General features: G+C 47.0%; 1 protein-coding gene and 1 pseudogene across 2 annotated transcripts; both read left to right on the top strand.

The window, feature by feature from the left end:
- Positions 1–10,412: 10,412 nt before the first annotated feature.
- Positions 10,413–31,980, top strand: LOC102853483 (annotated as a pseudogene).
- PCDH1 (protocadherin 1) lies at positions 31,883–57,041 on the top strand. 2 transcript variants are annotated; one of them, XM_006891126.1, is made up of 5 exons: positions 31,883–32,062; positions 41,103–41,965; positions 45,842–48,037; positions 53,423–53,642; positions 55,738–57,041. In XM_006891126.1, exons 1-5 carry the CDS (start codon positions 32,023–32,025, stop codon positions 56,130–56,132), a joined length of 3,714 nt encoding a protein of 1,237 aa, XP_006891188.1. In that variant the 5' UTR covers positions 31,883–32,022; the 3' UTR covers positions 56,133–57,041. The 2 variants fall into 2 exon arrangements, with proteins under 2 accessions (XP_006891188.1, XP_006891189.1); XM_006891127.1 differs by lacking the exons at positions 31,883–32,062; positions 53,423–53,642; positions 55,738–57,041 and having other exon boundaries at positions 41,105–41,686; positions 41,723–41,965; positions 45,842–48,639.
- The last annotated feature ends 10,993 nt before the right edge of the window (positions 57,042–68,034 follow it).

Genomic DNA, 68,034 nt, shown 5'->3' on the forward strand with positions numbered 1-68,034 from the left:
GGCTGCTCCTTGGAGGCAAGGATACTAAAGTTTTGTCTGACATACTTTGGACATGTTGAAAGGAGGGACCAGTCCTTTGAGAGGGACATCATGTTTGGGAGGGTGGAAGGACAGCGCAAGGGAGGAAGACCATAAATGAAATGGATCGATTCAGTGATTGGGGTAATGAGAGTAGGTGTGTCAGAGACAGTGAGATTGGCACAGGATAGAGCACAGTTTAGGGCTCTTATACATAGGGTCGCTATGAGTCACAAGCAACTTGATGGTACAAAACAACAACAACAATATAATTTCTACACCAAAACAAGACAGAATAGCACAAGAAAATAAAACAATAGTCCAATATACCTATAGATATAAATACAGAATTCCTCAACAAAATACTAGCAAACAGCATTCAATATCACATTAAAAGAACTAACAATGATCAAGTGTAGTTTATTTCAGAAACTCAGGGATGATTCAACATTGAGAAAACATTGCCTTTTTCCCCCCCAGTGTAATATTAATAGTATAAAGGAAAAGAGTCCTATTATCCTCTTTATGGTTGCATGAAAAGCATTTTCTATGATCTAACATTTTTTTCTTGGTGAAGACCTTGAAGAAGGATAGACTAGAAGGAATATTCCTCAATATAATTCAGGTCATATAGAAAAATCCAATAACCAACATTACACTTAGTGGAGAAAGACTGAAAATTTTCCATGTGAGAAAAGGAATAAGATAAGTGTTCTCTCTATCTTTCTATTATTATTTTATTATTATACCAGTTTAATTACAAAATTCAAATACATGTTTTCCAGACCAGATTCTTCCAACTTCCCTCACCCACCCACCCATCAAATTGTACAACTCCATGATTAATCCCTCTCTCCTCCCACACATCCTCATCCCTCTGCTTCCACCTTCCCTCCTCACCTTGGATCCTCATACTAATTCTACAATAATGGCTTTATATAATAGTTGTCCTTGTGGGACTAAGTTAGTTCACGCAGCATAATGCTCTCCAGTCCCTACAAAGTTAAGTAATAATTTACAAAATCATTGCTCCTTTGTGCTGAGTAATATTAAGGGTGCTCACTTTCACTTCTTTTTAAAGATTATATTAGATATATCCCCAGTTCAAATCTGGGTGCCCCCTCCAGAAAAGAAAAAAAAAAGTTATATTAGATAAACTAGCCAGAGCAATAAGACAAGAAAAAGACATCCAAACTGGAAAAAGAAGAATTAAAATTATACCTACTCTAAGATGGCATGATTTCATATATAGATAGCCCCAGAATCCTCAAGAAAACTTCCAAAGCTAATAGAGACATTTAGCAAAGTTGTAGGATATAAGATCACCAAGCAAAAAAATGAGTTGAATTTTTATAAACCAGCAATGAGAAATATGAAAGATAAACTAAAGAACTATTTCCTTTTCCCTCTTAGATAGCATCTAAAAGAATGTTGTTGTTATATGCCATCAGGTTGCCTGCCACTCATAGTGACTCTATGTACAACAGTTCTGAACCCTGCTCTATCCTGAGCCAACCTTATTGTTTATGACCCACTGGCCCTCATTACCCGAGTCACTGAGTCAATTCATCTCATTGAGGGTCTTCCTCTCTTGCGCCGTCCCTTCACCCTCTCAAGCATCATGTCTCTCTACAATATGCCCAAAATATGTCAGATGACACTTCAGAATCATTGCCTCCAAGGAGTAGCTTGATTTCACCTTCTTCAAGATGAACTTGTTTGTTCTCCTAACAATCCATGGTATACTCAATACTCTTCTCCAGCACCACAGCTCAAAGGCATCAATTCTCTTTCTACCTTCCCTTAGCAGTGTAAAGTTTTCTAATTCATATCAAGTAATTGCAAAGACCATGGCCTGTATCAGGTGCACCTTAGTCTCCAGACTGACATCTTTGCTCTTCAGTATTCTGGAGAGGTTCCTGACAGCAGACTTTCCCAATTCAATTCATCTTTTGATTTCCTGGCTGCTAGTAGAGTGTTAATTGTGGAGCCAAACAAATTGAAGCTGTTAACAAGCTCAATCTCCTTGCCGTCTATCATGATGTTGCCAATCGGCCCAGTGGTGAAAATCTTTGTTTTCTTGATGTTGAGTTTTAATCCATGTTGAAGGTCATAGCCCTTGACCTTCTGCAGCAAGTGCTTCAGGTCCTCCTCAGTTTCAGCAAGCCGAGTTGTGTCATCTGTACATCCAATCCTGATGCCACATTGCTCTTCATAGAGCCCAGCCTCCTGGATGATCTGTTCCATATGTAGATTGAAAAGGTATGGAGATAGGACACATTCGTGGCATACACCATTTTCTCTTTTGAACCATGCCGTGTTTTCTTGCTCTTTTCTGACAACTGCTTCCTGGTCCAAGTATAGATTTTGCATAAGCACAATCAAGTGTTCTGGGATTCCCATTCTTCTCAGAGTCAGCCACAGTTTGTTGTGATCCACACAGTCAAATGCCTTTGCATAATCAATGAAACACAGATAGACATTCCTCTGGTACTCTCTGCTGTCTTCCAAGATTCATCTAACACTATCTATAATATCCCTAGTACCACGGACTCTTCAAAACCCAGCCTTCACTTCTGGCAGTTCTCTGTTGTCTGTTGATGTGCTGTTCCAGTTGTTTTTGGACAATTTTCAGCAAAATCTTGCTTGCATGTGATTTCAATTCTGTAATTTCTGCACTCTGTTGGGTCACCTTTCTTTCAAATGGGAACAAATATGGGTCTCTTCCAGTCAGTTGGCCAGGTGGTTGTCCTCCAGATTTCTTGGCACGACTTGGTAAGCGTATTCAGGGCAGCGTGTATTTGTTGAAATATGTCAATTGATATGCTGTCAGTACCCGGAGACTTATTTTTTACCAATTCTTTAAGAACAGCTGGGACTTCTTCTTTCATCACCACAAGCTCTTGCTCATATTTTATTTCATAAATTTCTTTTGTATCAGCCAACTCTTTTTAGTACGGTGATTCTGTACCTAAAACTAAAATATAATTGGGGTTTGAAGGACTTATACTATGAAAATGATAAAAACTGACTGTTGAAAGCGATTTAAGAAGACTTAAACAAATGGAAAGATTGTCTGTGTTTGTGGATCATAAGATTTAATACTGTTAAAATGTCAGTACTACCCAAGGTGATTCATAGATTCAACACAATCTCTATCAAAAATCCAACAGCTTTCTTTAAAAAAAAGGAAAGAAAAAAACCCCTTATTCTCAACTTTATATGGAATGGTGAGAGGGATCAAAAATGTAAAGCAATGTTAAAGCAAAGTAGGAGGACTAAATCCTCCTGGTTTTAATACCTGTATGGGTTCAGTAATAAAAAGAGCCCTTTACTGATGTAACAATATACACATATGCTAATGGATAGAATTGAGAGCCCAGAAATATATCTATAACTGGCAAGGGTGCTCAGTCCATATAATGTGGAAAGGAGAAATTTCTCAATAACTTGTTTTGGAAAACTTGGATTTCCAGATTCAGGAAAAACTAAGCAGCATACATTCCTCATTTCCATTAAGACAAAAAAAAAACACAAAACACAACAAATGTTGGAGAGGATGTGGGGAAAGTGGACTACTGGTAAAGTACAAAAGGTATAGCTATAGTGAAAAAGAGTGTGCTAGCTCCAAAGAAGAAAAAGTGAAAACAGAATTAACATATGGCCTAGCAATTCCACTTCTAGGTATATACTCCAAAGACTTGAAAGCAGATACTCAAAAAGATACTTACTTATACATTTACATTCATTGCAGCATTATTCACAAGAGCTAAAAGTTGTTGTTGTTAGGTGTTGGTGCCGTCAAGTATGACTCGTAGTGGCTGCATGAACAACAGATCTGAACCCTGTCCTATCCTGCAATATTTTTATCATCTGACATACTTAACTTAAGCCCTTACTGTGGCGATCCATCTCTTTATAGATTTTCCGTTCCTTTGCAGACCCTCTACCTTTCCTAGCATCACATCCCTATTGAAGGAATAGTCCCTTCTAACAACATGCCATCCCAGCCAAAATCTGGAAACATCTAAATTTCCATCAACAGATGGATAAACAAAACATGGTGCTTACATACTGTGGAATACTACTCTACTAGTAAGCGAAAGGAAGCCTTGATACCTACTATAATACGGATGGAGAACAAAGACATTTGTTTTTGTCACTACGAGCTGTCAAGTTGACACTAACTCATAGCAGTGCTATGAACAGTAGCCTGAAATCCTGTCCCACCCTGTGCCATTCTTACTATCTCCAACATGTTCAAGCCTATTATTCCTGTCACTATGTCAATCCATCTCATTGAGGGTTTCAAGTTAATAACAAATGGATAAATATTATACCACCTAACATAGAATAAAAAAAGAACAGGCAAGTTAATTGAGACCAAAGTTTCTTAGCAGTTACCAGGGACATGAAGGAAATGGAGGGGCAGGTTATTGTTTATGGTGTGCTGAGTTTCTGTCTGCAGTGGAGGAAACATCTCATTGATTAAAGGTAAGATTACACAGCCAAATAACGTTAATAAGTTAACCACTTATAAAAAAATTGAATTGACAAATGTTCTGTGATGGATATATTCACAATGACCCCCCCAAAAAAAAAGCATAGCTGGTAAGATTGCTTACATATGACAGAACGGTTCATGGGATTTGATTCCTTGGTTTGGAAGTTTATAGGTTTAGGGACATTATTTCAAGAAACTTTCAAGTTAATCAGGCCTAATAATTTGTTTAGTCTACTATTCTACCTTTTAGTTTAGGGCCCATGATCTTAAAAATGTGAAAAACAACCATTTAAGATACATTCTACTCACCAGGAGCAACAGAGGAGAAAGGAGAGTCAGGACTCCCACTGTCTTCAAGTGTGCGCTGACTCATAATAACCATATGGGTCACAGCAGAACTGCCCATGGGGTTTCCAAGGCTGTATGTCTGAATGGAAGCAGACTGCCATATCCCTCTCCTGCCTACAAAGAGGTTCACAGATTCGAACCACCAAACTTAAGGTTAGCAGCTGAACACCCAATCACTGTGTCATCAGGGCTTTGGGTCAGCACCCTTTCTCACTGCTACTAGTTGAAATCAAGTCATAGCTGAACCTCTAGCAGGTCTTCAGAAGCTGTAAATTGCAGAGGAGGAGATTGCCCATCTTTCTTTTGCTCAGTAAGTAGCCAGTGGATTCGAAACACCTGCCTTTGGGTTGGCAGCACAACTCCTTACCCACTGTTGTCGTTGATGTGTACCATCGAGTTGGAATGGCCCACAGCTGACCCTCCAGTGGGTTTTAAGAGGCAATTAATTGCACAAGAGAAGACTGCCCATGCTTCTCCAGTGGGGATGCCGATGGATTCGAACTGCATACCTTTGGGATTGAAGCACAGCTTCTTATTACTCGGCCACCAGAACTATCTTGGGTTAGGATCAGGAGAGGGACATGTAATCCGGGGTTGTTGCTTCCATAAGCAATTACTTCTTGTGTAGCGAAGTAGACTTGGGGCCCAGGGGAAGGAGGAAATAGTGCAACAATGGATAATGGAAATCCAACTTTTCTGTAAACCTTCGTTAAAATATCAATTAAAAATAATATTTTTTAAAAAACCACAAAAAACAATTACCTCTTTTGCCAAGAGAAAAGAACTGGTCAGGGCTGAGCTACCATTGCTGAGGATTTTGCTCAAAGACTCCGTAAATGACCTCTCATCAAAAAGAGCAAATTGCAGAACAGAATGATGAATTCTTATGAAATCCAGACTTAGGGACTCATGGAGGCTCGATGAACCTCTGAAACTATTGCGCTTAAACCTTAAACCAAAACTATCTCCAAAAATCATCTTAAAATCAAACTTAGTTCAGCTTAACTAGTAAAGATTCCTGTCTTTTAAGAAAATTGTGTTCTTTTAAAATCTATCTATAAGGGATCAAATTGAAAACTGCAACTCAAAATATTAGAAAACTTAAAGACAATGAATTTATGTTAATGGAGAAGGTATAACTTAGAAAAAAGAGACATAATGGTTGCACAATTCAAATAATGTAATCAATGTCACGGAATTGTACAGGCAGAAATTGTTACATTTATGTATATTCTGTTGTGTGTATTCTCAGCAACAAAAAGAAGATAAATTGGCATTTTTTAAACCCCAAAATTAGCCATTTTAAAGTGTACAATTCATTGACATTTAATACACTTGCAAGGTGATGCATCATCACTACTATCTAGTTCTGAAGCATTTTATCACCCCAATAGCAAATCTATTCCCATTAAGCAGTCAATCTCCAATCCTCCCACCTCTGCCCTCAGCCCCAGGCAACCACTAGACTGCTTTCTCCTTCTGTGGTTTGGTCTATCCTGGATACTTTGGATAAAGGGAGCATCTTATAACATGTGGCCTTTTGTGTCTAATAATATAGACACAATATTTTCACTTGGCATAATATCTTCTTATGGTTAGTACTGTCCATTGTATAGATATATTGCTTATCCATTCATCAGCTGGTGAGCATTTAGGTTGTTCCTACAGAGCCACTGTACACATGAATATTTCTGTACAAGTAGTAAACGGAATTACTGAATTGTAATTCTATGTTAACTTTTTGAGGAACAACCAAGCCATTTTCCATAGCAGTTGGACCATTTTACATTTCCTCTGCCAATAAATGAAGTTTTCCGTTTTTCCACATCCTCATCAACACTGGCTTTCTGGAGTTTGTTTTTCTTTTTAAAAAATAGTTTATCATTATTATTTTTATTTGTGTTTCCCTATCACCTGCAAGCAAAATATCACTGAAGATCATCCAAAACCAACTGAAATTGTGGACAGGGAACTATCAGAAATTCAAGCTGGCAGTGAACAAGCTACCAGAAGAGGCTGGGGCACCAAGGATATCACTGCTGATATCAGATGGGTCCTGGCTGAAAAGAGAGAATACCTAAAGAATGTCTACCTGTGTTTTATTGACTATGCGAAGGTATTTGACTGTGTGGCTCACAACAAATTGTTGACAACACTGTAGATAATCCCAGTACACTTGGTTATGCTTATACAAAAATTTTACCTCGATCAAGAAGCTGTTGTCTGAATAGAACAAATAAACATTGTGTGGTTAAAATCAGGAAAGATGGAGGTCAGGGTTGTATCTTTTCTCATACTTGTTCAATCTGTATGCTAAGCAAACAATTCATGAAACTAGACTCTACAAAGATGAATGTAGCATCAGGATAGGAGGGCGCATCAACAACCTGCATTATGCAGATGACATCACTTTGCTTATTGAAAGTGAAACGGAGCTGAAGCACTTGGTGCAGAAGATCAGACTATAGTAAAATGGTACAACCACTCTGGAACACAGCTGACACTTTCTCAAAAAGACGAACATAGAAATTCCATATGACCCAGATATTCCACTGCTAGGAATATGTTGTTAGATGCTATTGAATGGAGTACGACCCGTTGTGATCCTGTGAACAGCAGATCTGAACCCTGTCCTATTCTCTTCCATACCCACACTTTCTGACACACTAGAGCCCATTTCAGTAGCCACTGTGTCAATCCATTTGGCCAAGGGTCTTCATCTCCTTTGCTGGCCCTCTGTCTTTTTTGCACATCATGTCCCTCTCCAAGGAATAGTGCCTCCTAGCAACATATCCTAAATATGTGAAAAGAAGCCTTATCATTTTTGCCTCCAAAGAGCACTCTGGCTGCACCCTTTCCAAGATATATTTGTTCTTTTGCAGTCCATGGGATATTCCGCATTCTTCTCCAACACCAGAGCTCAAAAGTCTCAACTCCTCTTTTGTCATCCTTATTCATTGTCTAGCTCTTAGATGCATAACAAGTGATTGAAAGGACAGTGGCCTGAGTCAGATACACCTTAATTCTCAAATTGACATCATTACTCCTCAATAATTTGGAGAGGTCTCTAACTGCAGATATTCCCAGTGCAATGCATCTCTTAGTTTCCTGACTGTTTTTGCCAAGAGTGCTAATTGTAGATCCAAAGAAAGATGAAGTTATTGACGGGTTCAATCTTTTCTCCATGCACCATGATGTTGCCTATCGGTCCAATAGTAAGAATCTCTGTTTTATTGGTATTAAGATGCAATCCATACTGAAGCCTGTAGTCTCTGATCTTCTGCAACAAGTGCTTCAAGTCCTCCTCACTTTCAGCAAACAAGGTTGTGTCATTGGCATAATACAGGTTATTGATGAGTCTTCCTTCAATACTGATGCCATATTCTCTTCATAGAGTCCAGTTTCTTGAATAATTTTCTCAGCATACACACTGAATAGGTTTGGAGACAGAATACGTCTCAGATGCACTCCTTTCTTAATTTTTTGTTTGCTTGTTTGTTTTTGGTTTGAGGTTTTTTATTTTATTCTGATTTATTTACAAAGTTTAAATACATTGTTTTTCACAAAAGATCCTTCCCATTTCCTTCACCTGACCCACCCATCAAATTGTGCAACTCTATGATTAATGCTCTACCCTCATCCTCACTCTTCTGTTTCCACCCTCTCCCACCCCCCCACCCCCCACCTTGGATCCTCATACTCATCCTACAGTAATGGTTTCATACAATAGTTGTCCTTGTGGAACTGAGTTAGTTCACTCAGCATAATGATCTCCAGTCCCTGCCAAGTTAGATAGCAATTTACAAAATAATTGCACCTGAATGCTGTGTAGTATTCCATTATGTGAATGTACCACAACTTCTCAATCCATTTGTTTGTGGTTGGACAGCTGGGCTGTTTCCATGTTCTTAGATCCAGCTATCTATGGTCAACTGATATTCGAAGCAAATAAAACCTATCAAATGGGGAAATGATAACCTCTTCAACAAATAGTGCTGGCAAAACTGGACTGCTACCTGCAGGAAGCTGAAACAGGATCCACATCTCATGCCATATGCAAAAATCATCTTAAGGTAGGTAAGAGATGTGGGAGTAAAGCCCAAAACCATTAACTTCATAAGAGACAAACTGGGATCAAGCTTAGAATCCCTAGTTCACGGTGTAAAGAGACTGCCTGATACAGCCAGAAATGTACAATCTGAAGAGGATAAAATTGATCAATGGGAACTTCTAAAGACTAAATCCACGTGTTCATCAAAAACTTTTTCCAATAGGGTAAAAAGAAAACCTACTGACTGGGAGCAAACACTTAGCAATACCATGTCAGACAAGAGTCTCATAATGAAAGTTTGCAGAATACTTCTGGGCCTCCACAATAAAAAAGTCAGATAACCCAATTACAAAATGGGCAAAAGACATGGAAAGAATTTTCACAGAGGAAGATATTCAAATGGCCAACAGACATATGAAGAAATGTTCCAAAACACTGGCAATAAGAGAGATTCAAATCAAAACCACAATGAAATACCATCTCACTCCAGTAACAGTGGCAAACAGGACAGCGAGTAATAAATGTTGTAGAGGATGTGGTGAGATAGGAACTCTGTTACATTGTTGGTGGAGTTGTACAATGGTACAACTACTCTGTAAGGAAGTTTGGCACTTCCTCAAAAAACTGAACATAGAACTTCCATATGACCCATCTATTTCATTGCTTGGAATATATTCCAAGAAAATGAAAACTGAGGTTCAAATGGAAACTTGTACACCAAAGTTCATAGCAGTATTATTCACCATCTCTTCTTAATTTTGAACCATATAGTGTTCCTTTGATCTGTTTCCCTCAACAGCTTCTTGGTCTTGGTCTAGGTTTCTCATGAGTACAATTTAGTGCGCTGAGATTCCCATTTTTCTCAATGTGAGCCACAACTTATTATGATCCAAACAGTCAAACTTCTTTGCATAATCAATAAAGCATAAATAGACATTCTTCTAGTATTCTTTACTTTCAACCAGAATCCATCTGGCATCAGCAGTGATATCCCTGGGTGCTGTGTATATACCCTGAGGAAAATAAAGGGGGAACACAAATGGAGATTTGTACACCAATGTTCATAGCAGTGTTTTTCACAAAGCCAGAAAATAGAAACAGCCAAAACATTCACCAACAAACAAAACAGTTGAAAAATTGTGGTTCATTCTCATGATGGAATACTATGCAGCACTTAGGAGCTACGATTTTGAAAAATACTATATAACAATGGGAGAAGCTGGAGACCATTATGCTGAGTAAACTATCTCATTCTCATAAGGACAAATAGTGCATAAGACAATTATTGTAAAAGTTAAAGGCTTCTTTACAAAATACCTAGTAAGATGTGTACACAAGTCCAAAGGAAGAAGGGAAGGGAAGGGGGGGGAGGAGAGTGGAAAAGGGAAATCCTGAGGTCACAGAGTTTAGTGGGCAGAATGAGGGGGTGAAGGAATTAGGAAAAATCCAATAGGGACTTGAAAAGGTGGGGAATAGCACCTTAAACCTGTGATGACTTCTGCACTGACCTAGGGGCTGGAGCAAATCCCAGTCCAGCTTGGCTATTTGGTGCTGAGTGAAGGCACAGTGTTGGCGTCATCTGGGGATCTAAGAGAATGACAAGCAGGCAGCCAGTGTCATCTCTGAGCTCGTCAGCACAGCTTGTGGTTTTCGCCTGCACCACAGCACGAACATACCCTTCAAACGTCTGTCTGTGGTCTTTGGCAAACACACGCTACTGGTGACCGTGTCAAGACAGAGGGTCTTTGTGGTGAAGAGGCAGAACTGAGGGCGGGAGCCCATTGACATCTCAGGGTGCACAGGAAGACATTCGGAGGTGGATTGGGTCTTTGAACCACTTGTGATGGCTTCTTGGCTTGTATCTGAAACTAAAACCATCTACTCACCCACTTCCCCACTCCACCTGGAAAGGCTTGGAGACTTCGCATGGTGAAGAAATAAGGGCAAAGGTAATTCTCGCTTCCCTCAACCACTCCTTTCCTATCTCCGAACAAACATAAATCTCATGTTCTCATGTTGGGGAGGGGGGAGAAAAGGTAGGGTAATGGTGGGCATGGATCAATGGTGATTAACTTTATAAAACATAATGTGTGGGAATAATAAAATGAAACACAATGTGAATAGAGAAATGCGTGAAACAGGAGTTATATAAAAGAAATACAATGTATGCAACTTTCTTAAGCAAACCAATATAAAACAAAAAACTAATAATAATAATTTAGTAAGGAAACAAAAGCCCTTACCATTGGACCAAAAGGCAACATCATGAAAGATGGAAAAAGGGTTGAAACTGTTAATGATTTCATCTTACTTGGATCCACAATCAACACCGTTGGTACCAGCAGTCAGTCAGATCAGGAGAATTATTGCTTTGGACAAGGTTGCTATGAGGGATGTCTCTAAAATACTGAAGAGCAATGATGTCAATTTGAAGACTAAGGTGTACCTGATTCATGCCATGGTCTTTTCAATATCTTGCTACGCATCTGAGAGCAAGACAATGAATAAGAATGGCAGAAGGAGAATTGATGCCTTTGAGTTGTGTTGCTGAAAAAGAGTACTGAATATCCCATGGACTCCAAAAAAGAACAAGCAAATATGTCTTAGAGTGCTCTTTGGAGGTAAGGATGGCAAACTCCATCTCTCACACTTTGGACATGTTGCTAGGAAAGGCTCTTCCTTGGAAAGTGATATCATGCTGGGATAGGTGAAATAAAGGAAGACCTCCAGCAAGATGGATTGACACAATGAATAGAGAGCAATTAACTCAAATCTATCAGTGATGGTAAGGATGGCACAGAATAGGACAGGATTCAGATCTGGTGTTCACAGGATTGTTTTGAGTCATACTCAATCTAACAGCATCTAACAACAAAAGCAATGGTTAATGTGGGTAGGGAGTTGCACTGCCAACCCAGACACACGATTTTGAAACCACCAGCTTCTCCTTGTAAGGAAGGTGGGGAAACTCCTGTCATACAATTTACAGCTTCTGAAAAGTCCTTGGAGAGCAAGCTATGAGTTGACACTGACTCAAACTCAACAGCAGTGAGTTGAATTTTAAATGGCTGAAGGTCAACATAAGCTGCTTGTTTGAAGAACTGTCTATTCAAGTCTTTTGCCCATTTTTAAAATGTAATTGTTTTATTGTTGAATTGTAGAAGTTCTTTACATATTCTGGGTATGAAATCCTTATATACCAACATGTCTTCACACTGTGTAGGCTGTCTTTTCATTTTCTTTATGTAGTATCCTTTGGTGCACAAATTTTTTCATTTTTATGTTAATGATAAGAACTGACAATTCATTAAACTATGTATCTTTCTTTGATGTCATCTAAATTCCAGTCAGTTGAATCATGCTGTTGCTGTGTACTGTAGAGTCGGACTCAACCCATAGCTGACCCTCTGGTGGTTTACAGAAGCAGTTGATCACACGGGAGGACAATGACCATCCTTCTCCACAGAGCACCTAGTGGATTCAAACTGCGTGCCTTCAGGATTGCAGCACAACTTCTTGTCACTCAGTGGCCAGAGCTACCTAATTGAGCCATAGTAGACTAATTATTTTACATGATATGAGTTAGTAGTTCAATTTCCTTTTTTTGCGTTAAGAACCCCCTCTCCGGTACCACTCCAGTATCATTCGTTGAAGACATTATTGACATTTAATGGTTTTTAGCATCCTTGTTGAAGATAAATTAACCATAGATAATAGTTTATTTCTGAATTTTCGGTTCTACTCCCCTGATCTATATATCTAACCTTGTGGCAGTACCACACTATTTTTATTAGTATAGCTTTATAGTTAACCTGGTAAGTGTGAGTCCTCCAACTTTTTTTTTTCCGTTTTGTTTTGCCTATTCAGAGTCCACCATAATTATATATGAATTCTAGGACCAGGTTCTCTGTTTCTTTACTTAATGAAAACTCCTGCAGGCAAAGTTCAAGAATTTTCTTTTTGAAAATACACTTTGTTTTTTGGATGATTTTAGGTTTACAAAAAAGTAGCAAATATATTTTATCTCTTACTCACTTTCTGTTTCCCTAATGTAATCATCTCACGTGACCATGGCACTTCGGCCAACACTAAGGAACTTTATAATAACTCTCCTCACTCCCTCCCTGGTAGTTCTTCTAAGCACTAACATTTGAGAGCCGCTGATCTAAGGGTCTGTAAAGTCCTTCCAGGGAAATACATTTTAGTTGTTACTTGAAAGACAAATAGAAGTAAGAGAAGTGAGATGAGATCCAGGCAGAGGCAACAAACTGTGCTAAAGCTTGGGGATAATAAAGAACTTGGAGGCTGTAAAAATCATAATAGCAATAACAATAATTTATTGAAACATATGACAAGCTCTGGTAAGCACTTTAGAACACTATTTTACTTAATTTTCACAACAATCCTTTTAAGTGGGAAATATTATCCTTTCCATTTTATAGATGATGTAACAGACTTGAAAGAGAAAACAGCTTGTCCAAATCCACCCAAGCACAGTGTCGAGCAGGCACTCTGGTAACAGAGTCGACAGGGAGTTGAGTTGCTCACCCACAGGTGGTGCCTCCTACTGGCTCAAGTCCACCAGCAGCTCTGTGCAAGACAGACGGCCATTCTCCTCCCATGTGAGTTAGCCCCTTGGAAAACCCACCGGAAGGTCAACTATGAGTTGGTTCCAACACCATGGCCATGAGTTTTATGGGTTTTTCTAATAGTGTCAAAGGCAAAATTGGAACTCAGGTCTTTCTTTTCCAATATTTCCTTCCACCAGACCCCAGTAAAGTTTATTCACTTGTTTGCAGCAAGAAACAAAGCATTGAGCATGTTAAGTGTCCTTCCCACCTCATAGTTGACTCTGCCCAGTTTCTTCCTCAGCTCACTTATTCTTCAGGACTTGGTGGGCCTTTTCCATTCAAAAGCTAATCCTTACTTTTATTCTCTCTTATTGAACTGATGATTGAATGTATAAAAAAATACATGAAAAAAATCAGCATTAACAACAATGTATGATAATATATTCCTTTGAATACTTATTTATCAATGTCTGACTCCCAGGCTATACTGTTACCACAATGAAGGAAAGATCAAATCTGTTTGGTTCTCCCTGCACCACTAGATGTTTACTAAGTGGGGTTTTTTTTTACTACATGAAGAAAGAATTGTTCTGTTGTTGTTAAGTGTTGTCCAGTTGACTATGACCACAACTGTTTGAACAGCAGATCTGAATCCTGTCTTGTCTTATGCTACCTTTACCATCCCTGATATCCTTGAGCTATGGTCATTATGAGGATCTGTCTTGTTGAGGGTCTTTCTCTCTTTCTTTGACCCTCCACATTTCCAAGCATGATGTCTTTTTCCAAAGAACTGGCCCTTCCTAACAATATGCCCAAAGCTTCACCATCTTTGCCTTGAAGGAACACCCTGCTTGCACTTTCTCCAGGACATATCTTGGAGATATCTTCTTTCAGCAGTTCACTGGATATTCAGAACTCTTCTCTAACACCACACCTCAAAGGCACTGATTCTTCCTCTGTCATCCTTGATCATTGTTCAACTTTCAGATCATAGCAAGTAATTGAAAAACCATGGCTTAAATCAGGAGCATCTTAGTCTTTGAACTGGCATCTTTGCTCCTCAGCACCCTGGAGAGGTCCTTTTCCCCACGAGTCTTTTTATCTCTTGACTGCTGGTAATAAGGGTATTGATTGCAGATCCAAAGATGAATTAATTTATAACTTCAATCTTCCCATCTTATGTTGTTGCGTATTGGCCCAGTGATGAGGGTTTTTTGGTTTTGGTTTCTTTGGGTTTTGGGTGGGTGGTTTTTGTTTTTCTTAATATTGAGAGTAGGATTGTAATAAGTATATTGGGGAAGTATAAATTGGGTTATTTTTGAGAAAGCAAACACCCAAATGAGTTAATGAGTTGTGGAAAGTTGTTTAAGATATCAACGACAGGTCCCTTCTCTTTCCCCACCTCTGAAAGACTCAACCTCATGAACCCTTAGGAGAAGTCAGCAGTTCTGATTCCTTGGTGAACAATACAAAAAAGAGACCTTGGTCTGACCTAAGAAATGTTTCCTCGACTATTGCAAAGGTCAAATTCTGAGATGGAGGTGAGAAGCCTCTATTCTAGACTATCATCAAGAAGAAAACAGAAAGGTTCCTAACAGCTCAGGCAGTTAACTGCCTTTCAAAGTGAGAAGGGGCCATTCTGGGATCCTGTTTTCCCACACAGAACTGGAGAGACTCAGCAGAGCGACCATGCTGGAGGTGGGGACGTAATTGCTCCTTACTTCCTCTGGCACTCTCAGTGTTAAATTAGCTTTATGTCAATACCACATCCGTGCCTGGGATAAATTATTGAAGCTCATTCACTGCAATGGGCCCCGGCTTCACTTACTTTTTGCAATGGAGGTGAAAGTGAGCCTATTATTTCTGTTTGTCTTGTTGCAGTCAGTAGATTTTCAGTCTGTTGTTAATATGAAGGGACTTAGCCCTGGCCGGCAGATAATCCCAGCCTCTGCTTCTCACAAAAGCAGCTGAGACAGGCAGAGCAGGAGGGGAGGTGCCTACACACATGTTCATCAGCCCCAAACTCATAGGACCCTTAGTTAGTCCCCCACCACCTATTTAGATAGTCATGAGCATATAAATCAACACTCTCATACAAATATGCATGCATACATACATCTAGAGTATTAATAAAAGTCATCCAGCTTGGAAACAAAAATATAGAGGGTGCCAGCACTTTAAATATTGTTTTTCTGAAAGAATGTGTAAATTTTACTGCCGCCGCCTCCTCCTCCTCTCTGATCTGCAATACCAGTGCTTCTCTAGCAGAGGTGGCAAATGGACCCTGACACATGGCAGAGGTGAGTGACCTGGGATGCCCAAGGTCAGAGGTGAGGAACCAGACAGCAGCGAGCTCCTGTGACCATGTCCTCTTCTGCTGCAACCCAAATCTTCCATGAGCTGGTGCATACTAGACTTCAGTATGTTTCTTCTGCTGGTCTCAGATACCAAAATTAATTAGCTACAGCTCTGCATTTATTTGCATTGTCACATATGTTCACACACTCCTACCTCTTCACATATATGCAAACCATGTATCCAGAATTGGGCCTCCTAGCCATGTGGTTTGCTTTGAAAGCTGCTGGGAAGGCCTCCTGCCCTCACAACTGGTCACATGCATTTTAAAAATCCCACCATTAAATATTTATCTCGTTGGGAGTCCCCGGTTAAGAATCAAATATGTCTGGTCAAGACAACACACTATAAAGTTATCATCTAACATCTTGGCAGGAACTCATGTCTTCCTGAGGTGCTCCCCCTCCTTGGCTGGCTGACTCCTACTTATTCTTCAGGTCTGCTCTGGCTTCTCTGATTCCCCCCTCATAGATTAATAGGGGAGGCTATGTTCCCCCATTATCCACTTTCATGATTCCTTATACTTCTCCCTGGCTGTACCTATTATAACCATAATTAAATTCTTGTTTGTCTGAATATTTGTATTATTTGTGGCCCTAGTAGAATGGGGGCTCCAGGTGGCTAAGGATGCCCCTCTGCCTCTCTGTTCTTTTGTTCTTTACTTAACCCCACACCATCAGCATCTAAATACAGTGACAGATGCATAGTAAGTTTCCAGTAAAACTTAAATGAAGCTGAGAGGTTTAGAGAAAGGAGAGCAGAAAAGGAGGGAAAGAGGCTCAAAAGACCAAAGTAGACAATTACGATCGTGAACAATTTCTCCCTTTCTCACATGATTTCAATTCCTTTCCGCTCCATACATAGTAAGCTACCCAGTGAAACCAACAGAACCAGCCTGAGTATTTAGGAAGACAGAGCCTTAGAGGTCACAGTTCTAGAGCTAGTCATGGATAACGATATCATTCTTCCAGCTGTATGTTGGTAATTAAGATGGAAGATGTCTGTTACACAGAATAGAGTATATCAGTAACAGCAACAAAAATACTATTGGCTAACATTTATTGAAAGCTTATGTATGCAGCTGTCTCAAGTCTCACAGCACTTGCTGCAGAAGGTCAAGGACTGTAGTCTTCTATATGGATTGAAGCTCAACATCAAGAAGAAAAAGATTCTCACCACTGGGCCAACTGGCAGCGCCATGATAGATGGAGAAGAGTTAGAGGTTGTTAACAATTTCAACTTGCTCAGGTCCACTATGAACACTTTTGGCACCAGCAGCCAGGAAATCAAAAAACGAATAGCATTGGAAAAAATCCGCTCTCAGAGACCTCTCCAGAGTACTGAGAAGCAAAGATGTCGGTCTAGAGACTATGGTGTGTTTGATTCAGGCCATGGTCTTTGCAATTACTTGTTATGCTTCAGAGAGCTGGACAGTGACTAAGTATGACAGAAGAATAACTGATGCCTTTGAATTGTGGTGCTGGATAAGAGTCTTAAACATACCATGGACCACCAAGAAAACAAATAGGTCTGTCTTAGAGACAGTGAAACCAAGTTTCTCCTTGGAGGCTAGGATTTCGAAGCTACATCTCACATACTTTGTGGCTAGGAGGGACTGGCTTTTGAAGAAGGACATCATGCTCGGAAGGGTGAAGGGACAGCACAGGAGAGGAATACCTCGAGGAGATGGGTTGACACAGTAACTAAGGTAATGGGGGTAGGTGTGTCAGAGACCACGAGACTGGCTCAAGACAGGGCAGGCTTCAGAAATGTAATACATAGGGTCTCTATGAGTCACAGGTGACTCGATGGCACATAACAACAAACAATTCTCACAACTGACTTACAAATTTAAGTTTATTATTATTACTCCATTTTGCAGATAGGGAAACAAGCTCAGAGAGTTAAGTAAATTGTCCAAAGGTACACAACTAGGAAAAAGTTGAACCAGGTCAGAGGTCCTAAGGCTGAGCTTTTAGCTACCTGCCTATACTACCTTCCATTTCAACCTCTGAGGTGATGCCAGACTACCTCATTTCCTGACACTTACATACTTAATGGATTTAAGTTTGGATCAATGAGTTGACTTGTAAACCACTTTGACCATTGGAAGTTATCACTTTTCTTTTTTCCTCAAATCATCTGAACCTGGATCCTGATTCCTGGAGTCAGAGAAGGGAGAAGATGCCAGAACATCTGGAATTGCAGAAGGGAGCAGTTACAAGCATCTGGAAGGTGCCAGTTCCTCGACGTCCTCTAGCAGAACACTCCTAGGCCCCAGATCTTTCAGCTAGAGAGATGAGCCCAGTTCAAGTCTTTCCCCTCTGTATTTGCTTCTCCTTGTGGTGGTGCTGGGGGCTTATTATAGAACCATGGTCTTGAGGCAGTTGGTAGGTGAGCCACACAGGATCAGAGGAACAAAACTAGCCATCAGGAGGGAGAAACTGTCACTGTGGGTAGGCCTGTTCCTTGGAGCTGCATTCAGGGTCTTGGATTATTCTGTACAGTCCTTTCCAACAGGTGAGAACTGTCAGTGTTGGGCCATGGTCTCGTCTTTTCCCATCTCTCCCAGAGCACTGACAGCCTCCAGCCTTTCAATGATTAGGAGGGCCTGACTTCCACAACTTCAAATTAGGTCAGGAATCAGTTTGGGACTATGATCTCAGACCTCATATTTCTGAAGCAGTGCCACCCACAGACACCTTCTAATTTATCTTTTCACTCTGCATTGATTTTGGGGTTATCCTCTCTAGTCTGAATTCCTGAATGATAGGATCCAAGTTTGTGCTGAATACAGTGTATCAGCTTCCATCCTTTTTTCTTCTCGTGCTTTACAGAGACTAGAAAGTTAGAATACATTTCCTTGACTCCCTAGGCTAAGAGCCTAGGCTTAGCCTCCCTAGCCTAAGATTATTGTTGCGATAGAGACAACTATGACTCACAGTGACCCTGTGAACAAAAGATCTGAACTATGATCCCAGGCCACTCTTCTTAATCTTCCTCACTCTCAAGCTCATTACTGCAGTCACTATGTCAATCCATCTCACTGGGGGTCTTCCTCTCTTCTGCAGACCCTCCAGCTTTCCCAGCATGATGCCTTTTTCTGAAAACTGGCACTGAAGTATGTGAAATGAAATTTCCCCATCCTTCACTTTAAACAGCACTCTGCTGGACTTCCTTTAAGATAGATTTATCTAACCTTTTGGCATTCTATAGTATAATTGATATTCTTCACCAACAACATGATTCAGAGGCATTGACTCCTCTTTGGTCTTCCTTACTCATTGTCCAACTTTCAGATGCATGCAAAATAATTGAAAATACTTTGGCTTGTGTCAGATCCTCCTTAGTCTTTAAACTGACATCCTTGCCCTTTAGCACTTTGGAGAGGTCTTTGCTTGCAGATTTTCCCAAGGAAACACATCCACTTTCTTTTCTCAGGGTTTTTTTATTACAGACTTTTTGATGGGGATTAAGTGGTGTCTCACTGTGGTTTTGATTTGCCAACCTAATTAATAACATTGTGGTGTCACGTTGAGTCAGTACTGACATATAGCTGACCCTCCACTGACTTGGAGAAGAATGCCCATCTTCTTCTCATGGAGCAGCTAAATGTCAACATTAAGAAAACAAAAATTCTCACTACTGGACCAACAGGTAACATCATGATTGATGGCGAAAAGATTAAAATGAATTCATCTTACTTGGATCCACAATCAACACACATGGTAGCAGGAGTTAGGAGATGTATTGCTTTGGAAAGTCTACAGTCAGACTACTCCAAATTACTGAGGAGCAATAATGTCAGTTTGGGGACTTAGGTGCACCTGATTCAGGCCATCCTTTTTTTCAATCACTTATTATGTATCTGGTGGCCTCGTGGCAAGAAGCTGCACTGCAGTCCTGAAGGCACGCAGTTTGAGGGCACCAGCTGTTTCATGGGAGAAGGATGGGCAATCTCATCCCGTGTGATTAACTGCCTCTGAAAACCTGCTGGAGGCTCAGCTCTAGGTTGGTTCCAACTCTATGATATGCAACAATAACAACAACGTTATGCATCTGAGAGCTGTACGATAAGGACGGCAGAAGAAGAATTGGTGCCTTTGAGTTGTATTGTTGAAGAGAACTGAGTATTACACGGACTGCCAAAAGAACAAACAGATCTGTTTTGGAGAAAATGCAGCAAGAGTGTTCTTTGGAGGCAAAAATGATAAAGCTTCATCTCATGTATTTTGCATATGATTCAGGAAGAGGCTGTTCTTTGGAGAGAGATATCATTCTTGGAAAGGTGAAGGGTCAGTGAAAAAGAAGATCCTCAACCAGATAGATTGACACAGTGACTGCTGCAATAGGCTTGAGTATGTGAGGGATGATGAGGATGGCAAAAGATAGGACAGGATTCAGAACTGTTGTTCATGGGGTCGCTATGAGACATACTTGACTGGGCAGCACTTAACAACAACAATTACTAATGACATTGAATATCTTCACATTTGAATCTACTCTTTAGTGAAATACTTATTCAAGTCCTTTGCCTATTTTTCAGTGAGTTGTCATTTTGATCATCTTGATGTTCAGTTGTAGGTATTCTTTATCTAGTCAAGATATTAAACTCTTAATAGATAAATTGTTTTCATTTATTGCTGTAGACTCAGAGCCAATTCATAGCTGACCCTTCAGCTATCTTTTTCTTTTTTTTTAAATAATATATGTCATTTATTTTTTCACAATTTAAGAAATGTGAATATTTTCTAATTCAGCCACAGCCTTTACTTCCAAGTAACTTCTTCATTGTCTCTCAATTCTCTTTTATATAACATACTCTTGTTCCAGAAGGCAGTTAGTTTTTCATCATTCCTTTTGTCTGGATAATATCCAGTCAAAAATCCTACAGGGATGAGCACATGAACCCAGAGGTCACGTAGCATGTTCAGTAAACCCAGTGCATCCCAGGCACTGACAATGACCACACACAACTATTTTTCTTTTAAATTACTATTTTAACAAAATTTTATAGAAAACTTGGATTTTCATTCACTCATTGTTACACATTTTCTTCCCTACTTACCCCTTGGTTCACTTAAAAAAAATTCATTCATTGTTGCATAATTTTCTCCCTCCCAATTTCTAGAATACTCCAGCACCTCAACAAGAAAAAGGCAAACAACCCAATTGCAAAATGGGCGCAGGACATGAACAGATACCTAACTAAAGAAGACATTCATATGGCAAACAAACACATGAAGAAATGTTAAAAATTCCTAGCTCTCAGAGAGATGCAAATCAAAACAACTATGAGATGTCATCTCACTCCAGCAGCAACACTAGACACTTTTAACCACTTACTGTTTCTTATGCTCATTTTGTGATTGAGCTGTTTACCTTTTCTTGTTGAGGTGTTGGAGTATTCTATGAATTTTAGACCTAAGTCCCTTATCAGATATATCATTGCCAAATATTTTTCCCCAGTCTGCGGGTTTTCTTTTCACCCTGTTGGAGAAGATTTTTGATGTGCATAGGAATTTGATTCTTAGAAGGTCCCAATCATCTATTTTATCCTCTCCTGGCTTTAGGTTTTTCATTATGCTTGAAGACTGTCTGTGCTGTAAATTAGGGCTTCTAAAGTTGTTCCTTGCTTTTCTCTGATGAAGTCTGTAGTCTTTGGTTTTATTTCTAGGTCTTTGAGACATCTTGAGTTGGTTTTTGTACATGGTGTGAGGTGTGGGTCTTGCTTGAGTTTTCTATAGATGGTTTCCTCCAGCTATTTTTCAGAGGCTGTTTTTCAATGGCATGTGAGAAGATTGCCCATATTTCTTCTGCAGAGCTGCTGGTAAATTAAAATTATTTGCCTTTGGATTGGCAGCACAACTTCTTATTCACAAGGCCACTAAAGCTCCCTTATGAGATTTATAGTTACCCAAAATCTTTTCCCAATCTCTACGTTGTCTCTTTACATTGTTGATAAAGCCTTTGTTAAAAGTGTTTTCATTCTGGTAAAGTCCCATTTGTCTATGTTGTTACTCACACTTTGGTGCCATATCTAAAACTTCATTGTTAAACTCTAAGTCCTAAATCACTGCCTTTATATTTTATTTCAAGTGTTTTATTGTTTCAGTTTTTACATTTAGGTGTTTAATATATTTTTAGTTAATTTCCATATGTGATATAAGGTCCAACATCTGTTTTTTTCTTTTTATTATATGTTCGTGGGAGAAAGCAATATCTTGAGTAAAAATTTACAAAGCAAATTGATTTTCCATAAAATCATCACATACATTTTGTTTTATAACATTAATACCATCCCCATATTATAACAGTACTCTTCCCACTTTTCTGATGCTGGTTTCCATCCTTCTATCTTATTTCATCCTGCCTGCTGAGTTTTCTTAGGCAAATACTGTCCTTTTAATTTTGTATGATTGCTTGTTCTCAGATACCACTCTGACGTTTTTTCTCACTTTATTGACCCACCTATTGTTGACTGAAAGTTGAGTCACAGGATGAATTTAGTGTCAGGCTCAAAGTGTTACTAACGGCTATAGTATCAGGTGTCTTACTAATCTCTAGCAGATCAGCAAATCAGGCCCTTTTTATGATTATTAGTTTTGTTACACATTTTTACCAGGTACCATCAGTTCTTCTGATGTCAGGGTAGTGGAGGTTGACGTGGAAAGATAGGATATTTCTATGAAAGGCATTTGACTGTGCGGATCACAATGAATTGTGACTAATCTTGAGGAAAATGGGAATTACAGAACACTTGATTGTGCTTATGCAAAACCTATACTTGGACCAGGAAGCAGTACTTAGAACAGAGCAGGGAAACATTGTATGGTTCAAAATCAGGAGAGGAGTACATCAGGGATGCATCTTGTGTCCATACTTTGCAGTCTGAATGCTGAACAGATAATTCAGGAAGCTGGGCCTTATAAGGAGGAATGTGGCATCAGGATTAGAGTAAAACTCATCAACAACTTGTGTTTTACAGATAACACAACTCTGCTTGCTGAAACTGAGGAGGACCTGAAGGTCAAGGACTGTAGTCTTCAATATGGATTGAAGCTCAACCTCAAGAAGACAAAGATTCTCACCACTGGGCCAATTGGCAGCACCATGATATGGAAAAGAGATTGAGGTTGTTAACAATTACCACTTACTTGGCTCCACAATCAACATTCCAACAGTCAGGAAATAAAAAGATGAATTGCACTGGGAAAATCTGCTGTCAGGGACTTCTCTAGAGTGCTGAAAAGCAACGGTGTCAGTCTAGAGACTAAGGTGTGCTTAATCCAGACCATGGTCTTTGCAATTACTTGTTATGCTTCAGAAAGGTGGACAATGGCTAAGGATGACAGAAGAAGAAGGAATGCTTCAAGTTGTGATGCTGGAGACGAGTCTTGAACATACCATGGACTGCCAAGAAAACAAGTAAGTCTGTCTTGGAAAGAATGAAACCAAGTTTCTCCTTGGAGGCAAGGATTTTGAAGCTCTGTCTCACATCCTTTGGGCATATAGCCAGGAGCGACAAGTCCTTGGAGAAGAACATGCTGGGAAGGATGGAGGGACAGTATAGGAGAAAGACTCTGGATGAGATGGATTAATACAATATCTGGGGCAATGGGAGTTGCTGTGTCAGAATTAGTGAGACTGGCTCAGGACAGGACAGGGTTCAGAGATACTGTACATAGGGGTCACTATGAGTTACAAGTGGCTCAACAGCACATAACAACAACAACATGGATAATTTGGGTTAGCATTCATATCTTAGCTATATTAACTATTTCAATTTGTGGACATGTGATATATTTCTATTTTATTTAAGTCTTAATTTTGTTTGACAATATTTTATGTTTTCAGTTTACAAGTCCAATCTACTTGATTAAATTTCTTTCTAAATACTTTATTCTTTAAGATGTTACTGTGAATAGAACTTTTCTTAATTTTAATTTTAGATTCTCCATTGCTATTGTATAGAACATGAATTGTGTGTGTGTTTGGTCTTGTATCTAGTAAATTTGCTGAATACATTTCTTAGCTCTTTCTTGAAGAATCTTTGGCATTTTCTATATATAGGATTATGCCATCTGTCAGTAGAGATAGTTTCACTTTTTCCTTTCAAATTTAGATGCCCTTTATTTCTTTTTCTTGCCTAATTACTCTGGCTAGAACTTTCAGTATAAAGTTGAGTAACAGTAGTTAAAGCAAGCATTTTTGCCTTGTTCTTGATCAGAGGGAGAAATCTTTAAGCCTCCTGCCATTGAGTATGATGTTAACTGTGAATTTTTCATTAATGTTCCTTTCCACATTGAAAATTTTTCATTCTATTTTTTCTGAGCATTTCTGTCATGAAAGAGCATTGGATGTTGTCAAATGCCTTTGCTGTGTTAATTGAGATAATCCTGTGATTTTATTCCTTTATTTTATTAATGGAATATACTACATTGATTGATTTTCTTATGTTGAATAGTGATATAGTCTTTGACGTAATAGTTCCAGTGATGCACCTTTCCCCCCTTGCTGTGTACCATGGAGTCAGATCTGACTGGCACAGGAGGAGATTGCCCCTCCTTCTGTAGCAGAGCATCTGGTAGAAATGACAGACTTTTGATGCCTCTCCTCTGTCCATGGCATATGTACTGTGTTTTCTGGTGTGGTTTCTGGGAGTTCACTTCATAAACACTTCAAACAAGTAAGTCAACACTTAACTCATGATATTAAATCTTCTTCTTTTTAAAACATTTAGAGTCGTTTCTTTTCCCTTATGAATGACACACACCTTCAAAGAGTTGTTAAATGACTCCTTCTTAGATAAACTAGGAGGGAAACCAGTATGGTAGTATGGGAAAGGGTGGGAAGCCAGTAGAGCAAAGAAAAAAAAATAATCCCATCAAACCCATGCTGTTGAGTCAATTCCAACTAATAGCAACCCTCTAAAAAGGCATATCATAAATCAGCCTCTTACTGACAAGCAGTAGACGTTCTCATTCAGAGTATAGCCAAAACAGAGGTAGAGAGCAAGCAGGTAGGTAGATGGCAAAGAAACAGAATTGCTTGTTCAAAAGTTGTGTAATTTGCGCACAGAGAATACAAAAAGCAAACACACCGTTCCGTTCAAATGTGGGAGATCAGAAGTCTGCTATAGGCTTATTATTTAATATTAATACAAGCTCCCTCATATCACTTACACACACATACACATACACACACACACACACACACACACACACACAAAATATGATTCAAAATTCTTGAATCTAGATTGGAGACTCAATCCCTTTCCCCTCTATGATTGCCCCAAAAGGGATAAACAATGAGGTAGAAAATACGTGTGTGTGTGTGTGTGTGTGTGTGTGTGTGTGTTGAAAACCAAGGTGAAGCAATGAGTCGCAGTGAAAAATGGGAAGAATGAAGGGATGGTTTAAAGTAGGTGGGAGTATAATTGATGAACATAAGTAGAAAAGAAGGAAGGAGGTAAATGAAGGTGCGTGGGAGGGACAGGTAAGCAAGAAAATCAGCCTTTTTACTCTTGGGTAACTAAATCTCTACTGCATAGGATCATAGTGAGTATAGAGGAACATTTACTGAGCAATGAAGTCAGGAAGAATGGGGGAGGCAAGAAGACACAGGGGTATGTATGTATGTAGTAATAACCACTAACATTTACTATGCTAAGCACTTTTCATGCGTTATTGCTTTAAATCCTTCCAAGCACCCTATTATGTAATTATAATATTCCCATTAGTGGATGAAGAAACTGAGGCTCATATAGCTCATCTGAGGTCACATGGGTAATAAGTGGCAGAATTAGGGACTTGAGTTCTGACTTATATAACTTGAGAACCAGTGTTTTTCTCTGCTGCACTATCTGTACTCCCCTTTGGTAAGTCGATGCCTCTCAGTACTTGAGACTGTGAGAAGAAGACCCCAGGGGACAAGATCTCAGTCCAGACCTATAGGAGCGGAAGAGGTGGGGTGGGGGCAGGCACCTGGGGCCGGGCCAGGCCCCCTATCTGGGGAGGGACAATATTAAAGCTTCATCTTCAACAACACAAAGAAAAACAATTTGAAACTTAATCATCTCCCAGAATTATGATCCCTCCCCGCAGCGGGGAGCACATTAGCAGAGCTGAGAAATGATAATTCAGCAGCCCCCAACCCAGCAGGGAGAGAGATAGGAGGAGGGAGGAGAAAGAGAGAGGAAAACAAAAAGTATGGCATAGTGAGAGATTGGAGGGTTGGGGGAGGGAAAGTAGCGCCGGAATACTTTTCTTTCAAGTTTGTTGGTTCAGAGACATGAGTTCAGAGAACAGGTCATTCCCTGGGTCAATTCTCAGCACTGGCAGATCCCCGCAGCAGGAGCAGCATCCAAATCCACACAAGCAAGATGTGGTTTGTGGTTTTAGTCCGGATTGGCGAGAGCTCTCTAACTCCCAGCTCTGGGCCTGAGCTCACCTTTGCCAAAGGCAGCTATGAATCAGCGGCCGGTCAGGACCTGGGGTGCTGGACAGCTCCCGGTTTTAGAAACAGTTCTTCCAGTGAGCGCGGGAGGTGTGGATCGTGGCTTCCCCGTGCTGCAGCAGGCCCCACCTTCACCAGAAGGGAGAAGGCTGCTGGAATCTGCAGGAGAAAGGGCTGGGGTCATCAAAGGGTCCTGATGGGGATCTGGTGGGGGCCTTGAGACTGAAGCCCCAAGGGCAACTTCTCCAGACACATTCCTTCCTTCTGAGTCGGCAACCCCCTACACCACTGCCCCGCCAGGGACAAAGGCGCCTTCAACCCCCAGAGATGAATGGGGCCTTTGAGGACTGCACGCCACAGGGTCAGCCACGGCCACCGGGTCTCCGGGGCTGCCCAGTCTCCCGTGCCTCAGGGCCATGGCGGGGCTATGGCCCACGGGGAAGGAACTCTTGGAATCCCATGGCCCCTATCATAGGAACTGGTGGCTTCTAAAGACTACATCCATCTCAGATCGGTTAATGGTCTTTTAAAAAATTACTGTAGGGTAGTGGGAGGAAAAACCCTCTTCTCTGTGCTAGGAGAGGGGATGGTTGTTTATACCCTTCTCAGAGGCAACAAGAGTAAAAACCATATGGGGACAGACTACCAAGTTTTTGCTATCTCTTGTGTCTCCTCCCCAAACCAGGGCCCCACATTCCATTTGAATGGGCAGCTTGCTCCCTCTTCTGTCAGTGTCTATGTCCTTTCTTCTGGGGTTGCCCATAAGGTATAGTCCCTTCTCCCTATTCCTGCCTCCCCTCTTCTTCCTGCATTGCACAGCCTACCCAGTTTCCATGGAAACAGCTGGGAAGGCTCTGCCAGGAGGCCAAGGCCACTACTGCTCTTGGAGGGGGCTAGGAATAGAAAGTAGGGAGCAGGAGGTGAGTTTTAGAGAGTGGGGGAGATGGGGTGAGATTAATATTGTCATTGCTGACGGGCAGCAGAAACAGAGAACAGAGATTGATTGAATGATGTGACTGAGGCTCCGACAGTGATGCTGGGAGGCTCCTTCTGGTTACCCAAATTTCTATTCTCAATTTCTACAGATTCCTCCTTGGAGGTGATGAAAGGAAGATAGGTAGCATTGCAGAGCTCTGCCCCTTCCTACCTCATATGAGGGCCTCTCCTTTTACCTCACTTGAGGCCCCAGAAGACTAGAAGGCATTGATACTAGGAAATAGGAGAGGAAGTGGAGGGTGTTAGTGTTCAGGGCTGTTTGGAAAACTCCTCTGGCAAATAGAGAGAGTGAAAGGAGGCCAGGAGGATCAGGAACTTTTGTGGAGACCCTTCCCTAGCTCCTCAACAGAAGAGTTGGGGATAAGCCTGGAGGCTGGCAGCTTGCTCCTCTCTATCTATCTCATCAGGATGTTAGGGTATGAAAAGAGGAAAGTGGAGGTGGCCAAGTGGGAGTGAGAGCAGAGATGGGAGAGAACGCCTAAGGCAGAAAAGTTAGATGGATGAGTGCAGATGCATATGTCTGGGGAAGGTGTGGAGTTCCTCAGAAGTTTCATATATATGCTCCTAGGATATACTCCAGCCCTCTCCCACCACAGGCTAAGAAGCCTCCTGGGCAGAGACCATTGGAAATCTTGGAACCCTAAGAGAGCATGTGGGGGTGCCTGGGGAAGGGGCCTTCTTGGCTATCAGAACATTCAGCCAAGCCTCCATGGGGTAGATGGAAGAGCAAAACAGGTCCCCTAGGAGCTGAGGGTTTCCTGGACCGGAGCCACTGGCTCTCCCTTGGCCATAGCCCCCAGCACAGCCATGTTGGTGTTTGCTTATTTTGGTTATTTTTTGATCAGATATTTTGGCTCTGTGCACACACACTGCCTCCTGTTGCCATGGCAGCCGTGACAGGGGCTGAGGCACCGTGAGAAAAATACCAAAATTAATGAGTGAGCGAAAGTGCAGCCGAGAGAAAAACAAGGTTAAAAAAAGAGTTAAAACAGTAATGAAAACAGGCTTCCCAGCTCCACAGCAGAGCAGCTGCTGAGGCCTCCCCAGAGCAGCAGCCCCCGCCCAGTCTAGGGCTCCTGGCATCTCCCAGGCCTCAAGGCAGGACTCACACCCCATCCCCCACTCAGTCAGCCACAGACCCAGCACAGGGACAGACCCAAGCACAACAGTAGATTGGCTCCAACAGCAGATCAGTTCCCTTCTCAGGTAGCATCCAATCTCCCAGACAAGCATCCTAAGGAACAGCTACTCATCTCCTAGGCAACCGAGTCTTAGTTATAGCCCTCATATAGCAGTGGTCCAGCTATGTTATCAGGAAATGGCCTCTCAGCTACGAGTTCCAGAGCCATAGCTGTAGGCTTTGCAGCAGCCCAGCTAGAGTCCTGCATACACTAACAGCTCAGCCACAATCCTGGGCAACAGCATCTTAGCTATAGCCAATCCCCAGTATGCTGTCATCACAGCTATAGCTTCAGGACCAATAGCATACCAGCTACAGTCTTATACACAACAGTAGCTCTTCTCTTATTCCAGGTAACCTGCTGCCTCCCAGGTACAGGCACCTAGCAACAACCTCTCATCTAGGAATGAAGCAATGGATTAAGCTACAGCCGCCCCTACATCATATCAACAGGGAACAGCTTTCTCAGCTTTAGCCAGTCTCAGGTGTGCCAGGTTCACATCTCTTGTTTCAGGAGCAAGTAAGTAAGCTTCAGATATATCAGTTGGCTGTCCTCCTCCCTGTGAACACACACACACACAAAGATAGACAGAGAGAGAGAGTGCGCTTGGCAATAGCATAACAGTATTACAACAGTATCTCAGCTACAATCAGAAGCAACAGCCCTTCTATTATACTTCCAGACTACAACATCCTAGTACTCTTAGGAACAGCCCATCCTAGGCACACACATATCAGAGTAAGAGCCTAGGCCCATAAGCCTCTCAACCATTCCCATATATAACATCACACAGTCTCCCCAATCTCTTACCCCTGGCCTCAGTCTCAGCTGGAATTTCAGACATCACCAGTTTCTCTCCCCAATGCTTCACTTGCCAACTAGGACTGCCTTCCAGTTTGATATAGGGTCAAGAACCTGACTTCTCTTTCTCAGAGGTCACCTCCCTTGCTTTCCAACTATCCTCCTCCCAGTTCTCACCCTCCCTCCATGGAAAGCCAGACCCCAACCCCCATACCTACATTGCCCCAGGCTCAAGTCACCCACAGAACCCAGCTTGACAGCCAGACTGGGAAGGGATGGGGTGCAAGGAGAAGAAAGGTGGGCACATTCTGGTGTTGCCCTTGCCTGCTTCTGCTCCTAGCACTTAGTGCAAGATTTGGGCTTGATGGTGCTGAAGCAGGGAGGACGAAGGAGAACATCTGGGAGATTAGCATTTCCTGCCCAGCTCTGCGGCTGCCTATCCCTCTCAGCCCTGAGCAAGTGAGGAGAACAGAGGAGTCTTTGAATGGCTCTGAGCAGGCAGACCCGAGAGTGTTTTGCTGTGAGAAGCAGGCACACGCTGGGGGCAGGGAGGCTGGGGTAGCTCCTCTTCGAAAGATTTCTTTTCTCTCAGCCATTGACTCCCTTTCTTCTTGGAGCATGGGTTTCGGTTTTGGAGGGGACAGAGAGGTCATTTGCAAGACAAACCTTCCCTTTAGCTCATCTTCTTTCCCATTCAGAATTCCCTACGATATTCCTGGGCTGAGGATTAGGGTGGGGGTTAGGCAAGCTCCAGGTCAGAAAAATACAGTTGTAGTTTTTTCTGGAATAGTCTTTGTTTGCCCTTCCTAGCTGGTGTCCTCCCAAAAAGGTCAGGCATGAGCAAAGGAGGAAGTAGAGGAAAGACACCAAGAGACGGGAGCAACAAGTAATCAATTCAGGGTGACAGGTAAAATTCAGTCATTTCCCCCAAAACGCCTTTGGGTAAACTCAGACCTCTTTCAGTTAGTAGTTGAGCACATACATTAAACGTTTACACCACCAAGGCAGGGAGTCCAGAGGAAAAAAAGTGACACTCAACTCATTACTTTGGAGTCGGAACCAACTCATAACTGACCCTCCAACAGGTTTTCAGAGACTATAAAGCCCATGGGAGGAAAGTGCCCAATTTTCTCCTATGGAGAGACCAGTGGATCTAAACTCCCAAAAGGTACTAGCAGCAAACTCCCTACCAGCCACACCATCTGAAAAGTCAAAGTCTACCCAAACAGAGACCCAGCAGCCTGTTGTCCCATAATGAGGCTCTTGCCACACTCAGCACCTTGCCCTGCTGGGGACATCCGCCCTCATTTTCTTACTTAAGAACACCTTGCCTGTGTCCCATAGGTAGCAGAAAGCTGGATAGAGGTCATATAGAACTGGGACACTTCTTGTTATGCACCTTCGAGCTTCAAACTGATCTATAGCAGGTCCTCCAGCGGGTTTTCATAGGCGGTAAATCTAGAGGAGATTGCTCATCCTTCTACCGAGGAACAGCTGGTGGATTCGAACTCCATGCCTTTGAGATTACACCGTGAGATTACACCTTGCCTGTGTCCCATGCTGGCAGAAAGCTGGAGGTCATATAGAACTGGGACACTTAGGCGCTTGTAAACACTGCAAGAAGGGAGTTCCCAAGCTGCTTAGATACCTCTAGATGGCGCTAGAGAGCCGAAGCTGAGTGGGAGAAAGTGAGTAGTGAAGTGTGTGACACTGCGTGTGACAGTGTGTGCGAATCCGTGTGAGTGTGACAGCGTGTGGCACTGAGAGGGTGTGTGACACGGGTTGTGACACTGTGCAGTCTCGAAAGGCAAGGACCTGTATGACTGTGTCTGTATGTGGCTGGTAACTGTGTTTAACCATAGGTCAGCTTTACCCTAGAGGCAGGTGACTGGGAGACCCTTCCGTAGACCAAGTCCAAGAGCATCACCTCATGCTCACATTCGTATATCTCCCCGGTCTTCGTTCTAAGGAAATCCTGGGCCCGTAACGCTTCTCCACGGTCCCCTCCATAGCCCCACCCCCACAGTTTGCTGCGGCCACCGAGGTTGACCGCTCTGCGGCTTTGGCCAGAGGGGGAGGGGAGGACTTCCCCAGAGCGCAGTGGGAAAGGGAGGGCCACTCTGAGTGATCTGGGGGTTCAGGGCAGGAAAAAGGAGGAGTAGGTGCTGGAGGATGAGGTGCCAGGGGAAGAAGACTCAGGTGGAGATGACTTTCCCTTTCTCGACTTTCCAGAGGGCAGAGTGAGGGACAGGTGTTCGAATGGGATGAGGGGTAGTTGGGGAGTGGTCCCTGATAGAGACTCAGGTGAATATAAGCGTAAGGTGGAGAGTCAAGGATAGGAGGCAGAGCGACCTGTGTCTCCCGACCGTGGGCAGTGGAGAGATGGCACAAAGGGGTCTCGGTACTGCAGAAAGGTGCTGGGGTCCCCTCCTAGCGGGACCGACCAGTGCCGGAGCTCCACCTCCTGGCCGGGGGGCGGTGCGGGGAGGCGGGCGGGAGGCGGGCGAGCGGTCCGGGAGGGAGGGGGAGGGAGGGGGCGGGCCGGGCTGTGCGCTCCGCTTGCTGCTGGCTCTGCCGCCGCCGCCGCCGCCGCCGCCTCACACACTCCGGGAGCGGGAGCGCGGCGCGGACGCGAAGCCGCCGGGGCTGGTGCGCCCAAAGCTAGCCGGAGCCGGAGCCCGGACTGCAGCCTGCTGAGCCGTACAGAGCCGCAGCCCAGGCCCGGGCCGGCAGCGGCTCATGGACAGCAGGGCCGGCGGCCGGCGCTGCCCAGAGGCGGGTAAGGATCCGGCGGCGGTGGCAGTGGTGGCTCTCAGCCGGGAGCAGCCATGGCCGGCGGGAGCTGAGGGAGGGGCGCGCAGCGAAGCGAGGCCGCGGGGACCCTGTCCAGGCTCGACGCGGTAGGGAGGGGGACGGCGGGGAGCACCAAGTGGGGGCCTGCGGCCGGGACACCCCGGTCTCCAAGGTCCTTAGTGAGGAGCTAAACGAGGGAAGGGGTGCAGAGCCGGACCTCCAGCCTCTGCGCCCCGCATCCGGGCGCGTTTCAAACCGTGAGGATTAGGAGACTCCAAGAGTGCGCCGGATGGAGGATGGTTTGGGGAATGCGCGGCCCCCACATGGAGGAGGGGGAGCTCCCCTAGGACGTCGCAGGCAAGGACCCTCATTTACAACACACACTTGTTGGGCGACCAGCTCGGCTCACTCAAGCGCGTCCAGCTCCCCGCCAGTCCCCAGAGGGCTAGATTCGGACGTGTATACATTCATACATACACGCATCCATACATCCGTGCATATGTGTACACAGACATACCTCCAGCACACCAGCGCCCACTGGGGCTCTGTCACCAGCTCGGAATCGGCTTCAGCGTCTGCACGCACAGCAGGACCCATAGCCAGAGAGACCACAGAACACAGCCGGGTGTGACACTCAGCGGCATGGGCACAAACACAACCCCATGCCCTCCTGGGCCAGTGCCACAGCCACAACTCGCCAGATGAACACTCCCAGCCCAGGCACATTCCTTTCAGGAACACACTTATATATAAATTATGTTACCCACTCCTTAGGGGACATAGGTACACAACACAACACTGTCGCTGACAGCCCTCACAGCACCCACACAAACACAACCCAGCGTCTCAGCGCACGCCTTTATGGCACACACACACCCTAACACGGTAAATGGCACCTACAGCAGCGCCTCACGATCCCAAACACAGACCTACTGCTTCACACATCCTGGCACTGGGTGTCACCTACACCTTACACCAACAGTGTCACATTACATCCTGCAGCGCGCATACCCACAAACACACACCCTGCCCCCTCAAAGGCCAGATTCCTTCAGGCCTAGCTTCCCTGGGAGCAGGCTGTGCTGGCTTTTCGTGCACCCAGCACCCTCCACCTTAATCGCGACATTGTTATTGTGAATACCGGCCCTCGGAGAGCTCCAGGGGCGGGCGGGACTCGCTGGCCTGCCGGCGCCGCCCCCACCCCCACTCCGGGCTCTGCCCGCGGCTGCGGCCCGGCTTTCCCGGAACGAACTGAACCTGGCAGGCCCCGCCGTCCTGCCTCCCGGGACTCCGGGGCCCCAAGGCCTTTTGCAGAGGGTCCAGACCGGTGGCGCTGCCTGGGACCCCTACAGACTACACAGCTGCATCCACAGAACCATCTGGGGCCCCGACACACCTGGGGCCCGCACACCTGTGCCTTTTCTCACACCTGGGCGGGCTCTGCCGCGTCCCCGCGGCAGACCCGAGTGGAGAGTGCGGAGAAGCCCGCCGAACCGGACCCGAGCAGTCTCTCAGACGAAATGGAGTCGCACCCCTTCCTCGCCCTCCCTCTCAAGCTGTCTCTCCGTAGCTTTTATTCCTGGCCTCAGTTTCCCTAGCAGTGGTTGGAGACTGTGGGTCCTTCTAGAGGAAATATTGAGATCGTCGCCGAGACCCCTAGAACCGGGTGCGGCGACCTAATCCTCGCTTCCCCGCCGCAGGAGGGTCCGTTGTAAGAGAAAGTCCCCGCCGGGCGCGGCTGGCCGCTTTGTGATTCCGGCGCCGGCCCCCTCCCCGCGCTCTCCCGGCGCCGGGGCTCCGCAGACGCCGGTGGCGGGGACCCTGGGCTGAGGCCGGAGGCACAGGGGAGCAGGGATTCCCCGCGGCGGCCCTGGGGTTGAGGACGCGCGCAGCCGGTGGCCGAGGCGTCCTCGTTGGGCTCCGGAGGCCCGGCGCCGCCGGCGTGGGGGTGGGGCGGTCCGGTGAGCAGTGGCCGGCTCCCGCCCCCCACACCCCGCGTCCTCAGGGGAGGGGGCACGCCTCGTGTGCTGGGTGTGTGAGGGGGCCGCCCACGACCACGGCGGTGCTGGCTGAGCCACGCCGGGAAACACAGGTTGGTTTCCAGCACCTGCTTTGGGCCAACTCTTGGAGGAACCTGGGAAGGGCGCGCTCAGCGGTGTTTGTAACGACCTGGAGGTGTGGGATGTGTGGGAGTGTGTGAAGGGGGAGGTGTGTGTAGGGGTGGGTGGGCGGTATTGTTTCCTTGATGTGAGGGGATCTGGAAGGATTGAAACTTCTACTAAACCGAGGCATAGGGAGTAATCAAGGGATCAGGGGGCTTTCAGAAGGGGCCTCTGGAGATGACCAGAGTCCGGGTTCAGCTTCAGCAGTAGTTAGCTTTCCTCTTCCTGACCCCTGGACTGAGGCGTCTTACTGACTCAGTGCCCTCCTGGCAGAAGGGCTGCTGCTGTGGCTGATGAGCTGGGCTGGAGATGGTGAGCTAACTGCTGGAAAGTAGGTGGAAGGGCCAGGCTAGGGCCTGGAAGGAGAGGAGGACCTGAGGGAGCCCTGAACAATGGTGAAGACTGGAAGAGTAAGGAAGTGGGAAAGAAGGCTCTTCACGTCAAGGAGAGGGGGCTGCCCCTGCCTGGAGCACAGATAGTGGATGCTGCATAGAGATTAACCCCACCTTGTGCTGAGAGGGAGTTCTGTGATTTAGCGGTAAGGAATCAAAAGGTTGCAATCCACCAGCTGCTCCTCAGGAAAGACAGTCTCCTCCCTTGCGATTTACTGCTTTTGAAAACCTGCTGGAGAGTCAACTACAGGTGGGTTCCAACTTGACAGTACACAACAATGACATTTTGAGAACTTACTACTGTCTCCCAGGGCCTAGGGTGAGTGGTGTGAGGACAGAGTAATAAGAAACGCACCATCTTTACCTTCAGAGAGCTTCCTGTGGACAGTTCATTTATTAATTCTTGATCCAGTGAACATCTACTATGTTATGTGCCTGGTGGTGGAATAAAACACCTCAATCAGTAATTGGAAATGTATATGTATGTTGTGGTGGTTGTGATGGTGGTGGTGGTGGTGGTGGTGGTGGTTGTTATGTACCATCAGAGCCACTAGAGGATAAATCTCATGAGAGGATATTGCCCATCCATCTCCGCTGGTGGGTTCAAACTGTGAGCCTTTGGGATTGTAAGGCAGCTTCTTACAACTAGGCCACCAGAGTTTCCTATATATGTATGTGTATTTGTGTGTGTTACAATATAAAAGACTTTAGATACATTGACTCTCATTTCCTCCATTGGAGGGGGGGGAAGCCCCCCCAAAAAAAGTCAAGGGACAGGCTTTACTATATTTACATTCCACATTGTGGAAACAGATGCAGAAAGGTGAAGTCAGTTGGCCAGGGTCACAGAGCTAGGAAGTAGTGGAGCAAGGGTTCAAACCCTGGCAGTCTGACTAAAGAATGCAGGTGCCTGGGAGCCCTGCCGAGGCTAATAAAGGGTTGAGGAAGAGGAGGGTGAGGAGTTGAAGGCTGCACTTAACTCGCTGCAGGAGGCTTCTGAACAGCTCCACCCCATGCAGCCCGCTTGCTTATCCTTCCTCATTTCCCAGACATTCCCTTTGTCCCTCGGTGTTTTGTGCCAGCAGTGACAGTTGTGTAACAACGCGGGGGTGGGGGGCCTCAGCTGACCTGGTCACTTGGACAGTGCTGGCCGCCTCTGTGTGTTCTCTGGCCGGGGCATTGAGCAGCAGGTGAATCCTGCTTTCCGAGGTAGGCTGGAAATGAAAGCTTTCTATGAGCTTTCATAGGTCCTTGTGCCTTCCTAGCAGCTGACCTAGATGGGGTTTCTCCCCACCAGAGGGAACTCTGCCCCTCACACTTCACCCCCACAGCCCTCTTGGCTCGGCCTCTAGTCTTCAGGCCCAGGGGGAGGTGGGTCCCTGTCCCTACTAAGACCCTAGTTTCTCAGGCACTTGGGCAGTCAGCAGGCAGAGGCACCTTTAACAAGAAGGCAGCCAGAAATGGGGAAGGCAGATAAGGTACTAATCACTTCAAAGGCGACCAGCTAGGACTGACGACTTCCAATAACCAACTGCCTGGGACAAAGTCCAAGAGATGGTGGGGGCAGGGATGAGGTACTTCACCACCTCTGCCACTCCCTGTCACCCTGACTCATATCTCTGCACCTGTGGTGAGCCTCAGGTCCTGGTCCCTGAACCCTGGGCCTTCTCCTCCCCTTTTCCTCCTTAACCTGACAGGGTGGCAAGCCTACGATGGTATCAGGAAGCAGGGCTCAGCAAACAGGATGCTTTCTGTTGTTTCCCCACCCCACATGCCACCAGACTCTGGGATGCAAAAGAGACGTTCTTATGTCTCAAATCTTATCTATTACGTTACTGCTTCTATTTATTCTTTCTGGACCTCAGTTTTGTCATCAGCAATAAGGAGACAGGCAAAATAAATAATACCCTTTCCAGAAGGTTAGGGAAGATTCAATGAGATAATGTATGTGGAATGCCTAGCCACACATGAGTAAAATGTTGGTGTTAGGTGACTGGTGATGAAAATGGTAATGACAGCAGAGTTTGCAGAACCTCATGGGAGCTTGAGCATGACAGAGATGGGACAGCCAGCACAGGATAGGGTCAGATGTTCGTGTGCTGTTTATAGGATTCCCTGATGATCCCAGACCACCTACATCACAGTTGTCTGAGATGTTTGGTCCCTGAATCAAAATTCCTAAGGATGGGGTGGGGGAAAAGAATCTTTATTTTAAAGGAGTTCTCCAGGTACTATAGAACCGAATCCTGCTTCAATGCTTCCTTCACCTCTGGGCACTCCTCATCCCACTTGATCCTAATTTTTCCACCTCTCAGTACACTCCACACACACACTTTGCTTTCCAACTGTAAATTAGATATTACAATTCCTCCCTGACTCTTGCTGAGGGATTTTTCCTAAGGGGGTGGGGCAGGGGAGAGAGAGAGAGAAGGTAATGTGGGTTGGATTGAGGTGGAAGGTTCTCAAGAAGCTGTGAAGAACTTGGGCCACTAGGCTGTGACCCTGAGGTGGAAGCTTAATCTTGAGTTGTCACACATTGCAGTCACCCTGACTCCACCAAACTAACATTTGAGTCATCATTTTTCTTGGAAAATTTTGCTCCATGTTTTCCTAAAATTCTTGAAGGGGCTATTGTTGTTGTAATTAGATGCCATCCAGTCAAGTAGTACTCAGCTACCCTATCAACAGCAGATCTGAACCCTGTCCTTTCCTGTGCCACCCTCCTAATTTCTGACGTACTTGAGCTTATTGCTACATTCACTATGTTGTTGTGTTGAGTACGTCAAGTCAGAACTGACCCATAGCTAACCCTCGCATGGATTTTCAGAGGCAGTAAATAGAATGGGAGGGGATTGCCTAGCTGCCATCAAATCCATTCTCATAGTGACCCTGTGTATGACATAATGAAATACTGCCTGTACCCATCTCATCCTCACGATTGCTGATGTGCTTAAGCCTATTGTTGTAGCCACTGTGTCAGCCCATCTAGCCAAGGACCTTCCTCTTTTTCACTAACCCTCTATTTTACCAAGCACAATGTTCTTCTTCAGGGATGGAGAAAGGGAGATGTGATGGAAAATCCCTGAACTGGAGAGAGTGCAGAGAGGCAAGCAGTGTGTCTGTCTGTCTCTCTCTCTCTCTCTCTCTCTCTCTCTCACACACACACACATACACACACACACCCACCCCATTTCTTCTCTTTCCCAGGTTTAGAGTAATTCCTATGGACTTCTCACTTAACTCTTGACTTGCTCCCTGAATTGGTGAGCACGACAATCCATTGGGTGAAAAGGACAAGGGTAGCAAGATACAGTTAGTTCCTTCAAAGGAAAGAGGTTCTTTGGCGACTGTTCTGGGGTTAGGATGGGAGTATTTGGTTTGAGGCTTGAATTGTTAGGAAGATTCCTTATGCAGGCCCTAGCAGGTAGCGGGAAGTGGTTGGAGAGTAGATACAAAGGGCATCAGATAAATTCATCCTACCTTTAAAGAGATTAAGATTGCCAGCAGGAACAAACATACATACTAATCTGATAAGAGACTAAACACACAAAAAAGTACTTTAGTGGTGAGGTGGAAGTGGGAGGAGACTGTGTTGGGACCTGGTGTAAGGACAGTAAGTAAGAGAGGAAGGGTGTTTGGAGGGGGAGAAATATAACTTAAATCTACTGTTATCCAATGAGTGTTTGCAAATAGTCTACGCCATATCCAAAAGGAAGAAGAAGGCTTACACTGAGCCCTCAGCAGGAAAGGGGAATCATACAAAAGAACATAAGTGACCACAAAATATGTGCTAGATAGGAGACACATGTTCTGAAATCATATTCAGTGCTACTGTGCCAGGCCCCGTGCTCTGTCCGGAGGATGCAGGAATCAGCAGCTCCAGGGGAGTTGTGCTGCAAATCCAAAGGCAGCAGTTCTCCGGTGGTTCAAATCCGGATGCCTGTGGCTCTGAGGAAACAAAATGAGCAGTCTCCTCTCATTTGACTTACACCCTCGAAAACCCACTGGAGGAGTCAGCTAGGAGTCGGGGTTCAGACTGTACAGCACTGAGTTGAGACGTTATTAGGTTCTGCGAACGCAGGAGTTAATGAGGCCTAAGCTGCCCTGCTCTCCTGCTCATAGTCCTGCAGGAAAGGGAGACAATTAACAAATTATTTCCAAATAGCTACCTAATTACAACTGTGCTAACTACTTTGAAAAGGCATCATTTATTGGGTACCCACAGTGTGGGCATGTAACCCACATAAACAAAACTCACTAAAAAATAAGTAGTATTATCCCGTTTTACAGATGAAGAAAGTGAGGTTCCAAATCATTTGTTCAAGGCCGTGTTACCGGGAAGTAGGCAGCTAAGATTCCCCTAGATTGCCTAATATGATTATCTTCTCCACTCTTCTTAAACTCTGCTGCGTGTCAAGGACACAGAGAAACAAGTACAGGAAATTGATGGTCACTGGGTGAGAACTACTTTCAGCTCCAGAATGGCAGATTGTTGTTGTGTTGTGTACCTTCAAGTTGGAACTGACTCACAGCTCACCATCCAGTGGATTTTCAGAGGCAGGAAATTACATGAGAGGAGATTGCTTATCCTTCTCTAGAGGATCAGCTGGTGGATTCGAACTGTCTGCCTTTGGGTTGGCAGCACAGTCTGTCTCATTTACTACTGTCCCCAGTGCCCATGACAGCGCTTGGTACACAGGGAGTACCCAAAAAGCATTTGTTGAGTCCATGAATGAGCACCCACAGTGTGCCCTGCTCTGTGAAAGTGCATTGCTTGGGGTCAGTGGATGAATGTTAGGAGCCCTGCCCCCTTCCTTTAGGAGGCTTGGTGTCTGCCTGGAGAGAACACAGGAAAAGGTGTACAATATTGGAGTTGAACAACACAGGCGTGTCATGTTGAAGGCGCCTGGTGATTCATTGCCTCAGGACTAGGTCAGACAATAAGTGGCTCTGAGTTGGAGGAAGAAGAGGTCACTGTGGGCTTGCAGCCTGGGAAGGCTTCATGGGGGACTGTAGCCTGCCTTCAATGGGTAGGTGTGGCCGACAACAGAAATTTCAGGTGCAAGTGGAGAGGTGGCGAAAAGAGACAGCATGAGCTTCCCTCTTGAAAGTAAGTAGAGAGGCTGGCCTTGATTTCCTTGGCGAGAACCAGAGTCAAGATTAGGACAAGAGCTGGCAAGTCTGGTTGGGATCTACAAATGCAGTGCCTCCAAGCTGAGGAGATGGGATGGAAGAAGTTGTTGCTGTGGTGATGGGAGGGTGTTGCTGGTGATTGGCTAGAACACTGAACGGCTCTAGTTAGGATGATTCAGATGGACTAGGAGAGTAAGAGGTGAGATGAGACTGAACCTGATTAGAGAAGGGAGGGAAGGGCCAGATGTGTGTAGGAACAGAAGTCATATAGGAACCAGATGTTAATCAAGAGACCAGAGGGTATGTGAGGAGGGGTGCAGGGAGTGGGCAGGCAAAGAAAGACTGGTGGTGTCATTGGCAGCTGTCCCAGTTAGACCTGATGGGCTCTTAGTTGCTAAGGACATGCCAGGGCAGCTCCTAGGGCCAGTTCCAGGGCCAGTCACAGTCCTATCCACTGTCTTGATCTGTTTCCTTTCCGTGCCTTCCCTCCCCTCAGAAGTAGAGGAGGGAGTGGGGAAGGTACCTTGGGAACTGTTTGAGCACACTGCACACTCTTGGGGGTGTGTGTTTGCGGTTGTGCAGTCAGGAAGAACCAATAGCTATTGCTCAGCTTTCACCAGCTTTACAACCCTTGCTTGGTAACCAGTCCATGTTGGCCTTTTATGGGAATGGAAAACACTGGGCATTGTGATTAGTTGTTGTCAGGGATTTGAGGCTTCATACACCACCAGCTACACACATATACTAACTTGCTGTCTCTGAAGGGAAAGAAATGAGCCATCCTCTCCTTTCCCTCCAGCCAACTGGAGAGGACCTGGTGTGGGCAATAATGATCCTGGAGTCAGTGTGGGCAGTAATAATCCTGGGGTCTGGAGAATGGAAGGGAGCATTTATGTGTCTGTCCTACCATTTGCTCCCACTGAGGGGGCTCCAGGCCTCACTCTCTCACTTGCTCTTTTCCTATCTCAGTATCATGGTAATTACCATGGGTGACTAAGGCGGGATGCTGGTGAGAAGGAGGTGTTGGGCAAAGCACCCAGAGAACAGAGAAGGAGGGAGGGAGCTGGGACTGAGGGAACTTCAGGTGGGTGAGGGCGTTCCCTGGGCAGGAGCCACTCAGGGCCTGTTCCGGGCCTCTTACCAGCTCCTCCAGCTGGGGCAGACACAACTGCTACACCTGGGTGTGGGTAAGACGCAGGGTTCTGGGGTGCGGACTGGGACTGAGCTCTCTGTGGAAGACTAGTTTCCAGGTGGGAGAGTGGGGGGCGGCTGTGGGAGTCCTCAGGGCTGGGTTCCTTCTCTGGCTGACAGCTTCCATCTGGCTTCTTTCCTCTTGCAGCGCTCCTGACTCTGAAGCCTACCAGGATGGGGCCCCCGAGGCCCAGCCCAGGGCCTGGGGGGCAACGATGGCTGCTGCCCCCCATGCTGCTGGCACTGCTGCTCTTGCTGGTTCCAACCCCAGGCCATGCCACTCGGGTCGTGTATAAGGTGCCGGAGGAACAGCCACCCAACACCCTCATTGGGAGCCTCGCAGCTGACTACGGTTTTCCAGATGTGGGTCACCTGTATAAATTAGAAGTAGGCGCCCCATACCTGCGAGTGGATGGCAAGACAGGTGACATCTTCACCACTGAGACCTCTATCGACCGAGAGGGGCTCCGAGAGTGCCAGAACCAGCTCCCTGGTGAGCCCTGCATCTTGGAGTTTGAGGTGTCCATCACGGACTTAGTGCAGAACGGCAGCCCCAGGCTGCTTGAAGGCCAGATCGAGGTGCAGGACATCAATGACAATACACCCAACTTCGCCTCGCCTGTCATCACACTGGCCATCCCAGAGAACACCAACATCGGCTCTCTCTTCCCCATTCCCTTGGCCACGGACCGGGATGCCGGCCCCAATGGGGTGGCATCCTATGAGCTTCAGGCTGGGCCTGAGGCCCAGGAGCTGTTTGGGCTGCAGGTAGCAGAGGACCAGGAGGAGAAGCAGCCACAGCTCATTGTGATGGGCAACCTGGATCGGGAGCGTTGGGACTCCTATGACCTCACCATTAAAGTGCAGGATGGTGGCAGTCCCCCGCGAGCCAGCAGTGCCCTGCTGCGTGTCACAGTGCTTGACACCAATGACAACGCCCCCAAGTTCGAGCGTCCTTCCTATGAGGCTGAGCTGTCTGAGAATAGCCCCATAGGCCATTCGGTCATCCAGGTGAGAGGCCCATCATCCAGCTCTCATGGTGGCCCATCTTTAGAAAATAGAGTAAGAGGTCTCTTTTCCTAGCCTCACCAGGCAAGATTTTGCAAAACCCCCATTCCCAAGCACTCAGTCCCTAGCAGGTAGTATTATTTCCCTCTGTCAAGCTTGTTTTTGTTTTATCAAGCTAAGTTAACTTGGTTGGCAATGGCATAGCATGTCAACAGCAACCTCCCCTCCTAAGGCAGGCTTAATTTGGAAAAACCTCTGAGAAAGAGCTCTGGTTGTGTAGTCCATATAGCATCTTACACTGTTAACCAGATAACTGCCTCTCTGTCAATTCGAAACCACCAGTCGCCACAAGGAGGAAAGATAGGCAGTCTCTTTATCTCCTGATAAAGATTTACAGCCTTGGATATCTAACCAATGGAGGGTAACTAGTTACAAAGCAGAATGACTTGTTGAAGTGAAACCCCTTCCCAGGGCAAATGAGCTTTCTCCTGTAGCCAAGTGAGTTGGAGCCAGGCAATCACCTTTATCCAAATAGAATCTTCAGAGATGAAAATATCTTCTCAACTAGGGGGAGTTTTCCTTTAGCCAGATGATGATATTTTTCCTTAAAGTGGCAGTCAGGCTTCATTTTATCACTCTCTGACAAAGTCACGAGACCATTTTAGCCAGGAGTTCTAGAAAACTATTTTCAGATATCTCCTCCCTAAGCCCTAGAGCGCTCATGAGTATGAGATGTTTGGTGCAATGTGGGGGCCAGTTACCTCTCGGTAGAAGTTCTCAGCACCCCTCTATGGGAACTGCCCCAGGGGTTGGGCAGCTTGGTGGGGATGGGGCCTGGGAGGGAGCAAAGAAAGCGTCCCTGCAGACAGGTGGGTGGGTGTATCTCCCGCTGTCATCTGACACTGGCCTCCTGCCAGCCCCTGCTCCTTCTCCTTCCCCATGGGCTCAAGCTGCCTCTGTCTTTGATGTGCAGGAGCAGAGGAGGGCTCAGCCTATCCTGGACACCGTTACCTGTCTTGGGAAACTATGTATCTTGGATGCTAAAGCTGATAGAGGGTATGGGTAGGACTTTCAGGCTCCTTTTAAGAGGCTGGGGCCTGGGACCTGGAGAAAAGACCAGGGAAGACAAGGGCAACAATTGCCTAGGTTCCAGGTACTATTCTGAACACATTTGTTGTATTATGTCATGTCGTCTACATGATTCAGTTAAGTTATATCCCATTCTAACAAACGGGAAACTGAGCCCATGACAATTAAGAAATTTGCCTGTTATCACAGAGCTGAGCTGATGAGTCCAAATCCTACCATAGCTATCTCCACTTGCCTGTTCTTAGAATGTATGTGCTCTATGAACTTTGAGAAACAATGATAGTTATAGAAAGGCTTCAGGTCTTTTGTTCATAGGGTCGCTATGAGTCGTGCTCGACTCTACAGCAATCAACAAGAACAACAACCAGCTACATGATCTTGATGTGAAGTGAAGTGAAACAGGGGATTAGGGCCTAGATGAGGCTGAAGACTGATACGACCTGAAGGACAGGATCCGAGAGAGCAGAGGCACCGACAGAATTGAGCCAGGATGGGATTAAACAGATAGAAACTAAGAGTCATAGACAGAGACAAAAGAAGGTAGAGCGGCAAATGAGGCAGGTAGTGTGAATGACAAAACTGGAAAAATAGACAGTGGTAGAGATGGGGAAGAGAGGAAAAGTCCTCAGGGTTTGACACAGGTGTAAGCAGAGAGAAGGGTAGGTGGGGAACAGCCCAGAGATCTCTGTTGTAGAAAAGATCTTCCCAAGGGAAAGGAGAGAGGACTTAAGGACCTTCTAAGTGCCCAACTGTATGTTTTTACCAATTTTCAGAGACAGATTAGGAGGGTGGATGAACTCTAAATCTTACCAGCTATCATTGAGTCTGTTCTGTAGGATTTTCAAAGGCTGGTTTGGTTGGTTTTTGTATGTGGTGTGTTTTTTGGATTGGTTTTTGGTTTTTTGGTGGGTTGTTTTTTGTCTGTGTTTTGTTTTTTTAGTAGATTGCCAGGCCTTTCTTCAGAGGTGCCCGTGAGTAGTGTTAACTGGAAGCACCACCCAGGGACGTCAGTGCTCTGTGGGAGAAAGATACAACAAACTGCTTCCATAATGTCAGCCTCGGATACCACCCTATTGGCAACTCTGCTCTATCCTAGAGTTTCACTGTGAATCAGAATCAACTCAACAGCATTGAGATTTTTGGTTTTCCTTGTACCAGGCATGGTAGGGCATTTTTACATATATTAGCCATTTACTCATCACCACAAACCTGCATAGTGCATAATGCTATTGTCCTCTGTACAAATAACATACTGCTATTTGTAGACCGAAGTTTGGGAAGGTTAACTAGCTGACTCAGGGTCATGTACTTAGTTAAGAAATGATAGAGTTGGGACATGAACACAAGACTCTTGTTTTGCTGCTCAAAGACTGTCAAATTTTACCTGCCCATCTTCCCTCCAGTGCCACAGTTGTTGCATTCTGTCTCTCTGTGCCCTTAACTCTAGCCTTCATGTTTCCATCTGACCCCTGTATCTCATGGTCATTCCCACCTGGCTTCTATTGCCACATTACCACCCATGTTTGTGTATACAGTTGGGCCTAGTGCGCGTCGGCATTGGCGTGGGAGGGCGTGCCCACTGCAAAGGGACAGACAGTTCATTGTTTGATGCTGAGAGCCCAGCCCGCTGCCAGCCGGCTCTGTGGCCTGCACCAGCCCCTCCCTCCTGGCCGCAGGCTTGGGCCGGATTCCTCATGTTGGTGCCTGTTGGTGCCTCGCCAAGCCAGTACCAGGCGGGAGGGGAAGGAGCTGCTGAAACAGGTTTCCCCGGTTTGACAGAGTTGTGGATGGGGCCTCTGCCTGGCAGGTGGACTCCCTTTGACCCACATCTCTACCTGGCTACTGTCAGAAGAAATGCCCCTCACTTGTGGCCTCGAGGTGAACATGGTTCTCCACTCGTATGTACACACATACGCATGAACTTTCTTATACAGCTACACATACACATGTGTTCTTGTGTGTACACATACTTGCATACATATACAAACACACCATCACGCTGCTCACACCTTTCCATTTCTTTAGTAGGATTGAAGACCTGTTTAATGGGATGGAAGGGCTTCCCTAGTGACTAATTTTGTGTGGTTATATCTTTGTGTCAGGATTTGGGGGAGCAGTTTTAGGAATGACAGCTAGATTTTAAGTTAGTCCTGTCCCATTTGCTATAATCACCTGTAGTACTGTTGAGGATTCACAGGCTGCATATGAATTCTTCAGAAGATAGATGTGTAATATCTGTCAGAGTGTTAGGATTGAGAAAAGATTGCCCTTTTTATTATTATTCTACTTTTATTAAAAGTACCATATTCTCAGCAAGAGCTCTGGTGGCCTAGTGGTAAGAATCTGCACTGCAGTCCCAAAGACACACAGCTCAAATCTGCCAGCTACTCCGTGGGAGAAGGATGGGTGGTCTTCTCTCCTGCGATTAACTGCCTCTGAAAATCCACTAGAGGGTTAGCTATGGGTTGGTTCCGACTCGATGGTACATAACAACATTCTCAATTAGGTATATCTCCTATGCTCATTAGGAAGCTCTGGAGGCTTAGTGGTAAAGAGTTGCACTGCTAAGCCTAAGGCATGTGGTTTGAATCTACTAGCTGCTCAATGGAGAAATGATGGACAGTTTCCTCCCACACAGTTTATTGCCTCTGAAAACCCACTGGAGGATTAACTTTGAGTCTGTTCTGACTTGATGGTACCATATAGCAACATGTTCATTGGAAACAGCAGTACATCGTACCATGGACTAAGCCATCCCTGTTTTCTTTGTATTTTTTCCTTGCCCTGTAGGTGAAGGCCAATGACTCGGACCAAGGTGCCAATGCAGAGATCGACTACACATTCCACCAGGCACCTGAAGTCGTGAGGCGCCTTCTGCGACTGGATAGGAACACCGGACTAATTACTGTGCAGGGTCCCGTGGACCGCGAGGACCTAAGCACCCTGCGCTTCTCAGTCCTTGCCAAGGACCGGGGTGCCAACCCCAAGAGTGCCCGTGCCCAAGTGGTTGTTACTGTGAAGGACATGAACGACAACGCGCCCACCATTGAGATCCGGGGCATAGGGCTGGTAACGCATCAGGACGGGATGGCTAACATCTCAGAAGACGTGGCAGAAGAGACTGCGGTGGCCCTGGTGCAAGTGTCTGACCGAGACGAGGGAGAAAATGCAGCTGTCACCTGTGTGGTGGCAGGTGATGTGCCCTTCCAGCTGCGCCAGGCTAGTGAGACGGGCAGTGACAGCAAGAAGAAGTACTTCCTGCAGACCACCACCCCACTCGATTATGAAAAGGTCAAAGACTACACCATAGAAATTGTGGCTGTGGACTCCGGCAACCCCCCACTCTCCAGCACTAATTCTTTGAAGGTGCAAGTGGTAGATGTCAATGACAATGCGCCTGTCTTCACCCAGAGCATCACTGAGGTGGCCTTCCCGGAAAATAACAAGCCTGGCGAGATAGTCACTGAGGTCACTGCCAGTGATGCTGACTCTGGCTCCAATGCTGAGCTGGTCTACTCTCTGGAGCCTGAGCCGGCTGCCAAGGGCCTCTTCACCATCTCCCCTGAAACTGGAGAGATCCGGGTGAAGACATCTCTCGATCGGGAACAGCGGGACAGCTATGAGTTGAAGGTGGTAGCGGCTGACCGGGGCAGCCCTAGCTTGCAGGGCACAGCCACTGTCCTTGTCAATGTGCTGGATTGCAATGACAATGACCCCAAATTTATGCTAAGTGGTTACAACTTCTCAGTGATGGAGAACATGCCGGCACTGAGTCCAGTAGGCATGGTGACTGTCATTGATGGGGACAAAGGAGAAAATGCTCGGGTGCAGCTCTCTGTGGAGCAAGACAATGGCGACTTTGTTATCCAGAACGGCACAGGCACCATCCTCTCCAGTCTGAGCTTCGATCGCGAACAGCAGAGCACCTACACTTTCCAGCTGAAGGCAGTGGATGGGGGCGTCCCACCTCGCTCTGCTTATGTTGGTGTCACCATCAATGTGCTGGATGAGAATGACAATGCGCCCTTTATCACAGCCCCTTCCAACACCTCCCACCGGCTGCTGACTCCCCAGACACATCTTGGGGAAACAGTCAGCCAGGTGACAGCCGAGGACATTGACTCTGGTGTCAATGCTGAGCTGACCTACAGCATTGCTGGTGGTAACCCTTACGGCCTCTTCCAGATTGGGCCACGTTCAGGTGCCATCACCCTGGAGAAGGAGATTGAGCGGCGTCACCATGGGCTGCACCGCCTGGTGGTGAAAGTCAGTGACCGTGGCAAGCCCCCACGCTACGGCACTGCCCTGGTCCACCTTTATGTCAATGAGACCCTGGCCAACCGCACATTATTGGAGACTCTGCTGGGCCACAGCCTAGACACTCCCCTGGATATCGACATTGCTGGGGATCCGGAGTACGAACGCTCCAAGCAGCGAGGCAACATCCTCTTTGGGGTGGTGGCTGGTGTTGTGGCTGTGGCCTTGCTCATTGCCCTCGCAGTGCTTGTGCGTTACTGCCGACAGCGGGAGGCCAAGAGTGGCTACCAGGCTGGTAAGAAGGAGACCAAGGACCTGTATGCCCCCAAACCCAGTGGCAAAGCCTCCAAAGGCAACAAAAGCAAAGGCAAGAAGAGCAAATCTCCAAAGCCCGTCAAGCCGGTGGAGGATGAGGAGGAGTCCGGGCTGCAGAAATCCCTCAAGTTCAACCTGATGAGTGATGCCCCCGGGGACAGCCCCCGCATCCACCTGCCCCTCAACTACCCACCAGGCAGCCCGGACCTGGGCCGCCACTACCGCTCCAACTCCCCACTGCCCTCCATCCAGCTGCAGCCCCAGTCGCCCTCAGCCTCCAAGAAGCACCAGGTGGTGCAGGACCTGCCACCTGCCAACACATTTGTGGGCACCGGGGACACCACGTCCACGGGCTCCGAACAGTACTCCGACTACAGCTACCGCACCAATCCCCCTAAATACCCCAGCAAGCAGGTAGGCCAACCCTTGCGGCTCAGCACACCCCGACCCCCACCCCACCCCTACCATGGGGCCATCTGGACTGAGGTGTGGGAGTGAAGGGGCAGCTGTGTTGTGCCTTCTGTGTTCAGGCGCCCATGTAGGAGGAAGACCATAGTTCTGACCCTCTGGCCTTACCCAGGCACAGAGGATCAGATTGAGTAAAACCTGAGGGAGGGTGTGCTCTGGGTTCCCACCCTGCTCCACATTCTCTCCCAATCTCTGACCCATTGGACAAAGGCCTGTGACGTGTCAGACCCTGGGACCTTGACTAGCTGCTGAGTCTTAGAGTGAGGGCTGATAGGCAGGTGAGCACAAGGGGGTAGAAGTAGAAGTGGGAGGGAAACAGGAGAAAAGTCTAATCTGGGTCTCTATTTGAGACTGACCATAGGTGCTTCTTAAGAGGAAAAACAAGGTCCTGGTAGGGAGCTGGGTGGGGAGTTTGTCAGGGAGCAAGAAGCTCCCCATCTGTGCCTTTTCTGTGTATTGTGTATTATTAACCTCTTCCCCAACTCCAGGTTCCTGGGGCTGGGCTCCAGCCCCTAAACTTTTCTCTGACAATAAAGTTCTCTATTTTTTGAGTTTTTGTTTCTTATTTTCCTGGAACTGAGGGATGGAGTGAGAGAGACTGGAAACAGCCCTTTGTCTTACCTCAGCTTTCCCATCACTTCTTGTCCCTTCCCTCCCACATCCTAGATCTGTCCACTCCACCTCAACCTTAACTTCCCATCTCCTCATCCACCCCCATGACCACATCTGAGGAAAGTGCCCTCTGACTAAACTTCAAATGAAAGTGTCTGACCCCTGTCCCTGTGCCCCACAGCAAGAGACTCTGCCTAAGAATGAAGAGCAGGTGAGGAGGCTGTGCCCAAGCCCTGTCCTTTCTCTGCATTCTGAGACTTGATGTCTCCAACCTGCCTAATTGAGCTGCCCCTGACAGACCTCAAACCAGAGCTCCTGGTGAGGGTGGAGTTCAGCCTGCCTGCCTCAGGAGAAGATAGAGAACCTCCCGATTATACCAATTACCTTCCCTTGGGGCAAGATCTTCCCCTAAGTCCCTTTCCCACTCAACACCCAACAATTAGCTGGCCCTGCCCTGTCTCCCCACCATGATCACCAGCCTGGCTACCTGGATAGATTGGTCCAGGGAAAAGGGTGAGGGTTCTCAGATTCTATGAATGGACCTGTTCGTCATCTCTGACTCTTAGGATGCTCCTTGCCTACTGGGGCTAAGGGACCCCAGTTCTTCATGCTCCTTCTATTGCTACCTCCCACCCTTCCTTTAGCTCCTTATTCTGACCACCCTAAGCTGCTGACTCTCTCTCTCTCTCCATCTCTCACTTCTGCTTTCCTGGTCTGCCCTATCTCTGGCTATGTCAGGGAGGAGGTATTGGGGCTAAAGCCTGGGTGAGAGGCCTCAGGTCCTGGAGGAGTCTCTGAGGCCAGAGGCAACCCATCTCCATGGTGACTGAAGAGGCTTGAGACACTCCCAGGAGGTCCAAGGCGCCAGCTTCCTCCTCCGATTATATCCACAAATTCCCTAATGCCTTGGGGTACCCCCAAATAAGAATTTCTAGGGGCTTAGGAGGAGCAGGTGTGGGGAAGTGAGGGCTAGTAATATCTCATTTCTTCTGGACATCTCATGGGAGACCTCCAGCAACTCCTGGCCTCCTATTCTTGCTTTCTCATCTGAGCCTTATCACCTCTGCCTCCTCCTCCTCTTACCTACTCTGTACTGTAGTTCCTTGATCATTTTCTTTCCCAGAGTCTAAGGGATTTTTTCCCCCCTTACCCAAATGAGTCTAACCCATCAACAGAGCCACATTGAGTATCTTATTCAGTGTTTGGGACCCATCCAGTCCACAACACCTGTTGTCATCATCAAAACACACAGGCCATGTTCCTACTGTGCTCAGCATGCTACTAGACCTTGAAGGAAAAAATAATTCTACTTTTCACAAAAAGTAGAAGTGAAAAGATGAGCCAGCTGAGTATCTAAGTGTCAAGTGAAAAGAGTGCCATTGTAAAGGTTTTCTCAAATTGTTCCCTGAGACTACTACAGCTCCTCACTTTTATTATTTGAGTCATTACTAGTTGCAAGGTACCAGCTCAGCACTTTAGCTGAAGCAATTCATTAACTCATAACTTTTTGTTGGTCATTACAATACTCATTTTACAGAAGTGAAAACTTGGACCAGAATTCAAGCACAGCATCAGGAAATCTGGGTTCCAGAGTCTGCTATTATCCAATATGCTATATAAAAAAGAGTTCCATGATTACATTAGTTTTGGCAGGAGGCTAGCCCTCTTGGGAAAGGCACCATCACTGCTTACTAAAGCCTCTGTAGAGTTCTGAAAAAAAAAAAAGAAAACCCAATGAAGAACCTATTAAACATTGTATAATCTAGAGTTTTCCAAATGACCCCTTCTTTGCAGGGCACAGTGTGAGAACCACAGGTCATGAGGTGACACTCTGGGAGGAGGATGTGAAACTTAAGCCATTCCCTCAGTAAAGTGGGAGGGTATTTCTGTGAGTGAAAGGGCTGAGGCCGGAGTGGATTTGTCCACATTGGAGGTTGGAGGCAGAGAAAGGGCTGCAGGAGTATGTTCTGGCTGGAGTGAAGAGTGTAGTAGAGCTGAAGTCAGGAAAGAACTGGATCTAGGTTGTAGAGGGCATGGATGCCTTGCCAAAAGAAAGTAAGAGCTCTTAAAAGCTCTTGATTTTTTTTTTTTTTTTGTGATCTGAGTTTTAAGAGAGTTCGCAAAGGTGATGAATTCAGAGGATCTAGGGATGATGGTCTAGGTTTGAGCCTTTTAAGTTTTGTATGAAGGTGGTAACAAGAATGGTGAGTGGAGGGATTTGGCTGAACTTGGGTCAAGAATGGGCAATGAGGGGAAAACTACTACGATTCTCAGAGATAGTGATGAGCTCATTGACCATGCAGAAACTGATGAACAAAAAAGAATTTGGAACTTGAAGGGTCAGTGAAGACTTGGAAGTTATTTAGGAAATGTATAGAATTTAGAATTTCAGAACTAGAGTTGTGATTTTAGAGCTGAGCTTTTAAGATTTGATGTAGAATTATAGGCAATGTCTAGCATCAAGTGTAGCCTAATATTCCATTTAACAGAAAAGACTTAGAAAAAAAAGACTGAATGATTTGCCTGAGGTGGCAGGACTGGAGCTGGAGCCCTTAATGGCCAAGTGTGCGCTCTGCAGGAGGGCTGGGGCCTGCTGGGGCCTTGAAAGAAGAAAAAGAAGCATCACTACCCAGAGTCTCCTGTGCCTTCCAGGTCCATCCAGGAGCCTGTTCACTCCTCAGTGAGAATACGCCCCTTTCTAATGGTCAGGTCCATATTTGAGATCTTACTTGTTATCACCTGGGCTCTAAAGTGTTTTTGTTTCTTACATGGACCCAAGCTGACTTACCTACTCCTGAATACGGGAAGGAAGCTATGGTAGTGAAGCAGTTCCAGACTGCCTGCCTGCCAGTTCAAATATTTCCTATCCTGACACCCTCCCAACTTAGTTGCCTTGAGTGAGGTTGAAGATTGTTATGGGGGTATCAGAATGGTGTTTCTGCAAACCTAGGCACCACCTCTCCAGGCCATCATCATCCTTTGTATTTGTTAGGTTCCTGCACCTGTACCTAATGCCTTGGAGAGGACTAGCAAGTTGTCTCTGGGAAGGTTGTCACAGACAGATCCTCACAAGGTGAACAGTAACAGGTTTATTCGTGAAAGAAGAAAAACATACAACCAAACAAGCAGAGTACACTGTCTAAGTCAGAAGTGAGTCCCCTCTCGTGAGTGAGCAGGAACTTGGTTCTAGGAGCCTGAGGTCTTCTTCCTAACCTTAACTTTGCCAGTTTTTCCAATTAGTGACTTTGTCTGATTGGTGGTGAGAGGAAGCTAGCTCTCTCTTCCATGCTGCTCTCAGATGTTTTTCAAGGTCGTGGCAGTCGCTATAGGACCCCTAGTTCCAAGCACAGAACTATGGAGTGGGGCAGGGGAGCCCACCCATGGCTGCAGCCGTGGTTGCTGGCCCTCACAGTGTTGCTCTGCCCTCTGCTGAGGTTTACAAAGTAAAGACAAAGCCCTGCCAAAGCCATGGAGGGCTGGAGGAGCCTGGAGACTCATCAACAGGGCCCTGGGCCTATGCTGCTCCCACCCCTGGCCTCCAGGGCCCCTGGGTCTGTGCCCTCCACAACTTCTAATTTCAGGTTGGAGGAAAACCAATGGCATTCCCAGGTGTGTGTTTGGGTGGCTGACTGATTGTGCCAAGTGCCAAGCTAAGGTTGCCAGGTTCCTGGGATGATTGTTAACCCATGGCAGACAGACGGGGCTGCTGGCTGGGAGTACCACTACGGCACCTCCAGCCTGGGTCCAAGCTTCCTAGCCATCCTCTCATTGAGTGTCTCTTCCCAGGAGCTCCTTCCTATTTCCTAGGAGTCTCCATTGGAGGCCAACCTTTCTGCTCCCTGGTGGATGGAGCCCCTCCCTTCCCCTCATTCCCAAGCTCCTCTCCGTGCCCCACCCTCCAAGTTGATACTCTTGTTTCCTGATCTGGAAGACTGGGGAGTTTCCTTTGTTCTACTGCCCCACCCCAGGTGTCCTGGTTTGTTAACTGGCTCCCCCTCCCCCTAGCCTTCCCTCCCACCTTTTTCTCCTCCAGAGGACTCTCTGGAGGGAAATGAAGATAAGACTGAGTGGGAGGGGACTCTGCCTGCCAGCTACCAACCAGGAATGGGAAGGAGTTTGGAGGCCAGTTTGGAGGGGGACAACGGGAGGTTACATAGCAATGGAGCAGGTGAGAAGAGGGCTGGAGTTTGGCAATGCTTTTCAGAAATTAGGGGGCTGTTCTGGTGGTGTTGAGCTGTTTGAATGTGCCTACTGCTTTGGGAGTAGCTGTTCTAGGCATTGAAGTTTACGCTGGTGTTTGGAGTCTGTACTAGAACTGAGGGAGTTGGCTGGTAGCTGCTCTTCTGGTGCTGGGTTCTACACTGTGCTAATGGTGTTCTGGAATTGAAGGAGGCCACGCTGATGTTGGGAAAACTTCACTAGAACTAGAATTACTTTGCTAGTACAAGCAGATTATACTGAATTAGGGTGACTGTGATGGCCTAAGGGCTCTGAAAATGTTGGGGCTTTTGGTGTGTGGACTTAGCTTTATTGAGAGCACAGGGGCTGTGCTTTCTGGGGGCCTGTGCTGTGCAAGAGGGCTGAGCCACTTCCTGGTTGCTGCTGATACCTGGGGGCTGGAAGCTGAGGTTGTAGGCCCTGCTGGAGCTGGGGCCTGCTGTGGTGGTGGGTCCATGAGGCAGGCTGGCCGGCCAGCAGTGACAGACATTCTCTCTACAGTTACCTCACCGTCGTGTCACCTTCTCGGCCACCAGCCAGGCCCAGGAGTTGCAGGACCCATCTCAGCACAGTTACTACGACAGTGGCCTGGAGGAGTCTGAGACGCCATCCAGCAAGTCATCCTCAGGGCCCCGGCTTGGTCCCCTGGCCCTGCCTGAGGATCACTACGAGCGCACCACCCCTGACGGCAGCATAGGCGAGATGGAGCACCCAGAGAACGGTGAGGATGCCCGCACGGTGGAAATGAGCAGGAGCCCGCGAATGGTGAAGTGGGCTTAGAAACATCCTCCTTTCATTGTGCTTCATTGTGGGTTCACTAGCAATCCTTTGCTGAGTAGCTCCCAGCCTCACAACCACTCCGTGATCTGAGAATCTTCTTGTTCCCACATTACAGTGGAGAGAAAGGAGTCTCAGAGATATAAAGTGTTTTGCCCAAAGTCATAGGACTAGAAAGTGCCTGAACGGGGAGGCCTTCAAACCCAAGTTTCTTAACTGCAAAGCCCTTATGTTCAACACTACGTTGTACCACCTCCACAGGAACAGAGACCTTGAGGATAGTGGGGGAGATATTAGGGGGGCCGAAGGGTTCTGGTAATAAATAGTACAGAGACTTTGGGAAGGGAGATGGAGGGGGGTTCAGAGGAGCCCTGGATGCTCTGAAGAGTTCAGACACTGGTGTGGTGATTCCCCACTGGAGAGAATTTGGCTGAGAAAGCGGAGCCTGGGAGGACTGGGGAGGGCCTTACTTGGAAGGGTTTGGGGGCGATGGGGAGGTCAGCATGGAATGGATGCTGGGATGTGCTATCAGATTGTGTGTGCATGTGCATGTGTGTGCCTGTGTGTGTCTGATTGTGTGAACACCCGCGAGGCAGCCTGGGAGGAGGGGACAGGATAAGCCCTTTTGGATGGAAAGACTACCTTAGAACTGCCCTTTTGTCTTGCCACCTCCTTCAAAGTCTTCCTCCTCAAAAAAAAAAAAAAGATGAAAAGCACCACTCCCACCTCTTAAGCACAGGGCCCAAATCTAAGCTCCTGGGCCCTAGGTCTCAGAGCACCCTCCGCCCTCAACCCTGCCCCTCCACGCGTGATCTCATGCCCATCTCGTCCTTTTTGTGCCCGCGCAGAGCTGGCTGGCCGGAGCAGGCCCTGAGGCGGAGTGCCAGGTATGTGGGAGCTGTTCTGGGGTCTGGGGTCTGTGGGACTCACCCAGCACCCTGCCTCGCCTACCCAGTGCCCGTGCTCTGCTCCGTGCCATGCTGGGTGCCCTCACTCCTAGAGAGCCCTGAGCTAGAGGGTTTTGGCACTTTGAATATTAACGAGACTACTGTCCCCTTCTCATCTTTACCTTGTGCTGACTGGAGGCCAAGCTAGGGTGGGTGGTACCAGGGGACCCCTGCCTCTTGCAGTGTTACCATCACTCATGTCCCTCAGAGGGGGTCATAGCCTGGTGCCGTCCCTGAATGAGGGCGGGACAAAGGGGAGCCGTGACAGGAAGTGCTCATGCCCAGCTGTTCCCATGGAGACTCTGCTGCCCAGCAACCACACCGGCTACTGCTGATGTCAGGCGGCCAACTCCTGTTCCCGTGGGTGTTCTGGGCTGGGAGCCGGGGCAAGGCCAGGGGTGGTGGTGGAGGTGTAGGGGTTGGAATGAGGTGGGGAGGGGCTGCATGAGTGTGTTTATGGGTGTGTGATTGTATGTGAGCACCCAACAAAGGCAGGATCGTCCCCTCCCTGGCTGTAAAGCAAGGCCTCCCTGCGCTGGATGGGGTAGGATTCTAGGACATCGTGAAGCCTGGGGTAGTGCCTACCTTTGTCTGTGGACAGAAATGTCCAGGCAGGTTTGTGTGTTTTTGCTAATCTGTGAAAAGAGAGAGAGAAAGTGGGATTGTACTCTTAGATGAGGATGGGAGCTTCCTCAGTCCTAACTTGAGTGTAGATTTGCGTGTTTAATCCTGTCTGGAGGCAGGTGACAGTGTGCAGATGCCTGTGCGTTTGTGCACCTTGAGGGTAAATTTGGTGGATGTGTGAGAAGAGATTTCAATGGTGGGTGAAAATGGAAATGTGTCTATTTAAGGATGGAGTGTGTGTGTGTGTGTTGTGTGTATGTGTGTGTGTGAAAGAGAGAGAGAAAGAGAGAGGGAGGGAGAGACAAAGAATAATGGGCTGGGAGGTGAGTTCGAAGGTGTGTGTCCCAGAGCTCAGTGGCCAGGAAGGAGTGTTCTGACAAGGGGTGTAGGTGCCTGCTGGGTGCTGTGGAGCAGAGCTTTGCAAGGCTAACCCACCTGATGACTGTGCTCCCCACCTCTCCTCTGCAGACCTGCGTCCTTTGCCTGATGTTGCCATGACGGGCACATGTACCCGGGAGTGCAGCGAGTTTGGCCACTCTGACACGTGCTGGATGCCTGGCCAGTCATCTCCCAGCCGCCGGACCAAGAACAGCGCCCTCAAACTCTCCACCTTCGTGCCTTACCAGGACCGGGGAGGGCAGGAGCCTGCGGGCGCCGGCAGCCCCAGCCCCCCGGAAGACCGGAACACCAAAACGGCCCCCGTGCGCCTCCTGCCCTCCTACAGTGCCTTCTCCCACAGTAGCCATGATTCCTGCAAGGACTCGGCCACCTTGGAGGAAATCCCCCTGACCCAGACCTCGGACTTCCCACCCGCAGCCACACCGGCATCCGCCCAGACAGCCAAGCGTGAGATCTACCTGTGAGCCCCCTCTGGCCAGTGGCCACCCCTTCCCCAGCCGCTGGCCAGTTCCCAGATGGGTCCATTCCAGGGCCTCTACTCCTGACCCCCTCCAGCGTGGACTTTCTGGCCAGGACTCTACATGGGGGAGTGCTGGCCTCCTGACCATGCTGAACCTCCCCCATGCTGGGTCCAGGTCCCTCGTTTCCAGCCCATGGGAGCTCTTTATTCCTTTTTGGGCTCCCTCCAGCTGAGACCACCTCCTCTACAGTGACTGGGTTCCCTGCCCTCGGCTTCCAGGGAGGGGTGAGCACCCCTTGCTCTTGGCAGGTGGTGGAGTCAAGGGTGGGCAGCACACTTTTAACTCATTATTTCCCACATGGCCGACCGGAGCCGGGATAGGATGCCCCACTCTAGCCCTTAAGTAGGGTTGAACTGGGGTGTCCCTCTCCTTGGGAGCTCCTAGAGGAAACCCTTGACTGTCAGGGGCTCTGTGAAGGGCTTTTGTTACCAAAGGTGGGGTGAGGATGGGGGTGGGAGTGAGGCGGGTCTTGTCTTCCCGTACTGCTCCTGGGCTGGCCCACCTGCCTGCCACGCGCCCATGCCTGGTCCCATCTGGCCCCCTTCCTGCTGGTCATGCAGTGTCTGTATATAAGGACCTTGGAATGATGTCCCCATTTCTGCCTGATTTGCAACTTTTCTTGTTGATGTTGTGTTGTCTTCGGGGACCCCTCTGGGGGGGGGGAACCTGCCCTGTGCCCCCCTCCTCCCTGCCGCAGTGCCCCCACTCCAGGCCTCTATTGTTCCATGTTGTAAATACCCCTGGGGGCCGTGGTGGGATGGGGGTGCAGGCCAGGGAAACTGTGGGGTGGGGGCGGGTGGGGATGGGGAAAACATTCGCCTATCAGCAGAGCTGGGCTTTTATTTAATTTTTTTAAAAAAATACAAATCTCTATTTTTTTGGAACTGTTGCGCTGTGCCCTGGGGGGAATCCCTGCTCAGGCTGGGCCCCCCCCACACGTCCAGATGAGCATCACAGAGGGACCCTGAGGCTGTGCAGGGCAGCTGTACAGGGGTGGGATGACTGTGCCTCTGGCCTGGTTGGGTGAGTTGGGAGCAGGAAGGTTTGTTCAGGGGGAGCTGTTTGCTGCCCCTGGTGTGGGGGGCCTGCCCCCTGCCCCCTCCCTGCCTCCCACCCCCAGCCCCTGCCATGACTGACCCGTCAGCCTGTAAAACCACCATTGCCTTGATCTCAGGGGGTGGGAAGGGCTGCCTCAGGGCACCCCGGGCTCTAGGCCCCCTTCTTCCAGTTGGGCTTCCCTTTGCCAGGGTCAGGGGTCCCATAGGGGAGGGAGTATGGAGCTAGGGGGCAGAGAAGCCCAGTCAGCCATGATGAGGTGGGGTTTCTTTCCTCACCTCAGGGGGCCAGGGTATGAGGGGCGTCCTGCAGAACCCCCATCTCCCACTGTGGCCATCTCAGAGCCTCAGCCCCTCTTTCCCCCTACAAGCCCCCATTGCCTTGGCCCATACCTCTCCAGCTTCCCAGGGGCCCAGGCTGGAGGCTGGAGACTCAGGGTATGGCCCTTGCTTGACTTCGTCTAAGCTTGGGGGTGACCTGAGTGTAGGGGGTGGATACAGGCTGCTGGGTTGTCTGGTGCCTTTGGGAGTAAGCTGTGCTACTGGGGTCTTGACTCCTGTAACCCCAGAAACTCCCCACACCCACCCCAGAAAAGCCAGGGGGCTGAAGAATTACCATTTTCTCTGCCCTTCACTCCTAACTTGGCTTGGGGTAACAGTGCTGGGAAGGAGAGCATTGTTAGGCTGGTGGCCCCAGCAAACACTGCCCTTCTGTGGAGGGCAGGGGAAGAGTGGGCTGGGGTGGCAGTTAGGGCTCCGAACTGGTTCAGGCAGGCTCAGTCATGGTTGACAAAGTGAAATCAAAACAGACCCAAATTTTAAAAGTTGGATGAAGTGGAATGGTAACCAGAAGGGGCAAAATTACAAATCAGAACCCTGCAGTGAGAAAGGTATGGTGAGTCCTTTCAGGACCTGATGTGGGAGGATGTGTTGGAGTATTTCCAGGACTGTAGAGATCAACACATATACAAAGCATGATGAGCGCCATCTTTGAGCCAAGCACCATTCCATCTGACTCTGCTGGTCAGTAGAATTGGATGCTACATAAAGAGCAAGCTGCCATTGTTTCCTAAGAGAAAGACTAAGTGTCTAGCAGGATATCAACCTATAATTTTTCCCATCATGGTTATTGTTCCAGTACGCCCACTTTTGACAAATTCAGGTCCACTCCAGTTTCGCTTCATTGGCCATGACTGAACTGATTCGAAGCCCTGGGTGGCAGCAACCAGGTCTAGGGGTTTGCCAAAGGCTCCTTTCCCTGGGGGAAGCCCAGGAAGTGGGCTAGCGGGCTCGTTAAAAAGACAGCCCCTTCCCCCTGCACAAACGGGGCAGGTGCAATAGTGGTGGAGACAGTAACATAAGGTGCCCGGTTTGTGGGGCAGTGACCTCACGGACTGTCCTGGGTCCCGGAGGTCATGATGCAGGCAGGAAGATTGTATGAGGCTTGTTTGCTTGGTGGAGAGGGTAGTCCAAAATAGGAGGCATTCCTGGGGTCAGTGCACTCCCGGGAAGCCTCTGGTGACCTGGGTATCTGCCCTGGTCTTGGAGACCCCGAGCACTGAGTGGAAGGCAGAGGAACATTTTGCACAATGGAGAAGCCAGAAGGAAGGGGGTGGCCCAGATGGCTGGGAGGGCTGAGAAGCACAGAGGAGGAGCCCTTCCCACAGGCAAAGGCAGAGCTCCAGCCCCCTGGTTGGGGCTGGGGCACTAAGTCTGTCACCACCTGGGCACTTGAGAGGTGAAACCAAAGGTGGGCAGGGGATGGGTGACAGCACTAGGGACTACCCTTATTGGTCCTAGGTCTGTGTAAGCCCTCCCCAATGCCTTGTGTCCCGTACAGTTTTATGTACACATAGGCGACATTTGGCCAGAGGAGACCCCCCTCAAACTCGGCCTGACCCAGTCAGTGTCTTCCTAGAGGGGACCTAATTGGTCCCCACCCCCCCACATCAGGGCATGTCTCTTGGTGAGGGAGGGATGTTTGGGGACATAGTTCCCCACTAGGGTCCCTGAAGCATGTCTCATATCCCAGGGGGAAGGTCTCTGGGGCACCCCTCACCTCTGGGGACCCCTAGGCCCCATCTCTCCCCTTGGGAGTCTCTTGGGTCATGTAATATCCCCTGGGGACCATGGGAGCATGTCTCTCCCCCAACCCAGGCTCTCTCAGGAGCCTATTTCCCTCCCAGGATTCCTGGGAGTACTTAAGGCATGTCAGTCTTGGGCCATCTCTCTTCCCAGGGAAGGGGGTATCTCAGAAGCATGCCTGGGAAGGGATGTTTGTGGTCCTCCTCCCGCCTCTCCTCCGGGTGCCTCTGACCTGCAGCACTTGGGGATGAGGCTGGGCATCTCTGAGCTGTCTTTTCTCCTAGGGGCTCTGGAATACCTCTCTCTCCCGAGGGTGGGGCCTCTGGAGCCATTTCTTCCCTGGGTGGGAGCTATCTATCTCTGGGTGCTGGGAGGGCTTGTGTTGGCCATGAGAAAGTCTCTTAGGGGGTGTCTCCTTGTGGGACTTCTCTGGGAGGGGAGACTGTGTCTCGCCCATGGGGTTCCCGGGCGGGTTATGTCTGCCCATGGGGAGGGGGAGGCTGTGTCTCCTCGGGTTATCTGAGTGGGGAGGGGGGCCGTGTCTCTCTCATGTGTTGGGGGGTGGGGACAGGGAGGGGGGTTTGGGGCCCGTCGGGGGCCCACACTGGGGTCGTGTTTCTCTTGGTTCGTGCCACTTCCCACCGCCTCGCTCCTCCCGGGAAGGGCCCCTGCCCCGCCCCCAGTCCACCCATTCCTGGCGCTGCGAGCACAATCCCGTTGATTTGTAATGATTTCTGTCTTTCTGTCTTTCTCTGACCACCACCACCCAGCCCCCGCCGCGAGCATGCGCAGGCACCACCCCCACCCCCTCCGGTTCGGTTTGTTTCCGGTTTGTTTGCTGAGCTGTCAATGAAGAGACCCGTGTAATTATTCCCGAGCTTTACAATAAAAGTGTGAAAACCGGACCCCAGTACGCTTCTTCCGAGCCCTAGGGCTTGCGTCCTGGAGAGACAGAGAGGGCTAAGCCTGGGCCAAGGCCTTGGAAGGGGTTGGGGGGACGCAGCGGGGAGAGAGGAGGCACCTAGACCCTCACAGATACACATCGGTGATGAAGTGAGTATGAGGACAGACATCTCGTCCGCAGGTCCGACCCGTTCTGGACAGCTCTGACTTCGGGGCCGAGACAGCGCGGGTAGGGTTCCACTGTGCGTCTTTTTCCCGTGGGGTCTATCCCAGAACATGCTAGTGGGGACTATAGAGCTTCTGTCGATCCTGGTCTGTCCATTCCCGCTCCCTCCTCTGAATTGCAGAACCGGATGGGAGAAGGGGCGGGAGGCAGCTATCCGTCTGTCGTTCCCCTCCCACGCTCAGAAACCAAGGTTGGAATTCAATTCAGAAGACCCGAAAAGGTCTCCGCGCTTCCCCCCCTCCCATCTCCTTCTGGGCCGAGCGGTCCAGCTCCCGGTAAACACGAGCTGTCCGGAGAGATCAAGCACAGAGACTCGACCAGGTTCCCGGTCCCGCCTCCCAGGCAGCGCCCCCCTGCGCCCTGCCTCCCGGCGCCGCCCCCTCCCTGGTCACCGCGCAGCGTGTGGGGACCCGGTCGGTCCAGCCGCTGGGATTAGCTGCGCAGGGACTAATCCCGGATGAGCCTCCGTGTAAACCCAGATCGGCCGTGGGTACGGACGGGGGACGTGAGCGTCCGTTCGCCTACGCGAGACCTCTTGGGGCTTGACGCGCACTCCAGGGCTCCTGGATGCTTTTGAAGAGTTAGGTGGTTAGATGGGGGGGGGTGAAGAAAGTATGATAAGGATCTGGTACCCAGAGATAGTGATGGGAAGTAGGGAGAAGAGGACAGAGGGGAAGGACTCCTTGACCACCTCTGAATCTACAAGGGATAAAGTCAGCTCCCCAGTTGTAACTTTGCACCCCCATCAATTGCAAATCCTCCCCCTAGAAACTGGCCGTGAAGGCCACCTTACAGCAGGCACTGAATCAGTTCAAGGAACCCACTTCATACCCGCCCAAGTCTTGGAAAGACAGTGAATGCTTCCTGGTAAGACTCAGACCAGGAAAGATATGAAGGGTCAAGGGAGCTGGGGATATGGAGGTGGCTGCTGGGTATCAGAACCCTGCCCTTGGTTGATTCACTCATTCAACAAGCATTTCCTGAGCCCCTCCCCAGGACAGACCAGAGTAAGGTACCAGAACACCCTAAGAATGACACACGCTTTCTCCGGAAAGCAGACAGGTAAACAGTAACAACAGTCATGTGTTCAGCATGCTGTGAGCTGGAAATTCAGGCCAGAGCCCAACAGAGGCACAAGTCCAGAAGGCTTCCTGGAAGGTGTGGTGCCAGAATTGAGTTTCAAAGGGCAGATGGGGAAGAACCAGTTGAGGAAGAGAGTGAGCTGTGGGAATATTGTGTGCAAAAGCCCAGCAGTGTGGAAGAAGGTGAGATCATCCAGGAAAGAGAGAAAGGCTGGGTTCAAAACTTGGAAGGGTATACCTGCCAGTCAAAGAGAGAGCTTGGGTTCAGAGAAACGGAGAGAGAGATGGAAGCCATGGAAGAATTGTAAGTTTCTAAAAGAAAAAGTCAAATTTACATTTTTTACAAACTGTCTGTCCTCTCTGCCCCAGGTCACCCTAAATTGAGAGTGGAGACACACAAGCAGACAGATAGAAAAAGGTCCAGTTTAGGCTACAAAAAATAGCCCCTAACTCCTCTCATCACACTTGCTGTCAGAGGTCTGGCTGTAGTATTTCCTGGTGATAGGACCATGTGCAGTTGATTTGGCCTCAATTTGTTTATCTATAAAATGGAAATAATATTTAACAGGTATTTGTTAAATACCTATTATGTAGGATCTCTCTAGCGTGCTAAAGAACAACGGCCAGGTAGGTTGCTTCTTTGGAGGCAAGGATTTTGAAACTTTGTCTCACATATTTTGGGCATGTTGTCAGGAGGGACCAGTCTTGGAGAAGGACATCATATTTTTAAGGGTCATAGTTTACTTGCAGGAGAGAGACCCTGGATGAGATGGATTGACTCAGTAATGGGGTCAGGTAGGTCAGAGACAGTGAGATAGGCTCAGGATAGAGCAGGGTTCAGAGCTATTGTTCATAGGGTCTCTATGAGTTATAGTGGACTTGATGGCACATAATAATATAGGGAGGTCCGGTGGCCTAGTGGTAAGGAACTGTGCTACCAACCTAAAGGCATGTGGTTCAAATCCAGCAGCTGCTCCATGGGTGAAAGATGGGAAGGTCCCTCTTGTAATATTTACCACCTCTGAAAACCTGCTGGAGGGTCAGCTTTGGATCAGTTGCAGCAGTGGTACACAATAACAACAAAGTGGCAGGCTTCATCCCAGGTAGTGAGGATAAGACTGAGTTAGAAGACAGGCATGGTCCTTTCCCTCTCCTGGAACTTACATTCTACAGGAGGAAATAGACAATAAACAAACAAACAAATGAGATAATTATAGATTGTGTTAAAGTGCTGTGAAGGAAACAAACAGTGGGACCGTGAGGGAGGATAATGGGAGTGGGAGATAGGATAGGGGAAGGGGATATGTGGAACTGGATCAAGGAAGCTTCTCTGAGGAAATCAGAGGCTTAGCACTCACTAGGTACAGAAACTACAGCTGCAATCTTTCTGAGGAGAGAAACAATCAAGAAAGAATTTAGTTTGATTCCTCAGATATTAAGTTTCTTAAGGGTAGGAACCTTGATCTCTTCTTTCCAGCCTGCCTAGGGCTCTGAATAGACACACACACACACACACACACTATCCCTCAAGCTCACTGCTTTAAACTGGATTCTGACTCATAGCAAACTTCAGTGGTTTCTGAGGCTGTACATCTTAAGGAAAAGAGATTGCCCATCTTAGCCACTGGTGGATTTGAACCAACAAGAGTCTTGGTTGGCAGAACAACACACTCCATACTTTTAGAAATGGAGCATGGAAATATCTGGCTAGCTGAACCTAAGCACTAGCCACCCCCCTTCCCCTTGGGATGGTGTTGGGGGAGTTGTTGGCCTCTTATCAGTCTAACCATCTGTCCAGCTTAATCTTCACTCCAGATGTTCTATACCTCCACCCCACCCCATTCCTGAAGTGACTCTGACACTCTCCCCCCTATGTTGTTCCTTTCCTGAGGTTCCCCCTCCTCTCCTTGAGCAGGGGCAGGCTGGGGGCCCTTCTGAAGCAACTAATCCAGAGCTTGGATTGAAAACAATTTCCTGTCAAGCCTTGCAGAGGCTGACAGGGAAGACGTGTCCCAGATAAATAGGGCTAAAGGGTCTAGGATCTTTGGTATCTCCCTTTGAGCTTGGGTCTCACCCAGGGAAGGGGCCTATATCCCTATCTAATGCTCCCTCAAACACCGATACATTTCACACACAGCCACCCGCTTGCTCGTGCTGCCAAGAGCACACAGCTCCTCACACACCATCCAGCTGCACTGCGTCTCCATGGCAACCAGTAGGCCTGGTCCATGGATGTTAGAAATAAGTGCCAGAGGAAAAGGGGGGGGTGGGGAACAGTAAGAGACCGGAAATAAAGAGACTTGGAAAGATAGCCCTCAAGTAGCCCTTCCTTCCCCTTCCACACACTCTACTCCTTGCATTCCTTCTGCCAGGAAGACATGAATGGCCTGGGGAGGATGGAGGGGCTATGCGGTGGACTGAGGGCTGTCTGGACACAGGTAATGGGGCACAGTGGTCAGTAAGCAAAGTCCAGGAGAAGAGAAACAGTATGGAGTCTGGTGATAAGAAAACTTGGTTTTGGGAAAAAGATGATAAGGAAAGTGGGTAGAGGTGGGAGGCTTGGGAGAGCTACTTTTCCTCCTTCTCGGCCTAATTGGCTGTTCAGGCTGAAACCGCCTCTTAGTCACTTAGTCTAATTAGAATTGTTCCGGAGAAGACAGTGGAGGAGGGGAAGGAGAAGTGGGGTTGGGGGAGTGAGTGGAGGGAGCTGGGTGGGGGTGGGGAGGTGGGAGTTCCTTCATACATGCTATTGTCATCCAGTTGACCAAGCTGTGAGTCATTCTAGTCCCCTCACCTGTCAGTTCCTCACACTCACCTTTCTGCTCAGGCATCTGTCCTTATAGGGAGCTTTCTGATGGCTTAGTGGTAAGGAGTTGTGCTGCCAAACCAAAGGCCTGGAGCTGGAAATAATCAGCTGCTTCACAGGAGAAAGATGGACAGTCTCCTGTGAAATTTACTGCCTCTGAAAATCTGATGAAGGGTCAATGATAAGTTGATTTTGTTGTTATGTGCTGTCAAATCAATTGTGACTCATAATTAACTTATGAACAATGCCCTGAACTTTCCTGTATCCTGAGCCAATCTCACTGTCTTTGACACACCTACCCCTATTTCCAGTTAGTGTATCAGTCCATCTCATCCAGGGTCATCCTCTCCCACGCTGTTCCTCCACCCTTCCAAGCATGATATCCTTCTACAGTGACTGGTCCATCCTAGCAAATTATGTGAGCTGGGGTTTCAAAATCCTTTTCTCCATGGAGCAACCTGGTTTCACTCTCTACAGGACAGACCTGCTTAGTTTTTGGCAGTCCATGGTTTGTTCAATACTATTCTCCAGCACCACGACTCAAAGGCATCAATTATTCTTCTATCATCCTTAATCATTGTCTGGCTTTCTGATACATAGCAAGTAATTGTGACAACCATGGCCTGGATCATGCACATCTTAGTCTCTAAACTGCTATATCATTGGTCTTTAGTACTCTGAAGAGGTCCCTGACTCCCCCATTGCAATTAGTCTTTTGATTTCCTGACTGCTGGTGCCAAGAATGTTGATTATGGATTTGAGCAAGATGAGGTTGTTAGCAATCTCAATCTCTTCTCCATCTATTATAGTGCTGTAAATTGGCCCAGTGGTGAGAATCTTTGTTTTTCTGATGTTGACCTGCAATCTGTTTTGGAGACTGCAGTCCTTGACTTCTGCAGCTCCTTGATCTTCTGAAGCACATGCTTCAGGTCATCAGTGTTAGCAAGCAAGGTTGTGTCATCGACATAACACAGGTAGGTGATGAGCTTTCCTCCAATCCTGATGCCACATTCTTCTTCATAAAACCCAACCTCCTGAATAATTTGTTCCACATATAGATTGAAAAGATATGGAGAAAGGATACATCCCTGATGCACTCCTTTCTTGATTTTGAACCATAGAATGTTTCCTTGCTCTATTCTAATGACTGCTTCCTGGTCTAAGTATAGGTTTCACATGATCACAGTTAAGTGTCCAGGAATTCCCATTCTTCTCATTGTTAGCCCCAATTTTTTGCGATCTATACATTCACAGTGCCTTTGTATAGTAAATAAATAGACATTTTTCTGGTACTTTCTGCTTTCAGCCAAGATCCATCTAGTGCCACAGCTTCTTCTAAAACCAGTTTTATTATATTTCTAATAGTTCTCTGTCAATGTACTGTTCTAGCCACTTATGGATAATCTTCAGCAGGATTTTGCTTGCATGTGATATATTGTTTGATAATTTCCACATACTGTTGAATCACCTTCTTTAGGGATAGAAATAAATATGGATCTCTCCAGTCCATTGGGAGACAACAATCTGGTTGTCCTCCAGATTTCTTGGCACAACCTGGTGAGCATGTCCATGGCCCCGTCTGTTTGTTGAAATATGTCAATTGATATTCAGTCAACTCCTGGCGCTTGTTTTTTGCCAATTTCTTCAGAGCAGCTTGAAGCTTCCTCCTTCATGACCATTGCCTCTTGCTCATACGTTGTTTCATTAAATTATTCTGTGTTAGCCAATTCTTTTTGGTACCGGACTCTATGTGCTCCTTCCATAATCTCTTGATGCTTCCTGGATCATTCAACATTCTGCCCATAGCATCTTTAAGTATTGCAACTCAAGATTTGAATTTGTTCTTCAGTTCCTTCAACTTGAAAAATGCCGAGCAACTTCATCCCTTTTGATTTTCTGACTAGCTCTTCGCACAATTTCGTTACAATACTTTGAAATCTTTGAATATAATGCTTTGAAATGAATAGAATGCTTTGAAATCTTTTTTCAGCTCCCTAATTTTCTGATTTCTTCCCTTTTCTTTGACTTCTTAGCATTCTAGTACAATATTTAGAGTCTCTTCTGACATCCATCTTAGTCTTTTCTTGCTGTTCAATCTTTGTAATGACCCTTTGCATTCTTCAAGGATAATATTCTCAATATCCTTCCACAGCTCATCTGGTCTTCACTCATTAGTGTTTAAAGCCTCAAATCCATTTTTTCAGATGGTTTTTCATTTCAAGGTCAAATAACAACCTAAAAATATATACACTCTGATGGCTTAATGGTAAGGAATTGAACTCCCAACCCAATTTGATGGTACTCAGCAACATGGTATATCTCTAAAACAAACCAATTCTATTGCTGTGGAATCTATCCCAACTCACAGAGCTCCTACAGGACAGCATAGAACTGCCCTGTTGGGGTTCTCAAGCTGTAATCTTTATAAGAGCAGACTGTCACATCTTTTTCCTGTGGAACAGCTCATATTTTTGAACCACCAACCTTTAGGTTAGTAGCTGAACGCTCAACCACTGCACCTCTTAGTATGTGTATTAATGTACACATTTATCTAACTCAAAAGTGGGAGTTCGAATCCACCAGCTGCTTTGTAGGAGAAAAATGAGCAGTCTCTTCCCATGCAATTTACAGCCTCTGAAAACCCACACTGGAGGGTTTTTGGAGTTATGAGTCAATTCCAAGTAGAAGACAATGAATTTGAGAATTGCGGTTCATTATGTATGTGCTTAAATTTACATATGTATGTGTTAGTATCATTCTCTCTCTCACACACTGCTGTGTAATTAAAACAGATTCCTAACGGACTCTCCAAATACAGCCAAAGCTATAAATCAGACAGGAGGACATTGCCTATCTTTCTCCCAAATTACCACTGGTAAATTTGAACCACCAGAAAGATGCAGCCTTTGGGGTAGCTGTGCATCTGCCTACAGATTAGGCTACCAGAGCTCCCTGTATAGATCATGTACCATATATATGGAAAATCTTGCTCAGGTTTTCCTAACATCCCGGTCTCCCTCTGTTCTCTGTGTCTCTGTTGTCTATCCTTTCCCCATTCCTCAGGATCTTCTAATCTCTGGCCACCAATATTTGTTTAATAAGCAGATGGAGTATTTGGGAATTCTGACTAGTTTGCTTACTAGTGGAGATGACACTGAGAAGGGAACAGAGTAGCCTCATCTTTGGGGAGCAAGCAGGAGTGGGGCAGATGCTGTCGTGGTGTGCACACACACCTTCTCCCTCTCCACCCTGGTGGAGCTTTCTCACAGCTCTGAAGGCTCTTGCAGAGGACACAGTGGTATGTGAAAGCTTGGCCTCTGGAACTGGACTGTCTCAGCTATCCAGGTTACTTTAAGCAAGTTATTCATCCTTCCTGAATATCATTTTATGTGACTTATGAAATGAAGATGATCTTGTTAGGTGCTGTCGACTCCTAGTGACCCCATGAACAACCAGTCTGAACACTGTCCTATCCCATGCCATCCTCCCATCTCTGACATTAACACCCACTGCCACAGTTAAAAGGACCCTAATTTTTTTGTATAGATTTGAGGCAGTCATGCATGCAATGGCTGGTGGATTCAAATCACGAACCTCTGTTACTATCCCACCAGGGCTCCTTTGGAAAATTCTTGGCACAATAAATGGAAGTTGTTATCAATGTGTGTGTGTGTGTGTGTGTGTGTGT

This window comes from Elephantulus edwardii, unplaced genomic scaffold (genome assembly GCF_000299155.1).
Source record: "Elephantulus edwardii isolate Elephantulus edwardi_28Jun2011 unplaced genomic scaffold, EleEdw1.0 scaffold00095, whole genome shotgun sequence".
NCBI lineage: Eukaryota > Metazoa > Chordata > Mammalia > Macroscelidea > Macroscelididae > Elephantulus > Elephantulus edwardii.

What these genes read in the sequence shown, in the direction of transcription:
- PCDH1 (XM_006891126.1), top strand. Translation starts at nt 32,023, where the DNA reads ATGGACAGCAGGGCCGGCGGCCGGCGCTGCCCAGAGGCGG. An exon ending in CTAAATACCCCAGCAAGCAG is followed by an intron (nt 48,038 to 53,422) that starts GTAGGCCAACCC and finishes TTCTCTCTACAG; the next exon opens with TTACCTCACCGTCGTGTCAC. An exon ending in GATGGAGCACCCAGAGAACG is followed by an intron (nt 53,643 to 55,737) that starts GTGAGGATGCCC and finishes TCTCCTCTGCAG; the next exon opens with ACCTGCGTCCTTTGCCTGAT.